The sequence below is a fragment of the Rutidosis leptorrhynchoides genome, chromosome 11 (genome assembly GCF_046630445.1).
Source record: "Rutidosis leptorrhynchoides isolate AG116_Rl617_1_P2 chromosome 11, CSIRO_AGI_Rlap_v1, whole genome shotgun sequence".
NCBI lineage: Eukaryota > Viridiplantae > Streptophyta > Magnoliopsida > Asterales > Asteraceae > Rutidosis > Rutidosis leptorrhynchoides.
In genome coordinates this window covers 131140656-131212744 of record NC_092343.1, presented here as the reverse complement: position 1 = coordinate 131212744, position 72089 = coordinate 131140656, and the positions used below count along the sequence as shown (strand labels likewise).

General features: G+C 32.9%; 1 protein-coding gene and 1 long non-coding RNA gene across 5 annotated transcripts; both read right to left on the bottom strand.

Annotated features, from left to right (window-relative positions):
- Nucleotides 1-37251: 37251 nt before the first annotated feature.
- LOC139877905 (probable phosphoinositide phosphatase SAC9) lies at nucleotides 37252-49640 on the bottom strand. 4 transcript variants are annotated; one of them, XM_071865305.1, is made up of 14 exons: nucleotides 49489-49640; nucleotides 48471-48566; nucleotides 47303-47907; nucleotides 46484-46616; nucleotides 45247-46355; nucleotides 44990-45094; nucleotides 44256-44426; nucleotides 43266-43499; nucleotides 42010-42396; nucleotides 40969-41697; nucleotides 39985-40182; nucleotides 39313-39777; nucleotides 38362-38592; nucleotides 37252-37733 (listed from the first exon to the last, which is right to left on the bottom strand). In XM_071865305.1, exons 2-14 carry the CDS (start codon nucleotides 48481-48483, stop codon nucleotides 37458-37460), a joined length of 4656 nt encoding a protein of 1551 aa, XP_071721406.1. In that variant the 5' UTR covers nucleotides 48484-48566; nucleotides 49489-49640; the 3' UTR covers nucleotides 37252-37457. The 4 variants fall into 4 exon arrangements, with proteins under 4 accessions (XP_071721406.1, XP_071721408.1, XP_071721409.1 ...); XM_071865307.1 differs by having other exon boundaries at nucleotides 42010-42392; nucleotides 43271-43499; XM_071865308.1 differs by having other exon boundaries at nucleotides 44301-44426.
- An 11844-nt stretch (nucleotides 49641-61484) lies between these two features.
- On the bottom strand, nucleotides 61485-65175 carry LOC139877861 (uncharacterized). The gene is made up of 3 exons (XR_011768807.1): nucleotides 64999-65175; nucleotides 62304-62360; nucleotides 61485-61655 (listed from the first exon to the last, which is right to left on the bottom strand). It is a non-coding gene; the product is annotated as an uncharacterized lncRNA (long non-coding RNA).
- Nucleotides 65176-72089: the final 6914 nt, after the last annotated feature.

The following is a 72089-nucleotide window of genomic DNA, read 5'->3' as shown; positions in this document are numbered from 1 at the left end:
TAGCTAGTTTAACCGATCGATCTTTTATTAGATTTTTGTTAGGAGGTTTTATGCGCCACATGTCTTTACTAGACATGGCTCAGGCTTTACGTATATATACGCCTGAGGAGTTGGCATCTGCCGATTGTAGAGGGTTAATACTAAATGGTAGAAAGATAGACGAAAATTTTGATACGCATGGTGTATGGAGTCAAATGACTAGCCATCACCGATTTAAAGGGGGAAATTACTCTTATTTGGATATAGATAGAGCAGAGTTAAGAGTAATTCATAGGTTTTTAGCTAATTCGATTACACAAAGAGGTAAGAATAAGGATAAGGTAAATGAACAGGATTTGTTTTACCATATGTGTATTCGAGACCCACAAAGCGCTGTAAGTATACCTTATTGTGTGGGTTATTATTTATCAGCTATGGTTAGGGGGATGAGACCGCATAGCATAATAGAAGGTGGCATATTTATTACTTTGATTGCTGAATATCTCGGTGTGGATATAAGTCGGGGGGGATTATTAGTCGAAGAACCAGAACCCCGCGATACAATAGGTTAAAATGTATACCATGGTGCGAAGGTTTTAAAGAGGCGAAATAACGCTGCAGTACAATACCATGGTAGACATCCACAGGTTGAGAGAAACCAACAGCAAGGTAATGTAGGAGGGGGAAATGAAATGGCAGAAATGCAAAGGTTTATAGCTTCACAAGAGTACGAAAATGCTAGACATAGAGCATTTGAAGATTGGCAAGTTCATCAAAACCAAATCATAGCTTATTGCCAACATATAGGTAGAAACTATATTCCTACTCCATCGCCCATATTCCCTCCCTGGTCTATAGAGATCCAACCACCGTATCCTACGTATAACCCAGCCGAAGCATTTTATAGCACATATGGTTATGCCTGGAACCCCTACTGGTATCAGTATCATCCCTAGTCTACTTAGTTTTATTTATTTTGTAATTTGTAATGTTGATACGTTTAATACTTATGTTAATATTGTAATAGTTTTTATTATTTTCTAAATTTTATTATTAGATTTTAATAATTTTTGAATGTGGGGTAATATACCAAACTTCAAAAATATGTATATATGTTTGCAGTTTATCTTATGTACACAACAGGGTAAAACAACGCATTTTCAAAGACTGGCATTAAGTTCAGCAAAAGCAATTAATTTTGACGACAAGATGCAAAATAAATGTGATATAACAACAAGACGGAATGAACAAATGATATGCACCATTTATCATTCAGCAAACAAACGCCAATATGTTTGGAAACTTTGGTAAAATTTAATCATTTTCACACAGATCACCCTCAATAATTTAAATTGTTACTGATTTCTTGCAAATGAGGGCATTGCAAGATCTTAAGTGTGGGAAGGGGTTAAATTCTTTCGGATTTTAAAATTTTTATCTTAAACACTTGGTTACCATTAAAAATACTAGTAACGTAGTAGTTGTATTAGAATCTAGTGCTCTCTGATGATAAAGAACAGCCCTAGTCTTATATACTGACTACCCAATTCTAGTAAAATTTTTCAAAATTTTCAATTAAATGAACTCAAAATCATGTTTATACATATTTATGAACGATAAAACTAGGTGTTAACACCGAAATTATTGTTACCTCAGAAAGGACATAAATTGAAAAACAAACCAAAATGTTAAAATTCATTTAAAATGGAATAGAGGACAATAAAAAGGAAAATAAAAGCCAAGTGTGGGAAAAATTACCAAGTTATCTTAAACATATGTCACATATATCTGTAACAAATAACTGAAAATACTTTTGCTTTGGACTAAACTAAACTGTTTTACCCGATGAAAGAAAAGAAGAGATGGATCTACACGATGAATCAATTCCGTCATTAAAAGGAAGTAAAGTCTTCCGAAAAAGACACGCGCTTCTTGATTTAGGTCAAGAAATTGTCGTCCAGACCAGCTGTAGGTTGACGAAAAATCTAGAAAAGTCATCTCTAAAATCAGCAGGAAATCCACGGACCTCAGCATTAAACAGGGTCGCCAAGTGGTCAAATTTATCCTAACCATGAGAAGGATTTATCTCGTACAATGGGGGGGGCACCGTGCAAATTAGCTGGATAAGACTAATGAATCAGATCCCCAGAAAGGATAATCTCCTTAAAAGATCAAAAATCAGCTTTTAAGCCTGATATTACTCAATCCTTGAGATTGACCTTAAAGATTGAGAATTACAAACTCATGGAATTCAATGATATCTAAACTCGAGCCTGAATAAGAAAATATTTTGATCAAATTATAAACCGATTTGTTTTCTGAAAACCCATTTTCAATGCGTTCATTACCATTGAACGTAAAATCCTAGGAATTCATCTGGAATTCATTAGGTCATCTGAACCAAATCGGGTGCCAACCGTAAGAACGGTGGTTGCATAGCATGGTCAAAGACAGGACCTTGTGCTAGATCGAAAAATCATAAGGGTGAGCTTTACTATTGCTCCTACCAAGGATAGTAATTGCGTCCGACACGTTATAGACCATAATTAAAAGCATGTCAGGGGACATTGCCTTAACAGTTGCTTGTTCAACGCTTTCCTTTACAACCGGACGGTAGTTTACCGAAAGATAATATACGGAGCAAGTATACTGGACGTGTTGCTTTCCTAATACTATGTTAGCAAGTGGGTGACACAAAACCATAAGTTTTGAGCCAAAATTTTCAAATCTAAAACCCACAAAAACAATTTGCAAACACCGGTGAAGGGTTATTCCGGAAAACTTATCTAGGGTAAAAACTAGATTTAATTTTCAAAAGATCAAATGTTTTCATAAAGATCCAATTTCCTTAATGGATCTAAATTTTTATAGTCATGTGGGACTGTAAACCATATCGTTACTACCATTGTTTATACCGCCGTAAAGAAATCACTGATGTACAAAGTGTGAAGAATAAAGAAGTGATTCTAGTATTTCAAGACTATATTGCTTGAGGACAAGCAACGCTCAAGTGTGGGAATATTTGATAATGCTAAAAACGAACATATATTTCATAGCATTATTCCTCAAGAAAGACAAGCTTTTAGTTGCAATTGTTCTATTTAAAAGTGATATTCGTTTAAATAATAAAAGGTGAAGATAAAAGACAGATTCGACGAATTGAAGACGCAAACGACCAAAAAGCTCAAAAGTACAAAATACAATCAAAGAGGTTCCAATTATTGATAAGAAACGTCTCGAAATTACAAGAGTACAAGATTCAAAACGTAAAGTACAAGATATAAAATAGTACGCAAGGACGTTCAAAAATCCGGAACCGGGACCAGAGTCAACTCTCAACGCTCGACGCAACGGACTAAAAATTACAAGTTAACTATATATATAAATATAATATAATATATAATTAATTATATTAATTATATATATATTATATTTATAAAATAAATCGTCGGCAAACAAAGAGCCAAATGTGGGTGAGCTGTAAAAACGATCTCCGCGACTCGCGGAGTTTGAAGAAGAAAAGGGCCGCGAGTCGCGGAGCCCCAAATGTTGAAACTGCCTATAAAGCTCGCGCATTCTGATCGTAAAAAAATCCATAATTCAATCTCTCTCTATATATGTATACGTAAATATATTTATATTTATATTTTAATTTTAATTTTAATTATAATTCTAATAATAAGGGTATGTTAGCGAATGTTGTAAGGGTGTAAGTCGAAATTCTGTCCGTGTAACGCTACGCTATTTTTAATCATTGTAAGTTATGTTCAACCTTTTTACATTAATGTCTCGTAGCTAAGTTATTATTATGCTTATTTAATCCGAAGTAATCATGATGTTGGGCTAATTACTAAAATTAGGTAATTGGGCTTTGTACCATAATTGGGGTTTGGACAAAAGAACGACACTTGTGGAAATTAGACTATGAGCTATTAATGGGCTTTATATTTGTTTAACTAAATGATAGTTTGTTAATGTTAATATAAAGATTTACAATTGGACGTCCCTATAAATAACCATATACACTCAATCGGACACGATGGGCGGGATATTTATATGTACGAATAATCGTTCATTTAACCGGACACGGGAATGTATTAATAGCCACTAGAATTATTAAAACAGGGGTGAAATTATGTATAAGGACACTTGGCATAATTGATAACAAAGTATTAAAACCTTGGGTTACACTCAGTCGACATCCTGGTGTAATTATTAAACAAAGTATTAAAATCTTGTTACAGTTTAAGTCCCCAATTAGTTGGAATATTTAACTTCGGGTATAAGGATAATTTGACGAGGACACTCGCACTTTATATTTATGACTGATGGACTGTTATGGACAAAAACCAGACGGACATATTAAATAATCCAGGACAAAGGACAATTAACCCATGGGCATAAAACTAAAATCAACACGTCAAACATCATGATTACGGGAGTTTAAATAAGCATAATTCTTTTATTTCATATTTAGTTTCCTTTATTTTATATTTAATTTCACTTCTAATTATCGCATTTTATTTTATTGTATTTAATTGCACTTTTAATTATCGTAATTTTTAATTATCGCAAGTTTATTTTATCGCACTTTCATTTATCGCAATTTCATTATCGTTATTTACTTTACGCTTTAAATTAAGTCTTGTATTTATTTATTATTTTACATTTGGTTTTAACTGCGACTAAAGTTTTAAAATCGACAAACCGGTCATTAAACGGTAAAAACCCCCCCTTTTATAATAATAATATTACTTATATATATATATTTGTATTTTTATAAAAGTAAACTAATATAGCGTTAAGCTTTGTTTAAAGATTTTCCCTGTGGAACGAACCGGACTTACTAAAAACTACACTACTGTACGATTAGGTACACTGCCTATAAGTGTTGTAGCAAGGTTTAAGTATATCCATTCTATAAATAAATAAATATCTTGTGTAAAATTGTATCGTATTTAATAGTATTTCCTTGTAAAATATAAAGCTATTTTATATACACCTCGCATAACATCAATAATAACAAGTATCAATACAGGATTGAGCATATTAACAAATCTTTTGGAAGTATGAATTTAAGAAGAAAGTATAGAAGTGGTGAAGATAATGAAACGGAAGAAGCTAATTTATAGCAAAATTTCCAAACACGTCAATCAAGGCAATTCACCGCATTTAATCAAAGAAATCTCAAAATTCCGTGAATACCGAAGAATCAAATCTTATAGATTACGAAGATTTCCTTTAATCCCTTGAATTCCGGAAATCAATCCTGACTACGTCAAAAGTTAAGGCGAACATTTAATTTTCTCATTCACTCTTTTACGATAGCTTCGTTTATACGCTTCCTATAATCGAATCGTTTTATCCATATTATTAAATAGTGATAAAACTTTATTTTTCAACTCATATTCATCATTAAGATATTCTTGTTGTAAACAATGATAATCTCTATCAAATTTCATGAATATGATTTCACGAACTCCTCTCTGTCTTATCTACCCCAATATTGTGGCATAAACGCTCAAGGTTTTAAATGAGCACAATATTATTCATAACATATTTCATGTATCTAATTTACTGAAATGACTTGTAAAACATCATCATTTTGAATGATCTCCGCATTAATAATAAAATGCACTTCGTAGAAGAAATTGTAGAAATTATGGTTTGTATGATTTTAATTCTTGAAACATAACAATATTCTATCCGTTGGAATTCACGCAAGGCCCCGAGCATACCTGGGAACGTGAAAACCAAATAAAACGTAAATATCCTCGTCTATGTACGAACAACACCGATTAATGGAAACAACTAAATTTCGGAACGAAATTTCTTTTAGCGGGTAGGTACTATAACAACCCTCATATTTCCATACCTGAATTGACTAATTTGACTATAGGGTTGTTATCCATACGTAATATATAATTAAATTTGACATTGATCAAATATTTATTTTTAGTCGACACTTTTTGTTAACTAAAGTTTACACTAATTATATAAAATAACTTTAGTTAATATTAATATTAATGCGTATTATATTTAAAACTATATGAAACATAATTATTAATTAAATGATAAGTTATTTTAATCATTATATATATATTTTTAGCTTATAAAAAATAAAAATAAAAAGAAATAAGCTTTTTTTTTATAAATTAAATAATGAGCCCATGGATTTTGACTAAATATTTTCAAAAATAAAAACTTATTAAAAACATTTTTAACATGTTTTTATTATTTTGTCAAAATTGGCACCTTTATTTTATTATTTTTTTCTTTTCACCAACCATTTTTTATCTATAAATACATGGCTCCTCATTCATTTTTTCTTGCCAAACACAAAAACTTAAGTTATTCTCTCAAAACCTTGAAGAAAATTTGAGGTACTTTCTATTTTTATTAATTTTTTTCAATATTGTCATTTATATTTATATTTATTATATATTCTTTGTAAAATTCAAAATTAATTATGTTTATATGTTATAATTAGTATTATAAGTGTTATGATGCATAAAAATAGTTTTGATAATTTATGGAATATTATTTATAATTAAATACGAATTATGTAGTGTTTAAACGTAAAAACAATGTAAAATTTGTAATAAATACTTTTAACCAAAAATAAAATATATATAATTTTTTTCTGAGTTTTTAAAACTTATATAGATCTGAAAAAATTATAAAAATAATTACTTGGGTCGAATTGGTATTTATTATATAATTAAACTCTATTATTATGTAATTCAAAGGTAAATTAAGAATAAATATAAAATAATAAAATAATAAAAAAATTTAAATATTTTTCTACAGGTTATTAGACTGATAGAAACTTATAAAAATTATAAAAATAATTATTTGGGTTTATTTAGTAATTATGTAGAATTAAAATTATTTTGTGAGTACATTAAGGGTAAAAACAAAAATAAATACAAAAATATAATAAAAACGTTTTCTTAAATTTTTCTACTAATCTATATGATTAACTAAGACCATAAAAATTATGTATATAATTTTTAGATATTTAATTTATTATTTAGACATTTTTTGAATAATGTTCGATTAATAAAACACTATTATTTTTGAAGTAATTTAGGTATTTATTTAAAGGTAATTATATTTAATATATATAAGACATACTAAGGTATAATAACTAAATATTAAATAAAACTTAGGTTATATTATCACATATATAATTATTAAGTACATTAATAATTCGTTGTGTGTACACACCTAAAGTGAAGGTTAATCAAAGATAATGTATAATTCATGTGAACTTCATCGCTACTCACGGTCGTAAGTGAATGATGTCTAGGTTGCCATTTATGGGTAAGCTTGTGGATCTCGAATGCCATGACTTAGATTCTGGTCAAGAATCCTGGGCCCCCGGTTACATCTGGTCATTCTTGACTTATTTGATAGCAACGAAGTTTGAGTAGAGTTGTACAACATCTTGCTAAAGATTAACCCGAACTTTCTAAAATTGGAAAATTACTATAAGTGGAAACTTTTCATAAATAGTAACCTTCCGAAAATGGAAATTCTTTAGTGAACCATTACTATCAATATAGTACTATATACTATTGCCTGTTAGGCAATGTCTGATCATACGTTCTATCTCTAGGTTGAGATCTCGGTCACGTCCTTCCGTTCAATTCTTTCGTGTGCTACTAAGGTGAACTTCATAGCCCCACTTTTTACTGTTTCATAACTGTTTTATAACTTTTGGGGTGAGACACATGCTTGCTTTATAACTGTTTTACGCTTAGACATAAGTACTAAATTGTTAACTATGATGTCATGCTTTGATTCATGCTAAATCCCTACCGTAATATCGTTAATTGCTACGTTTAAATACAAACTTAATTATTGTGAATAGGCCTATTGAGAGTAACGTCTTTAACCATTCGACCGTTGGTCTTTGGTTACATAATAATGATTCCACGACACTGACAGTACAAGGTGTCATAGGGTAAATTGTTTAGTAGCGATATTACAAACTGCAGCAACACTTTTAGATTGATATTTCTATATCAATCAACTTTAAACTAAATCTTGTGGTCTAAAACTTTGGATATTATTTATAAACCTATGAATTTCACTCAACCTTTTTGGTTGACACTTTAAGCGTGTTTTGTCGCAGGTGATGATTGAGCTAGCTGCTACTTTACTAGATGATTGATGTATGCTTTGCTGCTTGCATGGAGTCCATCATTCATATTTATCATTTTGTTTAAGACATTTTCCATTTACTGTACTCTTATGATGTAAAACTTTGAATAATGCTTCCGCTGTTTATTTAATAAATAAAATGTCTCATTTAGAGTCGTTCTCGCTTATACAACTGTGTTATGATATGATTGGTCACAATTACCCCTGGTCCATTTTGGGGGTGTGACATTCTCAGCCCAAAAATATATATTGCAAAAGCAATTAAAAAGGGATCAATGAAACTCACCTTTGCAGCATATAAAGTCGTTCACCAAAATGTGATCGAAACACGGATTACCAAATAACCGTAGATCTCAACCTAGAGAACATATGTTGGTCAATAAATGTCTATCAAGCTAGGTCAGGTCATAGTGTATCACAATCCTAATGCCCGATATTGACATACAAAAGTTATCCAATGTTGTTTCAAAAAGTCAATTTTGACAATAGTTTAACAAAACGAGACGTACCTTATATAAGGATTCATTTACTCGGTTGGTAATATTCAAAAATCCAATTTATCAATCTCGTAAACAAGTTGTTTAAATTTTAATTGTAGATTCAAAAGCAATTTCAATTAACTTCAATCATAATTCAGTTGCTCATATCTTTTATTCCGTTCATCGAAATTATTCGATATCTAAATGAAAAGTTATTGATTTTTCGTCAGCTTTCCAAAAACATGTATATCATATATCTTTTACCAGTAATATATGTATTTAATTCGTGGTACATCATAAACTGTTTAACAAGGAAATTTAGCATACAAGCATGTATAAATATATATACTCGAGCACTAAACATGGATACACAATTATTATATAAAATATAAAATATAAGTACTTACATATCAATATTGAGATTCAATATTGTAGAAAAGTACGTGGACGTAACGGAGATGATAACACTAGGTTTGACTTGCAAATAATACCCATGAATATTACCCATAACCTCCTTGGCAATAACCCATAATTTCCTTAGCTTTATCCGGCTCATAAAACTATTTTGAAAGTGACACGCTCATGACCTCGTCGTAGTATTTTATGTATAATACTAATAATAATACAAATACTACTAATAATAATAAAATTAATAATAATATTAATCTTAATAATAATAATAATAATAATAATAATAATAATAATAATAATAATAATAATAATAATAATAATAATAATAATAATAATAATAATAGTAATAATAATAGTATAATTAATAAATATAATACGGAGTAATTTTTAAATTAAAACAGAGGCAGATATCTCGAGCTTTATAGGTGTGGCCTGTCCAGGACTGCCATGCGATCGCATGGCCTCCAAGACCATTTCCCATGCGATCGCATGGGATGGATTTCCAGCTCATGATCTTTTAACTTCTAGTTTGTCAACATATTTTTTAATTATTAATATAATATATTTAATTTATATAATTAATTATATATTATATTAAATTCACATGCATATTTGACTTGTAATTTTCATTTCGATAAGTCGTACGTCGTCACTCGATTATGTCCCGGTTCCGATTTTTCAAACGTCCTATCGTATACTGAGAAAACTTGTACTTTACGTTTCGTGAATCGTACCTTTGTCAAAATATAGTCTTAAATCATCCATAAACTATACCACTGTAGCAAAGTTACTGTAGCAAAGTCAATTTTTTACTGTAGCAATTCACTGTAGCAAATAGTGATTTTCAAAAACACTGTAGCATTTTGGGTACTGTAGCAATTTAAAAATGTTACTATCGTTTAGTAAATAACTTTAAATTATATATATGTATATATCTTTTTAATATACATAAATCAGTTTTTAAATACACATTGGAAGTTATTTATAAATAAATTTTAATAATAAATATTTCAACTTATCATATATATTCAAATAGATATTTAAACCAAAAAGTTTAATGTATGGTATCAAATAATTAATACATTGTTACCTTTTCAAGTTATAGTATATATGTATCTATTTACATATAATTGTTCGCGAATCGTCAAAAACAACCGAAGGGTATTTAAATATATAAAAGTAGTTCAAAAATTTTGAGATTCAGTTTTACAGACTTTGCTTATCGTGTCGGAAATGTTAATCATACAAAGATTAAGTTTAAATTTGGTCAGAAATTTCTGGGTCATCACAAATGAACTCACCATACTGTATTTTGTAGTAAAAATACATATAACGACATTGAATAACTAAACAATGCAAGGTTGGCTTCGGATTCACGAACCTATATCGTTTATATGTATATTAACACATATAGTGGTAATCGAACAGATTTATATATTATTAGTGATTTAATTGTTATTCTAATTAGGTGTTTCATTAATAACCTAATTAGTTATATTCATTAATATTTATTATAAAAGTATTAATAAAATTATGTTATATGTAGTAAATATAGTTTTTATATATATCTAATAGTTATTTGATAAAATAATATTGATACTAGTATTAATAATAATAATAATAATAATATAAATTAGTGATATTAATGTCAAAATAATAATAATGATAGTAGAAATAATGATAATAATAATAATACATGATAATTAATACTTATATTAGTATAATAATAATAATAATAATAATAATAATAATAATAATAATAATAATAATAATAATAATAATAATAATAATAATAATAATAATAATAATAATAATGGTAATAGTAATATACCTCAAAGAAGTAGCTCTTAACAAAAAAAACCCAAGTCCGAGTTTGAACCCGCGACGTCCCGCTAACCCAATAACATCCTTAACCATTACGCTATATGTTTCAATTCTGAAATAACACCCAACTTGAATTTTTTTTAACCTTTACTTCTGTATCTTTCTTCTTCTTTTTCTAAAACACAAAATGCCCGAGCTCAGGCTCGAACCCGAGACCCTTCGATAATCACCAACACCACTAACCCTTTCTCTGCATCCTACTATCTTGTAATGACTCACATGTTTTAATCATTTAGCATGTACATGCAGTTTACCATTTCTATCTTAAACCATCATTTACTATCATCAAGTAATCATCATCTACTCATTAATTAATCATCATCTAATCATCACTTATCATTATCATGGCATCATAACATCATCATTTATCATTTATCCATGTATCATTTTTTTCATCACAATACCATCATTCATATTTGCTCGTCATCATCACTTATCATTAATCACTATCTTATATCCTTACTAACAACATCCTCATCTTCCTAATACATCATCACCTCGTTCATGATCATCATTATAAACATAATCATAATCATAATTATCTTAAGTAAAATTGAGTTTCGGTTCAACTAGGACACCGAATTATGTGGCTCAAAAGCAAAACCCATATTCTGAATCCCCTTTCCATATTTCTGGCCCAAAATCGGCTCAACTATAATTCAATAATAAAACTGAATGGCAGCCCAAACCTCACCCTATGCTACGGCCCAAAAGAAAAAACAAAATTAAATAGATTGTGTATGTGTATCAGGAAGTTTGGAACGGCCAAATCAAAATAAGAAAAAATAAAATAAAACGAATGCATCTGCCTTATGTCCTCAAATCGTTAGCCTCATCATCATCATAAACATACAAACAGCATCATGACCAATGGGTCCTATCAATAGATGCATTCACTAGTGCTTAAGTTTAATATAATGAAAAGGAAAAGATGTGGCGACCTACAACTTGTTTCTATTTGAATCGATTACAGAACCTGTGGGGTTGGGGTTTATATAGTTGTAGGTGTCGGCATCAAGTGGTATCAAGTCTTATACGTGCCAAAATGTGATTTGACTTTGGTAAAGTGATTGGTTTTTGGGGTGGTTGAGATTGAAACAATCATATATAATTATACGGGCCAAAGAAATATATAGAAATGAATGTGTCGATTTCTTTATGCCTTTCCACTAAGATGCACTAGCAAAAAGAACATTTATAAGTGGGTAGCTTCAAGATTGTCGGCCATTTTTCAGAATATATATAGTCATCTTTTATTCGTATGTCTATTTGCAAAATGAATCTGTTAAAACAATGGCGAGTGATAGAAGTGGTTCAATGTTGATCAGGAACATAGGAAGAGGGAGGTGAAGTGTGGCAGTTTATAGGGAAAGTGGTGATGAAAGGTAATCTGTTGGAAATGGGTTTCACGATATAGAAAAACAAGAAGAAGGTTGGCGTGATAGTTGTAGGGTGATGATACGGTTGAGAGTTGAGGTGGTGATTTTCGATAAAAAAAAATAGATAAACAAGGTAATAGCAGCTGCAGGTAGAATAATCATGGAAACAGGAACTCGAAAGGTAGTTGTTTATAATCTGGTTTGAGCATGGAGGTACGAAGGAAACAAGAAGTAACAGTTGCGATTAACACGAGGTTCGAGTACTATGTGTAGTAAGGTGTTGTGCTAAAAGTGGTGGTTTTTGTATACGGAGTTCGAGGTCGATAAAGAAACAGAAAAGAAAAGTATACGATGAAGGTGGTGATCATAGGTGGTGGCGGATACGGGTTGATCAAGGTTGTTATTGACAGAGAACGAAAGAAGCAGGGCAAGAGGAATAAATAAATATGATAAAGATGACGGTTTCAAGGGTGACCGTGGTGGTTATGGTGTGTACCTTGATCGTTCGAGTCTTGCAATGAGCTAAGAATTCCATATAGGTAGCAGTGATGAAGGTTTATCAAGCAAGGTGTTTGTGAATTGAATATTGATCATGTGAAGTTAATTGATATCATTTACAGTTGTAGCTGTTCGTTTTCTACTCATATATGGTCGACGGGAATCAAAATCCAAAGGAGAAGAAAACAAAACAAAGAAAAAAAAATATATAGGAATCAGATAAAGTAATTAATTTAGTACAATTGATTTTGATATGTTAGTTTGATTGGTACTTAAAGTTAATTAGTCAGAAAAAAATACTATCGACCTCTAACAGAATTTGTCTGTTAATGTGAATAATTGGATTCGATTCACACGAGTTTGTAGTCCCAAAATCAATTACCAAATAGTTAGACAACGATAGACAACTGATTTTGGATTTTCATGATTTTAATTACGTATTTATTTATTTATTTATATATATAGGATCGTATATATATATATATATATATATATATATATATATATATATATATGTATTAATATCTGAATCTATATTTATATATATATATATATATATATATATATATAAATCTGTATTTTTATATGTGTAAGAATATGTATGTATATATATCTGTGTTTATATATATGTATATATATATATATATATATATATATATATATATTAATTTCTTTAACTTTTATATCAAGTATAAATATTAATAAAGTAATTAGTAATAATATTTGATAAATAATATTATTACTTAGAAATAAATGAAGATTTTTAAGTAATTTAATTACTAATAATAATATTAGAAATGATAATACAATCTTACTAGTTATATTAATGTTAATACTATTAATGATAAATATAATATAATAACTCATACATATCAAATTTTATAATCATACAATGTATCTGATAAATCAATCATTTAATATTATCTTTTAATTCCGTCTATAATTATATCAAATATATATTGAAACAAATACGTTCATATAAAGTATTATATATCTAATACTTTGTTAACGTTTTTAATTAATAAGTATATATTATACACACATATCTATATGCACATAAATGTTCGTGAATCGTCAGGCATGGTCGAAGGGTAATTGATTACATGAATATAGATTTCAAAATTTTTGAGACTCAACATTACAGAATTTGCTTATCGTGTCGAAATCATATAAAGATTAAAGTTTAAATTTGGTCGGAAATTCCCAGGTCATCACACGTAGCTCGCGCACCTTATCGACTAGCACCTTTCGAACTGCAAGAGTTGCAGAGTCAACTGCAGGAATTGCTAGACCGTGGATTTATACACCCGAGTTCTTCGCCTTGGGGCGCACCTGTTTTATTCGTGAAGAAGAAGGACGGATCTTTCCGCATGTGTATCGATTATCGTGAGCTGAACAAGTTGACAATTATGAATCGGTATCTCCTTCCCAGAATTGACAATCTTTTCGATCAGCTGCAAGGATCCAGCGTTTATTCCAAGATCGATTTGCGATCCGGTTATCACCAATTGAGGGTGAAGGAGAGTGATGTGGTGAAAACTGCGTTCAGAACCCGTTATGGTCACTATGAGTTTCTAGTGATGCCATTCGGTTTAACCAACGAACCTGCCGTGTTTATGGATCTCGTGAATCGAGTATGTAAGCCATATCTGGACAAGTTCGTCATCGTTTTCATAGATGATATCCTCATCTATTCCCGAAGTGAAGAAGAACATGAACAACATCTTCGACTAGTGTTAGAACTCTTGAGACAAGATCAACTTTATGCCAAATTCTCCGAGTGTGAATTTTGGTTGAAGGAAGTCCAATTTCTGGGTCATATTGTAAGTGATCAAGGTATCAAAGTTGATCCCGCAAAGATCGAAGCTATCAGCAAGTGGGAAACCCCCACTACTCCGACTCACATCCGTCAATTTCTAGGTCTTGTCGGTTACTACCGAAGATTTATTGAAGGTTTCTCTCTGATTTCGCGACCTTTGACCGCGCTGACTCACAAAGGGAAGAAGTTCATTTGGGAAAAAGAACACGAATTCGCATTTCAAAACTTGAAGCAGAAATTGTCCACCGCACCTATCTTATCTCTTCCTGAAGGCAGTGATGATTTCGTCGTATATTGTGATGGCTCGAAAAATGGCTTTGGTTGCGTATTGATGCAAAGATCGAAGGTTATTGCTTATGCTTCTCGTCAACTAAATATTCACAAGCGAAACTACACAACGCACGATCTCGAGCTTGGAGCCGTTGTCTTTGCGCTCAAATTGTGGAGACACTATCTTTATGGAACTAAAAGTACCATCTTCACAGACCACAAAAGCCTCCAACACATATTCGATCAGAAACAATTGAACATGAGGCAGTGACGATGGATCGAGACGCTGAACGACTATGAATGTGAACTTCGTTACCATCCTGGAAAGGCAAATGTTGTAGCCGATGCCCTGAGCCGGAAGGAGAGGATGGTACCTCTTCGTGTCCGCGCCTTGAACATCATCATTCATTAAAATCTCAATAGCCAGATCCGAGTAGCCGAAGAAGAGGCTCTCAAAGAGGAGAATATTTCTCAAGAACACTTGAACATTCTCATTTCATGATTCGAGGTTAAGGAGACTGGACTCCGATGCTTTGCCGGAAGGATTTGGGTACCTAGTTATGGAGATCTACGGAGCCTTATACTAGATGAAGCCCATAAGTCGAGATATTCGATTTATCCAGGAGCCGGTAAAATGTACCACGATCTTAAGGAACAGTATTGGTGGCCTAATCTTAAGAAGGATGTTGCAACTTACGTTGGTAAGTGTTTGACTTGCTCGAAAGTTAAGGCCGAACATCAAAGGCCATCTGGATTACTTCAACAACCGGAAACCCCGCAATGGAAGTGGGAAAGGATAACGATGGACTTCATCACAAAGCTACCGAAGATAGTAGGTGGTTATGATACCATCTGGGTTATCGTTGACCGAATTACCAAATCTGCACACTTCTTAGCCATGAAGGAAACGGATACGATGGAGAGACTCTCTCAACTATACATCAAAGAGGTTGTATCCCGTCATGGTGTGCCTTTATCGATTATCTCAGATCGCGATACCCGTTTTGCTTCTAGATTTTGGCGTTCTTTGCAAGAAGCCTTGGGAACTCGACTCGACATGAGTACCGCATATCACCCACAGATCGACGGTCAAGAGCGAACGCACGATTCAGACTTTGGAGGACATGTTGCGTGCCTGTGTTATTGACTTCGGAAAGGCTTAGGAGAGACATTTGCCGCTAGCTGAATTCTTTTACAAAAATAGTTATCATTCGCGTATTAATGCCGCACCTTTTGAAGCGTTGTATGGCCGCAAATTCCGTTCTCCTATTTGTTGGGCCGAAGTAGGTGAAAAGCAAATCACCGGACCCGAGGTAGTCCATGAAACAACCGAGAAGATTGTCCAAATTCAAGCGAGACTTAAGGCGGCCCGTGATCGCCAAAAGAGTTATGCCGACCTTAAACGTAAAGACTTCGAATTCAACGTGGGTGACCGTGTAATGTTGAAGGCCGCACCTTGGTAAGGTGTAATCCGTTTTGGAAAGCGTGGAAAGTTAAACCCGCGATATATTGGTCCTTTTGAAATCTTGGAACGTGTTGGACCCGTTGCTTACCGTTTGGATCTTCCGACTCACTTGAGCGCATTTCACCATACTTTTCACGTGTCGAATCTGAAGAAATGTCTTACCGAACCCGAACTTGTCATCCCTCTCAATGAGCTTACAATTGATGACAAACTCCACTTTGTGGAAGAACCTGTCGAAATTATGGGCCGTGAGGTTAAGACTTTGAAGCACAATAAGATTCCAATTGTTCGAGTCCGATGGAATGCCAAACGTAGACCCGAGTTCACCTGGGAACGAGAGGATCAAATGACGCAGAAGTATCCTCACCTCTTCCCGACTTCAACACCTGCCTCAGCTTAAATTTCGGGATGAAATTTCCATTAACAGGTGGGTAATGTAACGAACCGACTTTTTCGACTTGCTTTTGTGCCTTGTGTTTTTGCGAAACTGTGTATTTGTGTGTACTATGCTACTTGATACTCTGGAATTTTATACACATGGCTTACTTTCATTTATGTGTTAAAACGTGACTTTAAGTACGTAGGTTACTTAATTTGTTCACCGGAAGCCTTTATGACCGTTAGTGTCACTTGACGTTACGAACAAACTGCGTACTACGTACACGTTTAACTTTTGTCGTAATCGGAATATTATGACTACGAAATCTTAATTATTATTTTATAATAATAATTACCTGGGTTTATGAATGCTTAATTACACGTAGTAACTTACTTATGCTTACTAATTAGTCTTGTTGGACTTTCTACCTTGTTGGGCCTTAGCCTACCATACACTAATTAGTGGACTATTTAATTAGCCCAATTATTATTAGCTAGTGACCCATTAATATGTAAGACAAATGCCCATTTATTCGAGGGAATATACTAGCATTTATGTCAAGTATTATCCTTAATGTTACATGGGATCTCAACATAAGCACCAACTTTAGACAACCATTAACCAAAAAGCAAACTTTTGTCCCCCTTGTCCCCCCTCCAAATTCACGGCCACAAACACCACCACCCTCACCCCCCATTCACCTATAAATACTAGCCTTATTCCATCCATTTTACACTTGCTTTCATTTGTAATTCACACACACTCACTCTCTAATTCTCTCTAGTTCTTTCTCTCTCTAAAAGTGTAAGTATTTTGAATTTTTCTTCTTCTTCTCCTTCTCATCATCACAAATTCATCATCATCATCATCATCATCATCATCATGGGTCTAGCTTTTTAGCTTTTGATCTTGAATATATCTTGTAGATTCAAACATGGATTTGAATCTTTCAAGAACATGGAAGATTCAAGCTTTCTAGCTTTGAATCTTCACCCACTTTGTAGATCTATATCTTTTAACTTTAAATCTTGTTATTTTGTTATAAAGATTCAAACTTGTGTTTGTAATCTTCATATAACTTAAAGATCCAAGCTTTATGCTTCAAGATCTTCAAAGACAATCAAGATGCAAGCTTTCTAGCTTGGATCTTCATATCTTTTGATAGATCTAAGTTTTCTAACTTATGATCTCATTATTTTGTTATAAATATCAAAACTTGTGTTTATGGTCTTCATATAACTTAAAGATCTAAGCTTTATGCTTCAAGTTCTTCAAGAACACTAAAGGTTCAAGATTTCTAGATTTGTGACCTTATAACTTGTGTGAAAGGGATCCAAACTCTCTAGCTTAGGATTCCATCACTTCATTTGACTTATATTATGTTCATATTTGCTTGATTGAAGTAAAGTTTGTAGCTTTAGTTGTAAATGTAACTTGTAATTGTGTTAAGACTAAGAATATGATGTAACCTTGGTTCATCATCCATCTAAGACTCTTAAATGAGTTGTGTTCTTACTTGGTCTTATCATATTGTGTGTTTATGGTAGAATCTTGGTCAAGGTGATGCTAACCCATCAACGAGTTGTACACTTGAAGCTACAAGCATCAAGGATGAGAACCGTGATGAGCATCAAGCACTAAGAACCCCACCGGAGCACCTTGGTTACTGTTTTCTGGATCTGATCAGACTACCTAGGCTACTGGAAAGTTAATTTTCAGTTTTTTTGGTTCGAGTAGATGATTTTCTGTTTAGACCTCGTCTTAATCCGAGTTACGGTTTAGGATTTATGGCCTTCCGAAAGTCATTGCACCCTATTAACGTTGTGCTGAAATTTTTGACCTACTCGCACTTAAACCGTCACCACGGTCAAAAGAAGATGAGTTTGGTTCTGTAAATTGGTCAGCCACTAGGGGACTCATATACGGAGCCATAGCCACTGATTACGCGTCTTTTCAATTTACGTAGAGGTCGTAACAGCTGACCGAAGTCAGCCTATTGTTTCGATCTCTATTCTTGTCAAACTTACTTAGCTTTTATGATGATGAACGATGATGATGATGACACTTAAACTTGTTTTATGCACCATTAAAACTTATGAGGATAACATACTGACCTAGTAACATTTGACTTAGGTTGACGACCTTTCGGACCGACTTACTACTTGCATACTTTCATTATCGACTTTACCGCCCTTATCACTGTGAGTTATAGCATCCCTTTTTACTTTAACTATTTTGGGACTGAGAATACATGCGCTTTTTACATTTTACATACTAGGAACGAGTACTTAAACTTTATATATGTGTGGGTTATACAATGGCATAAACTTTCCCCTTAGCTCGGTAACGTTTAGTCATTGGTTTTTGAACCGGTGAACGCGAATCTTAGATATGGATCCATAGGGTTTGACATCCCTATTCGGGCTAGTCGCGCTAGCATTTAACGGGTGTTTAATACTTCGTAAACATACGCACTCGCCAAGTGTACTTTTAGGGGGTTATAAACGTTAAGTTAGTTACCAAGTGCCCACGATTAAACATATACTTTTCATACTGTTTTGATACGCTGTTTGAAGCACTGAAATCTCGTGGCCTACCTTACATTACTGTTACAACTTAAACTATAACTCACCAACATTATTGTTGACGTTTTTAAGCATGTTTTCTCAGGTGCTTAGAGGTTTGTTACTTCCGCTGTTTAGACTTGCTATCTTGGTGTTTAGACTTGCTGTTAAGGACCTGCTGTGCTAGAATTTCGCTGCATAATCTTAGAGATGTCTCAATCATGGAACTTTTCTTTTGCATTCGTAGTTCATGTTATTTTCAAATAATGACTTTGTAACAACCTTTGTATCACGTTATCTTTTGTAAACGCTATGTCTTTTATGAATGTAAAACTGGTTTTCAAATAGCATGTAGTACTTGACCGTGTAAAGATCCTGTTGTTGACGAATCGTACACGATGGTTTTGTACGGGGCGTCACACATGCTCTATCACATTTTTTCCTAAAAAATAAAAAACATATTATAAAACAACGAAGATGAAAATTCTTGTTTGACGACATAGTTGACAACCTAAAAAATCGTTTTCTATTATCAAGAAAAAGATTTAGTTTTTCTTGAGTATTGTTAAGAGTATAGAATGTATATATGTATAAATCTTGGATAAAAATCTTCTTTAAGTTATAAAATGACATGATTATCATGTTACATGGTTTGTAAGATAAAAAAAAATAAGTGGTCCAATATTTTTAATTTTTATGTCTTAATTTTATGGGATTATATCCAAAATGCCCATTCCCATGTAGTTTCTTACCCTGGAGCCAAAAAGAACAATTGCCAGGTTGCCCTCGCAAGACGCAAGGTGCCTTGCGAGTTGCCCTCGCAAGGCGCAAGCTTGCGTCCTTGCGTCTTGCGAATTTGCGACCTTATCTGATCAGAAATACGATTTTGTGGATAAGATTTCGTCAGATATCATAGATTTTTACGGATAATATTTTGTCCCTATATATAGATTGACCCTGAGACTTTGAAATCACAGTCTCATAAATATTTCAAAATCTTTCAATGCAGAGCTTATACCCACGTTACGGTACTATTTTAACCACTTTTTCACTAATTTTTGTCATTATGAATTGTGTTAATGATGATAAATTTGTTGTTAATATATGTTGTGGGGGTTCTTTTGAGTACATTAACAACATACCCATATATATGCCACGAGATTGTTTTAGAATTCGGTTATGACTCCCAATTGTGTCCGTAAAACCAATGAATCGGAGAATATTGTTAAAAAATGTTCTTAAAAAGATTTAATTCCCACCGAATGCAGCTGTTTCAATGAGATACGTTTTTAATAATCAAGTTTTTGATATTACTGATGATGATGAAGACTTTCTAGAGTTTTTACAATATGCAATTGTAAATGCTCCTATTGATATTTATATTGTCGATAGAGTAATAATGCATCAGCCACAACGGATTCCAGAAACAAAATTCTCGACAAACCAGGCACTACTACAACAAAACCAAGAAACACCCACACCAAAAAAACCAAAATCACTAAAACCACCAAAACCACCAAAACACCAACCACAACAATTATTACTACAAAATGATACCGAAGAAAACCTTGCAAGCAACAATTTGGAAGCGGAAGAACCTGAATTGCCACTTCCTAACACAGAAGAGTTTGATTTGCATAACTATGGTCTTGAAAACGTATGTAAAATTAAAGAATTAGACCACCTGTTTGAGGTACCTCTTGTCGAAGATAGTGATTCAGATGGAGGAAAAGACGGAGACGCAGAATTCCAATATGAAGAAGAAAAGCAAGATCCATTCTGGAATATGCCAACTCTTTTGAGTCAGCATGAGGAAGAGGGCGAACAGACGACTGAAATACCAACCACGTATAGGGTGTCAGATTTAATTAAAGTCCGTCAAACTTTCTTGAACAAAGAAGAGTATATAAACACCCTATTTACAAAATGTCTTGAAGAAAACTTCCAAATAAAGCCTGTAAAGTCAGACAAATCTCGATACACCGCTAAATGTGTGTTGCCAAACTGTGAGTGGAAATGTAGTGCTTACAGAATACGATTCACTGAAAACTTTTTGATAAAGAAACTGCATGACGTACACACATGCTCACGCACACTAATAATGGGAAACAATAAACATGCAACCAAAAAGGTGTTGGGTAGTATGCTTGTGGATTCATTCAAATCTACAAACCGGGAATATAAAGCAAACGATATACATGCAGATATAGGCAGCCGATTTGGTGTCAGCATATCTTACAATCAAGCATGGAGGGCCAAATGTCATACATTACATATGCTTCGTGGGAGTAGTGAAGAGTCGTACCAAATGCTTCCAATTTACCTACATAACATTAAGATTCACAACCCCGGAAGCGTAACGAATTTGATCACAGACAAAGAAAATAGATTTCTGATGTGTTATCATTCCCTTGGCGTAGTTGTAAGTATCACTATTACCATTTAATATGTATATTTTAAATTTTGCGTTCCTTGCGTATCGATTAAAAAATTAAAAACATATTTGTTTTAAAATTGTTCATTCCTGCAGATTCAATCATTTGTTCAACATTGTCGCCCAATAATCATCGTCGATGGAGCGCATTTGAAGGCAGGATATTTCGGTACAAATTTAGTTGCTGTTGCGATGGATGGCAATAATGAAATTTTGCCATTGGCTTATGGAATTGATGGCGGCGAGACAAACGTGTATTTGGATTGATTTTTGGGCAACCTACGAGACCATTTGATGACTTGGGGAATGGGTGATCATATGTCAGAGCTTACTTTTATTTCGGATCGAGGTTTGCCAATAGCACATGGTGTTTCAACCGTGTTCCCCAAAGCGTTTCGCTGTTTCTGCGCTCGTCATTTATTTGCAAGCACTAAAAGTAAATCGAACAAATTCAAATATTTTGAATGGCATTATTGGAAAATGGTCAAAGCTTATCGTGCGTCAGATTTTGAGGATCATCTTGATGTATTTCGAAGAAGATTGAAAGCGTCTTACAAAATTTTAAGTGATGTCGGGTTCCACAAATGGTCTAGAAGTAGAGCGGAATATGTTAGGTATTCATACCTTACTAGCAACAGTGTAGAGTCTGTTAATGCACTATCCGTACATGCTCGAAAACTACCTGTTTGCATGTTATTGGAATTTTTCGCGCTTCGGTACAAGATTGGTATTTCAAACATCACAACCAATCGATTAGTCTTACTTCAACTGTTACTCCATATACTGAACATAAACTAGCCAAGAAGACGAAAAAGTCAAGAAGATGGCAAGCAATTCCATCGACAAACAATCTAGTAGAAGTGCGCGATGGACGAAAAAATGGCCTCGTTAATCTAGCAGATAAAGTTTGTTCATGTGGGCAGTGGCAGGGATCAGGCATACCTTGCGGACATGTTATTACAGCAGCACGACTGTTTGGAGTAGCTGATGTTAATCAATTTGTATCTCATTGGTTCACGACAGAAACTTATATAAGTACGTATATGGAACACATCCTTCCTTTGCCCCATCGGTCTGAATGGTCGGATCCGGGGCCCAACGTCCTACCAATTGTAAACCTTCCCATAAAGCCGAAAAGAGCTCCCGGACGCCCAAAATCAACAAAACATCATCCGTCAATGGGTGAAGACACTGAAAAAACAGTAAGAACATGTACTCGTTGCAAAGAACCAGGTCATGGTAGGGATACGTGCAAATCTTTAGTTGATCGAACTGGTGAACCAACCACGAAAAGGGTAGTAAAAACATCGGCCTCAACTTCAAAGTCGAAGAAGGGTAAGGAGAAACTCACTGATAAAGAAGCGTTTCATGCTTATCAGTCTCAGTTTTATGCAACGTGCAATCTAGGGAGCTATAATTAGTAAACCAATCACCAAGTTTCGGTTTATTTTCCTATTGTATGTTTTTTATGTCATATCTTCTCGTTGTAATAAATGCTAGAAGTTTATCTATGTTATGTGTAATAATAATCTATATTTTGGTTTATGTATGCTATCATTAAACCCTGAGTCTAATCATGTACACATACGCAAGGTCGCAAGATGGACCTTGCGACCTTTTGCACATACGCAAGGTCGCAAGATATACCTTGCGACCGCAAGGTCGCAAGTTAGACCTTGCGACCTCATTAACACAGACGCAAGGTCGCAATATAGTCCATCTTTCTACCAAACCCTGGTCAAATCACAAGATAGTCCATCTTTCTGCATACTGCTACTCTTACAGTCTATTCTTTCCCATCAGAGTCACATTTATATACACCTACTAGTAAGTACTTGTAATCATATAATTACAAACAACAAGTTCAAACAACACATATACATATCAACAAGGGTACAATCAAACAACCTGTGCAGCCTTTTTAGCATCCCTTGTCGCATCTTTTTCCTCTGGTGGTGGTGGTAGTGTATCAAAACGTGCACGGAAGAACGTCCTTGCCATTCTGTTCCTATATTCCTGTGCAGCCTTTTTTAGATCTCCAATGTCATCAAGCCCCTCCTGTGCAAACACCAGTCTCTCCATATGGATGCACACCCAAACACCACAGTCACCGGTTTCACCTACCTGCACTGGCACATTACGCCCAGATTCAATCATCAACTCCATACTCTCATTGTTTTGGTAGTAATCTTCAACCTGTGATTCTGGCGTCTTGTTATAGTAGTCAATCGCGTGCAAGTAGACGGGCAAGTTTTCACACAACATTGTGACAACATGTTGTAGCTGTTCACTTGCAAGACCGGGTAAACTGTCGTACACATAAACTTTCATTTCTTCTAACTTTAATGATAGCAGCAAGAAATATTCTGGGACTCTAAAGTGTACTGGGATCAAGATCTGAAACAAAAAGAACGTTTAGTCAGAAAAAAATCCATACGCAAGGACGCAAAATTCACCTTGCGTCCAAATAACACGAAGAAGCAAGGTCGCAAGACTTACCTTGCGTCTTAGTGAAATAAAAGACGCAAGGTCGCAAGACTAACCTTGCGTCCAAGTAAATAAAGAGATGCAAGGTCGCAAGATAGACCTTGCGCCTGTTCCAGTTTACAAAAAACATCAACTGATCACTAATTTTAATCAACACCAGATTGATAATTAAAATGCTTACCTGATCACATGAAGACCAAGCTGGATACATTTCATCACTACCATCCCCAAGAGCAATTATATAAATGTAATTTGGTACCCTAAAGGTAGTGATTCCTTCATTATCTTTGAAATTAGGATCTTTGGCCTTGGCCTGCTTCAACTTTTCCTCCTTTTGCTTCAACCTCTCCTCCTTCTCCTTCTGACTTAATCCCCAAAATTCTTTAAAGTTTGCAAGCTGAGCCAGGAATCCAGATGGCATAATTGTCCATCGAGAACTTGCTTTAACCACCTCATGTGGAAACTCAGGAGTGTTAAACATCTGGCTTGCTCTAGGAAGAAATCTCTGACGATATCTTAAAAGAAATGTAGCCCAGCCATCAATGTGCTACAAATTAAGAAGACAGGTTAAGATATTAACACAATAATTCATGTCATAAACAAAACATTAAGAAGATCACTCACCAAGTTCTCCAAATATCCTGCCTCTCCTAACCCCAGCAAGCGAATCCAAAACTCCGGACCAAGGTAAATGAACTGAACACTTTGAAAGATGAACATGCAACCGGTCTCTTGCTTGCTCTGTATAATTGTCGTGGGATCTTTTGCAGGGGGTGCATGCTTTCTCTGATCTCTCCATGCTCCAGTGGGTGGTGGTTTAAGACAACCTTGATCATTGATAAGTCTGTCGATCATGGCAAAGATTTCTTCTTCACTAGCCCAGTCCTTTTCCTTCCTTTTTCTCTTAAAAGTCACCTTCACATCCTTACCACTTACATTCTTTGGTCCTTCTGTTTCACCAGGGGCAACATTATCAACTACCATAGCCTCAGGTTGTCCATCAACAGCTTTCTGATCAACCATTTGCTCATCCACACATTGCTCTTATGTATCTAGGTTGATCGCATTCATGTTTTCCACCTTCTCAATGACATGTCTGGACAGCTGTGCAAAACAGGAAATATGGTTAATAAAAACAACAGACACAAGGACGTAATACTAACTTTGCGTCCACAAAGTGCAAGGACGCAAGACAAACTTTGTGTCCACCAAGCACAAGGACGCGGGAATAACCTTGCGTCCACATCAGTGAATCAAGAACAACAAATATTTATGCATTTTTTTATAAAAAACACAATTAAAATATTATAATGCAGCAATTTACCTTCTCAATTGGTTTTCTATATCCAGGTGAAGTAAACGGGGACCTTAATGCACGCGTGGGTCGTCTTTCTCTTATTCCACGTCGTATTTGCATCGGATAAGGGTTGACAATCTCATTGTCAGAGAAAGATTTCTCATAATACGTATCGCCCTAAGCAAATAACAAATAAAAAACAAAAATTATATAAATTCATTGAGAACAAATATTCAAATGCAAAAAATAAAAATAATTAATAAATTCTAATATACCAGATACTCTTGCTCTGGAAAAGGATTTTCTTCGTATTTCGACAATTTCCTTTTACATTCACTTAATTCATTTTCAACTTTATCCAACCGCTCTTTAAATTCTTTTTCAGTTTTGGATACCCACTCGGTCAACAACGCTACCACACGATGTAATTCTTGTACCTCGGTATTTTGATGTGTTGGTGTCTGTGTCTGTGTCTGTGTCTGTGTCTCCTCTACAGTTTCTGGAATTATTGGGGTTTCTTCTTGCTGGATCTCCTGTTCAACTAAAGTTCCAAGAAATAACGCGTCACTATCAATCCACCATTGACACTCCTTCTCTGTATCAGTGGGGAAGAGACCACGTATAGGTCTCTTGTTCTTGGGACAATCATCCTGCATAATCAAACACGACTTTATACACAAGATAACAAAAAAATACTTGGAACTTTTCTGGTCAAACAGACGCAAGGACGCAAACAATTCTTTGCGTCTCCATAGCAGGACGTACGCAAAGACGCAAGTACTACATTGCGACCACACTTACCAAAGACGCAAGGACGCAGGAATGGTCTTGCATCCTTTCCATTTCCTCTCTGTTTCAACGGTCATTTACCAGTCAATGGTAATTCCAAATATTAAAGCCCACTGACCTGAATATCTAAGAGTTTAATGTAATCAGAGATTCCAAAAGTCTCTGCTGTTGTACGCTTCCAAAAAAGAGCCCTCGGTACTCCATTCTTGTCCGTTTTTGTAGCAAAGGATTTAATGGTACGACGGTAAGCCTCGAGGATCCAAATCTACAAATCATTTTTGTTTAAACAATATTAATATATATTATCTTTAAATAATAAAACTATTTGAAATCAAACATGTCGTTACCTTAAATGCCCACATAAATCCCGCCAAAGTGTACGCATTTCCGCTCTCTAATTGGCTTTCCCGAACAACAAACCCTTCACTGACCGATTCGTAAGTCGGTTCCCATATACGAGACCCCCATGGGTACTTATTAACACTTGAAAAATCTTCAACTAAATATAAGAACTTCTTGTTCACCACATGGGCAGATTGTTTACCCATAAAAGCTCTCTCTACAACTAATATGATTGCTAGTCGAACCACATCATCGTCCGAAACACCAACCCGACTACTTTTTAGAAGCTTCTTTTCAATATCACCAATCAAAATATTTGTACTCTCTTTAATGGACGGAAATAAACATTGTCTAATTGGAGCCGTCTCTTTTTCATAATTTTTAGGGATGTAATGTGCCATATCCGTACGGGTACCAAACAAAAACCCCGTTACTAGACAAAATTCACGGCGACCAAATCTAATAGAAAAATTAGGCTTAAATCTAAACCATATGTCATCTTGCTCCTCGGGGTACTTATCATCATCAATACCTTCCGGCCGTACAGTTTTACGTTGGAGCATTGCATGTACAAGTCCGGGATAGTTTCCCATGTATTCAAGATCTAACCATACACCAAAACACGTTTCTTTAAATATTTTTATTTGATTTTCAGTCATTACTTTCTTCACATCACCTATAATACTTATTTTATTCTTCATCGTCAGTTTACCTTCAACCCATCCCTGTAAAATTAACAATAACAACATCAGCATATGATACGCAAATACGCAAAATTGGTCTTGCGTCCTAAACTACCTGTACGCAAGGTCGCAAATATCGTCTTGCGACTTGATTGTGTCCGGAACGCAAGGACGCAAAACGACCATTTTGCCTAGACAGTCAAATTAATTTGACCAGCAAAAAATTGTTGTTTCACCAAAGCACTATACAAAACAAGACATAATATACCCCATTATTAAAAAAAGCAAGAATACGGTTTAATAATGATGATTATCACAGAGACATTTCATCGAACAGTTGGTGTGCACATTTTCAGATTTATATATGAACATATGAAATTGATATACACCCCCCAAATAACTAACATATATAGTAAAGGAATAACTAACCTGCGGATTTGCCATTGTTATTAGGTTGATATCTTGATTTATTTCGTAGTTAAAATGGAGCAGACGAAGACGATGGTGACGTAGTTGGTGACGTAGACGCCGGTACGTGGTGGTAGTGGTTAATACGATGGATGAACTGGTGGTAGTGCATGTGGTGATGGTGGTTTCGATCTACTGTTTGAACGAGAGAGAAGATGATGGATCTTTGCGTATTTGCGTTTGGCTAGGTTTCACGTAATTTGCTTCTCTGTGTCTGTGCGTATTTGTGAAGTGTGTGTGTGTCAAGTGATTGTTATTATTAGGTTTATAACCTAATAATAAAAAAACACAAGACGCAAAGACGCAAGCACGCAAGATCCACAAACTTTGCGTCTTGCGTCTCGCAAGGCTTGTTTTGCGTCTTTGCGTATGCTATGATTACTATTTTATGTTGATGCTATTTGAGTTTTTTTTGTTATTTGTTTAACTACTGTTAATGTATATGTCCATCTATGTTTGCAAATATTTATCTAGTGCTTAAGTGTAAGTTGTTATTGACCAAATTACTCTCGTCGTCCTTAAACTTGTACTTAAAATTAAAATGACCAATAACACATATAGGCTAAAATTAAAATACCATTTCATTAACCAGTAGTACAAAAGGCCCTACGACCTACTTTATTACATGATCAACCAAGATTAATTAAATTGGAGCAGCATACATAATCTGAGCATTCAACACTTCTCGATCAGAAGGATACACCAACTCGTCTTCATCAACAAAGAAGTTGTTCAACAACATGCCATACGGCAATCCACTCCCACCAGCTGCAGGCAATCCTGCCATCCGATTAGCAACCACATATGCCAGATTAATTGGGATTTGTTCGAGCAAACACATCAAAATCAAAACTTCAGTTACAGATAGCTCCACATCAGCATCATCTCGAAACATGACATTCTTCTTGATGACAGTCATCATCTGTTGATACTGGTCCTGAATATCTTCCTCCCTGATAATGACAGGACCACTGTTTGGCATGTAAAAACCAGGTTTACATATTCCCGAAACAAATCCAGAAGCTGAGAATGAATTTCCTGTAGCTGACCTCCTCGGGGCCTTTTTCACATCCTTGCTAAGACTGAAAAACTTGAAATCTCCATCTGAAATATCCAGAATCTCACCAAACTCCTCCAACGTCCAATCGTAGGAATAACCAAACATGTTCACGTGAACACATTTCAGTTTATGTGGATCAAAGACATAGTTAGCATAGAATTCCCTAACAAGTCTAGGATAGTACTCATTAACTTGACGATATAGAAAAGCTCCAGCATCTATTCCCCGCCAGTACGCGAAAAAACCACCTTGAGCAACAACGTTAATACCAGGAAGAATGGGACGGTCGGCTAATAGTCGTCGTCTTTCAGCAACATGTTGTGATGACTCTCCTTGTGATGGTCGGTGTGAAGCTCTAGCTCTTCTGTCCATGGATATTAACTGAGATTAACTGTAAATAACAAACTAATTAAAAATAATCATCATACAAACAAATAATAAATACTATAATTAGTGAAGAAAAATGCTTAAATTAGTACCTTAAAGTACCTTTAATCAATGAATTGCACAAGAATGGAATTTTCAGGAGACTGTGAAATCAAAGTTCCAGGGTCATCCTATAAATAGGGTAAAATCTTATCCGACAAAAATCTAAGAAATCTTACTAAATCTTATCTGAAAATCCAACATCTGATCAGATAAGGTCGCAAGCTCGCAAGAAGCAAGGACGCAAGCTTGCGCCTTGCGAGGGCAACTAGCAAGGAACCTTGCGTCTTGCGAGGGCAACCTGGCAAAAAAAAATTTAATTGGGCTCCAGCGTAAGAAACTTGCTGGAAATGGGCATTTTGGCTATAATCCCTAATTTTATCACTACATTTTATTTATGCATATAAAGTAACTTGATAGATCAAATTAGAGGAAAGAATCACAACCCATAAATATTATATTATTCGTTTATTCACAAACTGTATAATTTATAATTGACGGACTAATTAATATTACAAATGTTTTTCCGAAAGTATCCGATAGATTCCTAATTTCCGAAAGTATCCTTAACTTATGGCCTGACATTTTATCCAAAACCCTCGATCGTGACCTCTCCGATCATTGTCCAATCCTCTTAAAAAAACTCCTATACCGACTTTGGTCCTAAACCTATACGCGTTTTCAACACATGGTTTAAATTAAAAAATGCTGATGACATTATAAAACACATGGCTCCTTCCCATTAACGGTAACCGCTCCAATTGCATCTTACGTAATAAATTAAAAAATGTAAAACTTGAACTCAAAAAATGTAGTCTCCAACTAAACAACCTCGACTCAGAAATCAAAACACACTTCGACGCCTCTAACGAATGGGAAAAACTCGCGGAAACCAGACCACTAACTGAAACTGAACGAAAAAATTGGGTTAATAATAAAATTCAACACATTGAAAAAGAAAAAAAGAAAACCAACATGCTCAAACAAAAGGCCCGTATTAAATGGAACCTCGAGGGCGACGAGAACTCTAAATATTTTCATAACTACATCAAAAGAAGAGCCAATAAAAATAACATATGCGGCATCTCCTTAAATGGTACATGGTCCGAAGATCCTAACACAATAAAAAATGAGGCACTTAAATATTTCGAGACACTCTTCAAATCCAAAAAACGTAAAGGATGTTGTCCATTCGAAAATGAACCTAACCGAACCTATATAAACGAAACAGATAATCTAATACTCGAAGCCCGATTCACTGAAAATGAAGTATGGGATGCTCTTCACGGCTGTGATAGCTCGAAAGCTCCCGGTCCTGACGGCTTCAACATGAAGTTCTTCAAAAAGTATTGGTGGTTGATAAAAGAGGATCTCATTAAAGCCCTTGATTGGTTTTGGACCAATTCTAAGATTTATAAGGGCTGTAACGCCTCTTTCCAGTATTCCGCTATATTACTTCTCCTTATTCCACGCACTTACAAATATAATTAACATTCTAGAAACAAAAAGAATAAAATTCTGTGGCTCAGACACAGAAAACAAAATCAATTGGATTAAATTGGAACACATTCTTCTACCATACGATAAAGGTAGGTTGAACATCGGGTCTCTAAGTTGCAAAAACATATCCCTACTATGCAAATGGTGGTGAAGATTTTACAACGAAAAAAACGCACTTTGGGTAAAAATCATATCAAGAATTTACGGGACGGATGGGGGGTTTGTTCTAATGATTTATCTAGAAATGCTTCAGGTACCACAATTTGGAAGGAAATCATCAAGGCCGAACAAATTGCGGACAACCTTGGAGCTAACTTCACCAACTCAATAATTAAGAACATCGGCAACGGAAATAACACAAAATTTTGGCTCGAAAAGTGGTGCGGAACAGAGACTTTTTCCATCCTATTTCGAAGACTTTACATGCTTGAAACAAACAAAAATGCTCTAATTTCGGATCGTATCACTTCAACCGACACATTTACTTCCGGTAATTGGAATTAGACCCGAACACCAAATGGACGTATACTTAATGAACTCTCAGAATTAAACAACCTTCTATCATTCATTAAACTCTCCAACGAACCCGATACGTGGAAATGGAATCTAGATAACTTCGGAGTCTTCACTACAAAAACCCTCGCATCTACCCCTGTTAATCTCAAACTCGTTCCCCCGGCCAACACCTTCACGACACCAAAAAATATACTCATACCCCAAAAAATAAATATCTTTATGTGGAGGGTCATACTTGGTAGAATACCGACTCGAGTAGAACTTGATAAACGAAACATCGACCTTGACACCTTACTTTGCCCACTTTGTAACTCCCATGTAGAATCCGTAGAACACATTATATTCCATTGCCCCAAAACACAATGATTTGGAGTTCATTCCTACGTTGGTGGAATCTACCCGATAACACCATCTCCAACTTTGTTGACATAACCACAACGGATCAATCGTTTACCACAACGTGCATCGGCAAATTCATTTGGCAAGCGACAAAATGGGTCATAACATACATCGTATGGAAACACCGAAACCTTAATGTCTTTAGCAAAAAAGAATGGTGCAGCGCCACAATCCTCTCCGAGATTCAAGCACAAACATTTTTGTGGATCTCTAAAAGATCAAAGAAATCAACAATCGAATGGCACCAATGGCTCATCAACCCCTCGTTTTACACATCCTTGAATATACAAAGAACGGGCATCGGTTAATTCGGATCAAATAGCCTTATATTGATCGGCTCATGATATATGACATAGATCTCCATTATTCACTTGGTTAAATGGGTAGTAGTAGTCAACTTTGTCATCGCAAAAGCGGTACTGTCTGGCCGCTACTCCCCAGCTCGAATTTCTCAAGTGCCGCGGTGTCTAATGGCTCTTCGTCATGTCTCATGTGCCTTCGTTTAGATTATCCTCCTATTACATCATTTGTATAGTAATATAGGGCTTTGTAAATATTCTCCGATATATCAATAAATTTTTACTTGCTTTTATTAAAAAAAAAACTGTTTTATTATACTTTATATACTAGATACTATATACCATACTGGGAGCTGATCCTTCCACTCCAATTTTTATCCATCCACACCACTTTCATGTAAATGGACAAATATACCCCTTAACTATCTTTTCTCTTACGAAAATGTTAACAACCGGTACAATTTTCCAGCACTCTTTCTTTATCTTTTTAATCTTTTTTTGTTTTATCTCACTCTCAACATAAATTACAATACCACCGTTGATGGATATGATTATATGAAGATGGCGATTTAACATCATGATGTTTCATCAACTCTCCATGGTGTTGTTATTGAAAAATACACAAAAGCTTTCAATAGTCAAACACGTATTTCGATAAGAGATTCACAAATCGAAAATCTGGATTGAAATCTCATTTGTGCATTTCATCGTAGGATCTCTTTGTTGCTCGATATATGTAATTACTAATTACTAACTTTCAAGGGGATAATATTTCTTTGCTAAGTACAGCGAATCTGGTGTATATGTGCAATTTCATATGTGAATTTCTAAACAAACTTTTAGTCCGTAAATTTCATATATGTTTTGCGTGAATATGAATTTTAGTGGAAAAGCAATTTGATAAAGAAGAGGGGAAAAGATGTGGTTTATGAGGCATAGGGTGATTAGGGTTTGAGACGGATGAAGCAAATATTAATCTAGGGGTAAAATAGTCTATTCATAAAAAATTGGTGTGTATGGCTAAAATGTGGAGTGGAAGGATCAGCTCCCATACTATATACTATATTTGAATTGAATTCCAATGATTATAGATACCGTAACACATAGTCTAGTGTGTTAATAAATGATGTTTTTTATTTTATCGATAACTTTGAGCTAAATTTGCTGTGTTTGGTACGGAGAATCTTAATGATTTTCATAGTCTATAAGGATTAGATTATATAAGGATTGTACATCCCCTCCTACCCAACAAGATTTATACGAATATATGCATGTTTTTTTTAGGAGACTTCATTCAACCTTTTAATTAAAGGGGCTATTCACATACCGCTAAACTATAAGTCATTTACTTCCTTCAAGAGAATCTTTTTCAATTGACTTATAAAAAGAATGCTCAACTACAAACTTTTAACCAACATGAGCTAATTTTCAAGTTATAATATTAGCTAGTTGGAGACTAGTCAGTCGAGACTTTGTAAGGATTAGTCGGTCTTTGACCAACTTTGATTTTGATGATTTTTACCGAGTAAATTCGACTGATGGTGACCTAATACATTCTATTTTGACTGACCCTGCAAGTTTCATTGTCGAAAACACCAGATGGGTGAGACGGGATTGTGAAGCATTTTGGGACTTATAGGAGTAGCTCAGCTGGTAGTGGTCTGCCTCTCTTAGCGAGAGGTCAGGAGTTCGACTCCGCTGGGCAGCAACATTGCACTCAATATTATCCCTAACCTAAAGTATCCACCTAGATCGCCTTTCGCTTAGTTTGGGGGCAGCGGGGAGGGGGGTTTTACCGGTCATGCTCTCGGATTGGTCCGAGTTCCTCCAGAGCAGTAATTGGGGGCGAGTTATGCAACTACGAGAGATGAACGCGTGAGTGGTTAAGTCTCCCCGGGTGCTCCCAAGTTGATGTTAAAAAAAAAAGGAGGTTAATAATCTAAATTTCAGTATTTGCATCTCTTATAACCAAATAACAATTGTTTCATATCAAAAAGTGGGGGTTTTTTTTAACAAAGTACCCTCTAAAGGCATCTTCTATAAGTTCTACTAAAATACTAAAATGATGATGTAATAATTACCTTCTTTTTTTCTTCTATAAAAAAATCAAAAAGAAAAAAAAAAGAAAAATTGTGAGGCTATGTAGGTGATGTCATAAATAAAATTATTTTTACAATTAAATTAAATCTACTTAATGATATCATAAATAAGGATTATCTAAGCTTAAAAAAATTCAAAAATAAAGTAAAAAAAAATTTAAGCCCTCATGTGATGTGATTAAAATAATTAATTGTATTTAGTATGTTAATTTTATAATATATGGAGCATTTTGTACAACCGTATGATAAAACACTCTCATGACCAAATGTACAATATTTGAAATATTATGTACAATCTTGTGGTAAAACACCCTCAGGACCATATGTACAATATTTCAAGCATTATATACAATCTTGTGATAAAACACTCACATCACCATATGTATAAATTTTAAAACAAATTGTACAATCTTTTACAAATCACCTCATAAATACGTGTACAAATTTTGAAGCATATTGTACAACCTTCATATAATAATTGTATTTTAATTTTTAATAATTTATCAAGGGGCATTTGTTATTACTAATAATTATTATTAAAAATATAAATACTCAATTTTTAAACAAACTTTATTATTATTTAATATAATTAAAATTATAATTATAATTAAAATTATTATATTATTATTATTCAAATATGAGTGATTTTTACGATATTAATTACGTTACATATATATGCGAAATACATGTCTCGATAAAAGGTTGTATCGTAGGCTTTTATGACAAAGTTAAGTACATCAAGGTAGTTCATTTATTCTGACCAAGTTAAGTACGTCAATATATTTGTAAAAACAATGACAAGTTTCTTAGTAGGAATTCGTTGTTCTAGGGTCATTAAACTAAATGACTTTAGCATTTACATTCTCTTAATACCTAAAACATATTATTAAAATGTTTCATTTAAACAAACTCGTAGTTCAAGGGTCATTTCACCAGTTTAGAATAAAAGTTAATTTAAGTGGATTTTAAAGGAAATTCCCATCCAGTATTTCCAATGACAAACTTTAGCTTCATCTAGTTTAATGTCAAACCTATCTTGTATAGCTTATCTTATACTCAATATATATATATATATATATATATATATATATATATATATATATATATATATATATATATATATATATATATATATATATATATATATATATATATATATATACATATATATATATATATATGTATACATATATATATATACATATATATACATATATATATATATATATGTATACATATATATATATATGTATATATATATATATATATATATATATATATATATATATATATATAGTGGTAGGATCAAGAGGGAAGTAACCATTCGGGGAGAAGTGGGGGGAAGCAAAAACTTTTTTTTTTCGTTTTTTGAAAAAACTTTGTTTACAAACATTATAGATGAGATGAAAATATGAACATTTAGTAGAGACACTTTGTGATAAATGTTTTTATTTTGGCAGGAAAACGCTCGAAGAAGTAATATATAACAATTATCGTGTTTTTCGAGCGTATTTTGAGGTTTTAGCTATTGGGGTTTAGATATTAGGGTTTAGATATTAGGGTTTAGAAATTTAGGGTTTAGGGTTTAGGGTTTAGATTTAGGATTTAGATTGAGTTTTTAACACGAACGGTTTAGAGTTTAGGGTTTAGGGTTTGGTGTTTTGGGTTTATGGAATAAACCCAAAACACCAAACCCTAAACCCTAAACTCTAAATCGGGCTAAATTTTACTTCACAAAACATGAAAAAAAAAACGTTCATATTCTTCACGAACAATATTATCTTGAATGTTATTTTTGTCGATCGTTTTCCCGCCTAAATAATAACATTCATCATGAAGTGTCTCTTCTAAATGTTCATATTTTCGTGTGATCTTGATGTCGGGAAAAAAAATTTCAAAAAAAACGAAACAAAAAAAAAATTTGCTTCCCCCCGATTGGTTATTTCCCCATTGATCCTGCCTATATATATATATATACGGAGTAATATAATATATGAACTAAAACACGTTAAAAGAATTAGTGCATAAGTAATTATAAAAGCATTTTAGTTTTAACTTTAACAAGATGGTAAAGGTATATATAACTCCTAACAAAAAGAAAAAGAATTATACTAATTGCCATTATAAAGCATATATATATGTTTAAATAAAACCAATTAGAAATTGATAAAATAATTTGTTATACAATGATAATGTATCATGATTATTAATTGTCATTGTAATATTTGTTTTTTTATACTAAAGGTGACTTTTTGTATTTAGTTGGAATTGATAGTTGTTAAAAGTGATTCCACCATCTGGTTGGTACAAACTTTTATTTACTTAATTCTCAAGTATTAATTGCCTTTTCATGTCAATCGCCACATAAGCTCTAATAACTCTATTGTATGATTAGTTGACTCTTGATTATTTTCAGAAAGAAACCACTGTATTCGCTTTACAATCATTCATGATTCTCAAAGGTTCTATGAGAAATAGACCAAATAATTATCTGTCTACTTTTTATGGGAATATCATAACTTCAACTATTAAGACCGGTTTTAACCCTTCTCTTACGTCAGAGACAAATTATATACTTTTTGGTAAAAAGTGTATTTTTGACTGGGATTGTATTTGATCTTCGTTAACACAAAAATAAATTTTTTTGTCAAATGTTAGGGTGAGGTGGTAAAATATGATTGAAAATTGAGTGGAAAAAATATAAATAAATAACAAAAAAAAAAAAAAAAAAAAAAGTTAAAGCAAAAAATATATATAAAGAACACACAAAATGTACAATGCATGCCGAAAGGTCAAAACTGGCAGAGGATTGAGCGAAATTGATGATAGCAGACTAATGAGATTTTGCAGCTAGGACATCGTGCGACCTATTGGCATTCTTGATTGGTTCCTTTCCTGCCTCCTCACGCTTCCTCACTCTTCCGTCGAAGTTGTGACTAACTGACGCTGGGTTAATTTCGTCAACTTCCGTCATATATGTTCCAGCTCATTTCACGGAATATTTTGATGACGCTGCTTAAGGCTTAGTCTAAACTATCTTGGTACGATCATAAAGATTAATTTGTATAGTAAAATGATGATTATTTTGTATTTGTATTGTATACAAAGCACTATTATTGTGACACCTAATAATTAGAATCACATAACCATTGCGAATAAAATGATTCTTACAATCGTACAAACCTCAAAATTAGTTTTGTTTCAATACTATATGCATTTCAAAAACCAATTAATTTGACCCTTTATAAATCACAATATGTCATAACCAGCAAAGAACCCTACAAACAAAATGGAAGTATGAAACTGATTATTTTGTACCAATATTACAAATAAATAATCAAATTACTATAGACACAACAAAATCATATACCAGAAAGGCTAGCCCATCTCCCAAGATCAGAGGGATGAGCATAATAATATAACTTTATTCTGTTTAATAAACTTAGTCCTGCTGCCAATGTTCGACCTGAATCACCTTCTTCTGGGTCATCTGAAAAGGCCGTAACATCTCCCACTAGTCGAAACCATAATCGTCGACTGCTTATTACTTCGGGAAAATCGAAGTACATTGGGGTCCCACTTTTCACTTCTGGTACGCGGTATTCGGCAACCACTACCATCTCCTCCTCCGACGACCCCTATTCACATATATCATAGTATTATTACTATATAAGCTCACATTGTACTTAGATAATTTAAAAGGGAGATGTCATTTGCCACGTTAGTTATGATAAACTGGAATTTGGAATTTGCTAGGTTGTCGTTAACGTGCTTAAAATGTTTGTACATTGAGGTTACAAATTGACTTTATAGTGGTGGTTATTCAATTGTACAAACACTTTATGTCGTTAGCAATATCCTAAACTTAAAAATCAATTAATTGCGATTTAAGAGACTGAAAACGTGAAAAATGAAAAAGCAGATCAAAACGTGATAATCAGTTTTCTCTTTCCGTCTATTATTCTCTCTAATTACTTGTTAATTTATCAAATAATCTGATTACCAAACACCCAAAAAGCTAATTATGCGATTATTGCGATCAAACAGCATAATTAAATCCAAACATTATTAATTTATAACATGTTTTCCTATAGCTGATTATTTGATTATAATTATCTAAAACGTACAATTTCAAAACGCAAATCCAAACACCCCCTTAATGTTTATTAAAAAGTTTAAAAATTGGATAAAATATGACCAACCCAACCTGAACCATTCGAACCTGTAACGCAGATACAAAAAAAAAAAATTCGATGTTCAAATTACCTGTGACGCGGATACTTGAATGAATAGTACGGCTGGAGATAAGAATCTATGTTGAAACACGATAGACAACACGTCCAATGGGTTTACGTTCGAAGACGGTGAATGGATTAGTTGAGGTTTTATAGCGCTAAAACCGTCTAGACGAAACCCCGCTACAACTGGTGAACCTGGCGAAATGTTAAGTTCTAAAACCAGATCATGCTCAATCAACTTCTCTGACTCTGTCGGAACCTGCAACAAAAACGATAATCTGAATCTACAATAATTTATAATTGTTGCTAATAATTATAAGCGTCAATTTTAATACATTACGGGCATACGGGTTAAATTCAGGATATTGTGTCTTTAATGGGTCAAACATGTAAGTTTCTTGAAATATAGTTGAAAGTGAGATTGGTTGAACCGGTCAAAAGGGTCGAAAGTCATCCAAATCGCATACAAAAGGGCTAATTGCATAAAAGGTAACCAACTTAGTCCAATTTCGATTTAAAGTAACCAAAACCAATTGCCTAAAAGAGAAATCAGACCCAAGTTAGTTACCTTTTAAAGCAAATTTATACATTAAATAAAAATGCATATAACCTGCTGAATCATTTTATTTCAAAAATTAACTTATCATACTATAGTTGAAGTGAACGTATTCAATAAGCATATTAACTAATTATAAGACTCAAGACAATAAATTGCAGGTCGAACTGTCTAGACCAATTTTGACTAAATATATTACTCCCTCCGTCACAAAATTACTTTCCCGCTTTGACTTTTTAAGTCTTTTTTGTGTGCATGAAAACACATTTTAAAACTGAATTCATTGATATAATTTTTATCAAATATTATATTAGCACAAATAAAAATATTTAAAGTCAAAATTTAAAAAGAGAGACTATAAAAAGTCAAACGGGACAATTATTTTGAGACAGAGGGACTACCAATTTTGATCGTTAACCGTACCTTGTATCTATTTAATAATGGAGCTTTCTCCAACCAACTTTTTATGCCGCTCGCAACCTCATAATTTCGCGATGATGACTCTTCGATATCCGCTTTCACCGAAGATCCAGTTACGAGAATTCTTTTCGCATGAATGCATGGGATACTTTCGGAGGTTCCTGCAATAGAGGCACGTCTCACGGGCCCAGATAACGGGTCATCATTATTCAAGGATAAAAGATTGAAATCTTTCCCAAAACTAACAGAACTTGAAACAAGTTTTTGAATGGTTAGTTTTATCCAAATCATGCGACAACGGACAGGATTTCGAAAGTCAAATCTGATGTGGCGAGGAGTTTGACTCTCGTTATCGGATTTTTCGGGACCACAAAGCTCAGGAGAAGAATTGATGAGTGATCTAACGTCCCATTTTCCAATACATGATCTTTCTTCCTTGTGTATTTTATTACTTGCCCAAATTTGCACCTATACAACAATTAATATTAGAATTCTTTAATCTCAACTTATTACACATAGAGTATATAATCTCAACCCAACCCAAATTGTTTCGACCTTACCCTTTTGGATGACAACCATCTACTATGCTTAACTCTACTCATTAAACATATTACACATAAAGATATTTATACTATTAAAGACTAAGAAACTTAAGAGATTATTCTTTGTACTTACAGTTGGGGAATCCGACATCGAATAGCCACATGGACTAACGAGAAGAACGATCCCGGTGACATCAGCAAGGTTTCCAAGAACAATAACGAGCTCGACAGACGAGGAAGTATTTGGAGCTCTCCAATATGAATTTTGTAACTCTGTATCTAAAGGTGTAAGTAATGATAACGGTGGTGCTGAACCCGATGCTGATTCAATCTATGAAAATAAAAAATAAACACACAAATTATTTTAGTACTACATAATACAATTTTGATAAGATTTTCTTGTAAATTCCAATTTTTTTTGGATGAGTATATAGTAATAATGGTCACTTGAACTAATAAAGATTCCAGTTTCTTTAGAGGGGGTAATTTCGACCTCTTTTTATAAATGGATCATTACCAAATAAGAATAATGTTTTCATCTCTAATAAGTCAAACAGGTAAAGATAGTAGTAGTCTGAAAGTGAACATACCAAACTATTTAATTCACACATCATATTAACTGAAATAATGTAGTTTTTCTAATCATATTTAATAAACTAACATATTATATACACAATTAGTTAAAGAATTGCGATGCGTGTTCCAGCCCAAACAAACCCCAACTCATATAGTATCTGATACATTGATAAATTGTAAGAGTTAAGGATTTGAGATCATAAGTGTTTCGGGCTAATCCTAAGCCAACCAGCACAAAAACTCATTCATTTTGATATGCGACCCAAACTGCCCATTTTGCCACGTTTAAGTTGCAATGGTATTCCAAAAATGTTCATATATAGGAGCTGGACGTGATGAATTAAATGAAGAAGAATTGTGAAATAAAGTTACAATTTTGGCAACATTTTACCCGATTCCTTTTTAAACTATTTCTCTTTATATTCAACCAAATTGACCCATCAAATATAGCCCAAATAGACCCATTCATATTAAATGGTTAGAAATTGCCACCTTCAGTGTTTGACATTGTTAAAAAAAAAACAAAGGATGGATAATATACCGAGTGCAGAAAGCTTCCAAACGGGAATTCAGCTAGCGATTCCTCTCCTTTAAGTAATTTTCGAAGCACCTCAACAGTTCCATTTTTATTGAACGGGGCGGTTTTTCTCGAGATGCAATTATCACCCACCACTCGACCCAAAGCTTTATAAGTAGCAATTTCAGCATGATGGCTTCTTCGTTGACTAATTAAGACTCTAATATAATCCAAAGTCAATGCATCAAGAACACTTTCATCACAACAACGCTTACAAATAACCCCATCTACATCATTATAACTCGTTCCACCATTGTTTCGAAGAAGAATAGCACCTTTACCCGCACAACAAACTTTACAAACCTTACGTTTACATACACAACATATATACGTTGACTTTGAAGAAGAAGTCAAACTTAAAGTTTCGGCGCGAACTTGGCATGATTCCCCGTAACAACGATCGCCAACTCGAGTAACATTCCAAAAATCGATATCGTTAGTGTTGTCAATAGGATCAAGACCGATAGAACCCGTGGTCCGATCTTCGAGTGAAATTTGACCGAGAACCGCAAGGGCGTTTGACGTTTTGCATAATGAACCGATATAAGATTCTTCTATTAATGTATTGGGATCGATAGTAGACGGATCAATGCCGATAGACGATAAAGCTTTATCCCTTTCAAAAGTGGAAAGATTAAGGTGAAGACGTTCGATTTCAAGTTTCATAGCTTCTATGAACCCTAACTTGTTACCCTGCAAAACATCAAAATTACTTATGTTTGACTAAGTTTGACTTTGACCGATTTTCCGAGTAATCTCGAGTTTTGGCCGAGTTTGACCGAGTAATCCCAAGTTTTGACCGAGTACTCGGACTGATCTTAAAACCGACATGTATAAGAGATCATTATAAACCATATTCCAAAAGAAATTTTCCCGAAAATATTAACCATCAAAATTACAGAAAGCGTCATATTCTTTCTTACTAAATTATGTAGTTTAAAATAATATTATCACGAATAACAGTAAGAGCACCAATAAAATAAAATATATAAAAAAATAGCTTACTCCGTGTAACGCAGTCAACATTTCAAAGCAACTTATGTACTGTTGTGCACCGTTTTTGGTTGGTATTTTATCTTGCAATCGTGCTTTTTCAAGTTCCTTAATATTAAGATCCCGATCATGCAAACTAATATCTGTCATTGGTTGTGAATCGGATCCTGAAATCACGTTATCACCGGTCAAAAGGTCAACCTGAGGGCTAGCGGACATATAAGATTTTTCAGGTGACAACACGTCATCGGTTAAAGCAACGTTTGTAGTGTTTCTTGTTTTGGACGGGATATCGTTAAAATCGTCTTTGGAATTCGTAACACGTTTATATACACTTAAGCCATGGCCTTCAGAAGCAAAGATATCTCTCCAGGGAAGAGAAATTCCAAGTATCTCTACCTGTGACACATTCCAGTATTCATTTATAAAAAAATAAAAATAAAATAAAATATAAACAAAAAAATAGACAATTTTCGGCCCCAGAAGGAAACATAGACACACATATACACATATATACACGAAGAGATGAGAGAGATATATTTATATATTGGATACAAACACGCAGTGGCGGAACTTGAACTTGAACTCGAACTCGGATACAGATGGGGCGGGTGTAAAAATTTAATAAATTTTTCATTGTCAGCAGGGTAAACACTAAAAAACCTTTTCTTTTGGTAAAAAAAAACTTTTTTTAGTGTAAATTTTTTTTCCCGTTAAATCCAGGTGGGGCGGATACCCCCTTCGGGTAACACTATGTTCCGTCCCTGCAAACACGCCCCAGAAATTGACGCACAACTGACACGTGTCACACTATTCTTATTTTCTACCTTTTTGCCATACAATTTATTTTACAGCAACCAATCCATATATATACATACATATATACATATATTACATATATAATAGAAGCAAAAGGCCACCCTGAAATTAATGAAAATTTTATCACATAAATTAGCAAACTAACATTTACAATCAGTATCTATCATAAATATTACTTATAGTTTGTCATATAATTATTCTACTTACGCATAAAAAAAAGGCCCTTTTTCAAAGAAAAACATGATTTTGGAATTGCTGACATATCTCACTCCTAAATAGTCTACACAACATATGTAATGGGTCTTAAGAACCAATACTTATGAATGAGGAAAAACTACTAAATAATCAAATTGAAATAATAATAATAAAAAAAATATACCAGTTACATGATTACGAAAAACAAGATAAGAAACAAATAAAAAAACAAACACGTAGTTACTACAATGTACCTCACCGAGTGTGACCGGAGAACTGGTTGACTCAGCTGGATAAAATGTGAGTACAACCACACGAGTAAGAAAGTCCAATTTGCCCTCCGGTCCATTAAAATCGTATAGAAATGGAAGGCTGGTTTTATGTACATTTGATCCGGTTCTTTTTAAAGCCATTTCCTCGTTGCTGATGGGGCCCGGTATCGAAACCACCATATTTGTACCGTTAGGACACCGAGGAATGGTGGCTCCCTGTTAAAAAAATCGGTATTATTTACGTGTTATAAAATGACTATAACACCCTTGATTTAGTTAACTTTACGTGACTAAAGAGTAACAATAATTTAGAAAATAATACAAATCGGAAAACTGAGAAGACCCATATGGAATCTCACTATTTTCTTGGAAATTGTACAGCCAATTTTTAGATACTATTATACCTGGAAAACGGGTCAGGTTGGGTCGGTTTGAGTAACGGGTCAAAGCGGTATTGGGTTGAAATGGGTCATGGGTCAAACGGGTAAAAAATTTAAACGTGTCCAAACGGGTCAGGTTGGGTCGGTTTGGGTAACAGGTCGAAACGGGTATGGGTCAAATGGGTCCAAACAGGTCGGGACTTTGTAGGGAGTACACGGATGTTGACCGAGTTTGACTTTGACCGATTTTGACCAAGTTTGACCAGTTTTCCGAGTAATCCCGAGTTTTGGCCGAGTTTGACCAAGTACTCGTCGAGTTGCAAAAGCCGAGTACTTGTCGAGTAATTCCGAGTTCTCCAAGAATGTGCTATTCTTTCCCAATTCCTCTATGCATAATCATATAGGTAACATTTAATAACCACTACATCATAAAATTTCATCCTTATTGTTTGATACATGTATGTACTATTTTACCTATAATAATAAGATCCATGATTCCTACTATATGTTCTACATTGGTAACAACAAAAGAAGAAAAGTGTGCTTTCGAATTCAACATGCCTAGCGTGGGTGAAGATATTATAAGTCAAACCTCCAAAACAAGTTTAAGCGCATCGAGATCACGTCCTGTTCTCACATCTAGTGTTGATGGATACGTTGAATCATCTGCACCATGTGAAATTGTAAGAAGTAGTTGACAAACATGACAAGGTTCGCCAAGGTATATAAATAGTTGTATTATGTCTGCCGCCTGTTGTGAAACCTGTACAACAATTAATACACATTATACATATTAACTAGAGGTGGCAATATGGGTGATCAATTGGGTTCCTAAAGACTTAAAAGAGGTTTGGGTTGAAAGATGTAATCTTTCAAATTATTGGTTAAAATAAGTTGGGTTAATTTTTGTCAAAAATAAGTCCAATTTCTTTGCACAAGACTATTTTGTTTTATAATCCACCTTTTAACGATTTCGGAGGTTTTATGCATTTATCATAAACACTGGCGGCTTTCACCCAATTTGATCCATTGGACTTGTTCGAGGTAAAACATAGCCCACATCGACCCATTCACGGATGAAGGTTCAAAGTCACTTAAGATTCTAATTCATTAACAAAGAATGTCTCTACTTGAAGATATAGAAAAAAAATCAGATTTTACTGTAAGAATTTATAATATGACGATAGCAGAATAAAAGTCTGACGCCTATTAGGAATAGGGGAGTAACATTATCAGTGTCTTACAAGACTTTACAAGAAAACAGACTATTTTATTCGTAATTTAATTTTTAATTTATTTAATTTGAAAAGCATAAAGATTAGTTACCCAGATGAGATCTTTTTGCTTAAAACTAAGAAGACAGTCTCCATCAGAGCTCGGGTCAACGCTGGCAACCGGTTTAAGAAGAAAGCCAGGTCGTCTACTAAGCACCTAGCAAAAAAAAAAAAAACAGATATTAAAATTGTGTTTTCATTTATATATTTATATTTATATTTATATTTATATTTATATTTATATTTATATTTATATTTATATTTAAATATGAAATAACAAATAAAATATATTAATATATAGTTACATACGTGCAAAGGATGAACCGAAACTGACGGGAGATGTTTAAAAAGCCTTAATCCAAGGAACATTTCCAACTGTTTTTGACGAGAGCTATCGACAACTGCATTATTATATCTTCTTTGCAAGTTAATTTTTACATTTTGTGCTACCGAAAATTGTTTCGACTTATTTGCTTCTTCACTAAAAATATTAAGAATATGACTATGCATTGCTTTGGACCCCGTGTATAACATTGCATGAATATCACCCGCAATCAAGAATAAGTCAGCTAATTGAAATACCGGTGATAAAAGAGTTGACTTTTTAAACTCGTTAAATGTCATGTCAAAACCCTTCCAAGGTTTCGTGTGATTTGACTCGTTTGACTTTTTGGGTGACGCGTCATTATCAAGAATTATACCGAGCCGTCTACATTGTTCTACAAAAACTTGAAGGGCACCGAAGAAACTAGCGGCGTTTGTTCGATCCAAAGAATCGGCACAATTGTAACGAATTACTCCGTTTTGATGTACCCGCATACAAAAGAAACCGATGATGTCATCGTTATAAAAGTTTTCACCTTTATAATCTTCCATATGTTCACGACTAAGTAGATAATCGCCTTCGGAAATACCTACAGATATAGTCGGTGCTTTCAAATGGTACCAAAGTCCTTCGATCGTTTGGTGTTCACCTTTTAATCGGATACTTGTATGCCAATCATAATGTATTAAATGAATTCGGGTATCGGGAAGTTGACCCATTGACCGAATATAATCCAATGATTCCTCAAAATGTTGAACTAAAATCGATTCCGATTTCCCTTCTCCACTTCTAAGTAAATTGACACACACTATAGGAACCAAAGCATTGTTACTTTGACTTTGACTTTGACTTTGACCAACTACGCCTAAATTTCGTGTATCGTATCGTTTGGTTAATCTTTGATAATACCGTGCACTTCCTTTATAAGGATCACGTTCAGAAACATATATTGATGCTTCGGCAGCAGTCATTTTTAGTTCTGCGCCCCACCATATGGGAATAGTGCCTCGTCTCCATATGTATGTGTTGAAAGGCACACTTTGACCCGCCCGTTTTGGCACCCATACAAGTTGCTCACACTCAATTTCGTTTCCTATTAATGCAGACGATAAAACAGAAGAAATATACATCATAAACATATTATCCTTGAACAATTTATGTGTATAACATATACACGAACCTGTGTGTTTTTAACATTTTTTCAAAAATATATATATTTACCTGTGCTGTAACACGCGTTTAAGCCTCTTGCTAAATATCGAGTGCCAGGATGAAGCCTACTGCGACGAGCTACAAGAGCAACAATTCCTTCTTGTTGGCCAAAGCTTCCAAATGTTCGATATTCTACAAATCCCTGTAATTTTACATAAATTACATTTTTTTAATAGATTAAAAATAACATATCAACTTCTTGATTGTATGAATTCTGAGGGCGTTAATAATACATCAAATTTCAATATGGGGTTGTTTCCATTTGAGAATAGAAGATTGTTTATTTATATATGTCATTATACACATTTAAGGCTGTGTATGTTTCAAAAGAAATAATTCTTGTCATATAAAAATATTCACGTCAACATTGTTGTAAACTAGGGGTGCGTGGGCCCCATTTCACCGGGCAAAAAACAAACCAGAGAAATAAATAATAAGAAAAGAAATGTGCAATTACTAAAATACCCCTGCGTGTAAACCTGTGAAGATTACTGCTCACAGGGGCATAATAGTCAGTAAACATTGTGCACAATTAGTATAGTAGGTAATGTTGAGGCTGACATGGCTGTAAATTTGAGGGCTGACATGGCAAAAAATTTATACCACTGCCATATCAACTTGATATTTATATAGTTTATATATATACTTCTACACAGATAATATGGATACTGAAGCAATGACTTATATATGAGATAACAAGGATGGCAATGGGCCGGCAAGGGCTAGTCAATGGCCCAAACCCGATTAAAAAACCCTATCCCAAGCCCGGATCCATACCCGACAAGACAATGCATGCAATAAAATGGCACAAAATACAAAGCACCATACCTGCAGCAAAACGACACAATGTTGTTCAAGCCCAATTCTTCTAAAAGCAATCGAGAACCATCGATTCCAAACAAATTCATCATCGGGATCTCGTAACGAAACACGACTCGGAAACGGTCGAGTAATATCTCTCGTTTCACAAAAGTAATGTTTTCCATCAATCTCAAGTTCAATAAGTTCTTGAATATTCTTTAATTCTCCTTTTCCTTGCGGTTGAACGTTTTGAAGTTGAATTTTGACCCATTTACTCTCAACAACCATGTATACACACCCGCCACCTGGCAAATACGGTATACTAGCAGTCAACTTTGTAGCAACAAGCAACAATGCAAAATTCCCGAGTACTGCAAACCCTAAAATAGCTTTCGCGTAGATTGTACTCTTAATATTTGATTGTGAACCATTTGTTATGTATTTCAATGCTTCATCTTGTGAGTTGAAAATGTCATAACCCGGCTTTCGGTCGTGTTTGAGGGACCCGGTTGTTGGATCAATGTAAATTACTTGAGTGTCGGTTCGAAAAGATAAGCTAATGATGATATACACTTCACTGGTATTTAGTGTAAGGATAACCACCGACGTATTCCTCAGTCCGCCAGCTGTAACTAATATAAAATAGTAGTGAAATGGATATTTATAATTTATTATACATGACAAAATGGGTCGGATAGTGTTGATCTGGAACACTTTTGTCCAAATGTTTAAAGTTTAAAAATACATAATCAGTGTCAACCATAACCCAAATCAAGGTTGCAAATATCGCTACGTTCGATCGGGACTTTGTAAGGAGTACACGGAAACTCTAGGAGTACTCGGATGTTGACCAAGTTTGACTTTGAATGAGTTTTGACCGAATCTTGACCAATTTTCTGAGTATTGGCCAAATTTTTACTGATTTTTGACCGAGTTTGACTGAGTTTGACCGAGTACTTTCTGAGTACTTTCTGGGTACTCCCCAAGTTGCAAAAACCGAATACTCGCCGAGTGATTCCGAGTTCTACAACATTGACCCATAACCCAAATAGATCCTTTTGACGAGTAAATGGCAGACACCAGTAAATTTACTCATGAAATCCAGAGAGTGTATATAATAAGATCGATGAAGCTAAGAAATACAGGTAATACTAAAATGAATAAAAAAAAAAAAAAAGGGTTAAGGAGGGCTAACCAGGGGATTGCATTATCTCATATTCTCGTCATGATCCAGATATAGGTGTTTAAGATAGAATTAATATTCGTGCTGTTGAGGGCAAGAATCTACAATCTAAAACAGCATTAAACAAAATTAGCTATAGTGTCCATAAATATTTAAAAGATAATGTATGTAAAGGCCACCAAAGTACTCAACTTTTCTTACTGAAACCAATATATGAAACTACTTAATAGGCTAGCTAAGTATGTACATGGTCACATATATACCAATTTCAGCAATAAACATAAGATGCTTACTTAATGTTCTATACTTAACGTAATCAGTTAACACATCGTTAGCCTCTCCAAAAGTGTTATCCTTTACTGAAAAACATGAACACTACTTATCAAAAGAATCGGGTTACAATCAAATACGAACTCAAGTATCAGTAAGAACAATGAAAACTAAAATGGACCGTTCATTTTTAGAAGCGCATAGATGCATATGCATCCAAGTTTTAACGGCTCATTTGAAATGATTGATTCAGATTTGCTCTTAACTATATTTGAGTTCTATATATCTATCCATAACAAAAGATATTTTACGAATTAAAACAGGAATATTATGTGATAATCATAAGATAGACATTTCTAAATACATAAAGTACACCATAAATTCTCTTACAGTACATCTACTGTAAATAAATTATCAACAAGCACATTAGGTATTAGATACCTGGTCCAAATAACTAACAATTTATTGCATAAGCCCACATGCCAAGGTGATTAAGTGAATTTATGACTGTATCTTAGTGTAAAAGGTAAATAAAAACGTATAATCAAGATCAATAAAAATATGAAATTAGGTTTAAGCAATTTGGGGATAATTAACTTCACTCTCAGCATAATACAAACACAATACAAAATCTAGATTTAATACTGTAATTACACAAGATCACATAAATTAAAACACATCTGAAACATATAATAATACAAAGTGGATAGTATAGTTAAAAACCTAATCGTTATGGAAACTCATCATACAGAAAAATTACCATGTAGCGATCAAATTTGTATTAACAATTTTGGGAAAATTGTTTAAAAAATCATTATTTTTCTTCCGAATTTGTATTGTGATGAGTAGGAGATCGTACGAGATTAAATAAGTATACTCGTAATATAGAACTGAGATCAACGTCCGTTTTGGGGAGTTAGGTTTTCTGTTTTGTGTATAAAAAAATCAGTTGCCCTTAATATAGTTTCTTGTCTGATTATCAAATTACGTATTATTTACTTTTATATTTATTTTATTTTATTTTAGAACTTTTAAATTTTTAAATCTTATTAGAATTTAATTATGCATAAAACACTAGTAGATTTAGTACATTAAGTTGATAAGTTGATTATGAGAAGTTATATCAAAAAATAATAATTGATTAATTAAATGTACAAATAATTAAAACATATAGAAATTTTTTAATAACAACCCTTAAATTTGTCACGATATTAAAAAGTTCTTTATTTTAAATTTATTTTATATTTATAATAAATATAAATATAGATATATAAAAGGTTATCTAAAGTTTTATTTTTTTGGGTAAAAAAAAGGAAAATATATTATAACCTATTTTCACCAAAAAAGTAATAATTGAGACTTACAACATGGAACAAGTTGAGTTTATAATCATAATCATGATGATGATGATGATGATGATGATGATGATACGTAATAATAATAATAATAATAATAATAATAATAATAATAATAATAATAATAATAATAATAATAATAATAATAAATGGAGATAGGTAAAATAGGAACTATATTTGTTGATGATGTATACCATGTAAATGAAACATCATTATTTTTTAGGGTAGAGATTAGAAGTTATTATTTCATCTAATGGTTGAGATTTTGCCAACAAATATTTTTGAAGATTTGATGACATAATTAAAATTTTCTTATAATATATAATAATAATAATAATAATAATAATAATAATAATAATAATAAAGATAAATATAAAGATAAAGATATATACGGAGTAATTGTGACGACCCGGAAATTTTCGACCAAATTTAAACTTTAATCTTTATATTATTCTGACACGATAAGCAAAGTTTGTTAAGTTAAATCTCAAGAATTTTAAACTGTGTTCATACATTCATTATAACTTCGACCAAATTCCGACGATTCACGAACCGTTATATATAAATAGATATGTATATGTATATATATATATTATAACTTGAGAATATTAATAAAGTATTAAACGTATAATACTTTACACGAACGTATTTGTTTCAATATGATTTTCGACGAAAAAAAATATATATTAAATGATTGAATTATCAGAAACATTGAATTATGATTACAAGTCTCTGTTGAGAGGTCCACTATGATTTGAGAAAATCTATTCCTCTTAACGGTATTCAGAATAATTTGTAAAGCTATTTATAAATAAAAACAAAAAGTGTCATTTACGAAAGTTAGACAAAAGTTAGTGGAGAATTGGTTTCCATAATATTCTATTAATCTATTTTCAAACGTACAAAGACGTTTTCAGTTTAAAAAGAACTTTATTATTAAAACGTATATAACTTTTATAAATATCTAGAATCACTTTTGACAACTCATTACTTAACCAGTATAATAAATATAACGATATTTATATTTTATTTCATTAAATATATATAACGATTTAAATTAATATTATATATATTTATACGTGTATTATACATACATAGTTTTTTATACTTTTACTATACTTTAACTTTACCTTTACTTTACTTCTACTTTACTTTAACTTTAATAATTCACTTTAATAATTCATACTTTAATAATTCACTTTAATAATTCATACTTTAATAATTCATACTTTAATAATTCATTTTAATAATTCATACTTTAATAATTCACTTTAATAATTCATACTTTAATAATTCACTTTTATAATTCAAAAATCTATTATAAATAGAATTCAATAGGTTTCATTATTTCATAGAAACTTGAAAATATATTTCTCTAAACTCTCTCAATTGATATATATATATATATATATATATTTGCTCTGTATTATTTCAAGATATTATTAGTATACATAAAATATTACGACGGAGTGATGTCCGAGTGATTTCAAAATAGTTTATTTGAATGAGTCGAAGCTAAGGAAATTATGGGTTATAGCTATGGAGGTGATGGGTATGGTTCATGGGTATGCTTGTGAGGTCAATCTAGTGTTTATCATCTCCGTTGCGTCTACGTACTTTCCTGCAATATTGAATCTCAATATTGATACGTTCGTGAATCCGAGGCCAACCTTGCACTTATTAAATGACGTTATATGTATTTTTACTACGAAATACAGTATTGTGAGTTTCATTTACTCCCTTTTTACATATATTTTTGGGACTGAGAATACATGCGCAACTTTTATAAATGTTTTACGAAATAGGCACAAGTACCAAAACTAATTCTACGTGGGTTTAAACCAGAAATATACCCTTAGCTTGGTAACATTAAACTATTGTCTATGTACGGTAGGCGCGAATCCTAAAGATAGATCTATTGGGCCTGACAAACCCCATCCTGACTATGGGATGCTTTAGTACTTCGAGGTTATTTTAAACACACCTGATCTGGTGTACTTCAGAGGGTAAAACATGAATGTTAAGGCTTGTTACCGGGTGCCTACAACTTATAGAATACTTTTATACACTTGCGAGTGTACATATATTTATAAACGGAAATCTTGTGGTCTATTAATATATTGAAATGATTGTTATGATAAACCTATGAACTCACCAACCTTTTGGTTGACACTTTAAAGCATGTTTATTCTCAGGTATTAAAGAAATCTTCCGCTGTGCATTAGCTCATTTTAAGGATATTACTTGGAGTCATTCATGGCATATTTTGAAAGACGTTGCATTCGAGTCATTGAGTTCATCAAGATTATTATAAAGCCAATTATAGTTGGATGTATTATGAAATGGTGTGCGTGCCGTCAACTTTCGTTGTAAAGAAAGTTTTTCTTTTAAAAACGAATGCAATGTTTGTAAAATGTATCATATAGAGGTCAAATACCTCGCGATGTAATCAACTATTGTGAATCGTTTATAATGTATATGAACGGGTCCTTTCAGTTGATTGATAAACCTATGAACTCACCAACCTTTTGGTTGACACTTTAAAGCATGTTTATTCTCAGGTATTAAAGAAATCTTCCGCTGTGCATTAGCTCATTTTAAGGATATTACTTGGAGTCATTCATGGCATATTTTGAAAGACGTTGCATTCGAGTCATTGAGTTCATCAAGATTATTATAAAGCCAATTATAGTTGGATGTATTATGAAATGGTGTGCGTGCCGTCAACTTTCGTTGTAAAGAAAGTTTTTCTTTTAAAAACGAATGCAATGTTTGTAAAATGTATCATATAGAGGTCAAATACCTCGCGATGTAATCAACTATTGTGAATCGTTTATAATGTATATGAACGGGTCCTTTCAGTTGGTATCAGAGCGGTGGTCTTAGCGAACCAGGTCTGCATTAGTGTGTCTAACTGATAGTCGTTAGGATGCATTAGTGAGTCTGGACTTCGACCGTGTCTGCATTTCAAAAGTTTTGCTCATCATTCTTGTCGGAAATTACCTGCTTATCATTCTTAGTCTAGACACATCTTATTGCATTGATTGCATGAATAGTGTATAGACAAAATTCATATCTTAGCGTATCTGCTAATTCATATCTTAGCGTATCTGTTACTGTAAACTTTGCCTGACATATTCCGTAAATTCCTCCGTAATCTACGAAACCTTTTGCTCTATATAATTAGAATACCACCCGATAGCCGGAAAATCATTTCATATCGAAAAATTCTTTATTCAATCGTACAAAATGGAATTCGTCATTAGTTCAAGTCCCTCGGATTCCGAAATGGAATCCCACTCAAGTTCCGAAAGCAGTGTGACCGGAATGGATCAACCAATTAGTCATAATCTATTCTGGATGAATTGGGGATGGGTTCGTAGCCTCCTTAATCATTGGAGATAAGAAGAAGGTGATCCCTTCCATCCACCACATTGCCCTCTTGGCGAAGAACCTGAAGCACTTACCGGCGAACCTATCCGAAACACCATTTTCTCTCTTATTTCTAGAGTATCTCATCACGATTACATACTACACCAAATTCTAGATTTTATTTATCCGCTCGTCTGAACCGACAATCACCCCGGTGTAATAGAAGAAGTCAACGAGCTGCGCGCTTGGGTAGTGGCTTTGGAGAATATGGTGCAAAGGTTACAAACACCAGCAGCAGCATCAGCAGCATAAACAGTACCACCATCAGCAACACCAACAGTACCATCACCACCACCAAAAACAACATCCACATCCCACACCGCAACATCACAATATGTATCTCAAACATCAACGTCATACGCCCTGTAAATATCCAGGAATATCAACAACAACAAACGATGAAGTATTAATTCATAAACTTCATTGAAGAGATATCTCTGCGGCAGTTATGTAATCTCCAAAATCTTAGAGATTATTTAATTCTGACCGTAAATCGGATGAGTGAACGGAGATGGTAGAGTAGAAACTTTGATCGAAAATGGTGTACGATTTACAAGCTAGAATTGTTTTACCAACAGCATCAACAGGACCGTAGCATCATCAACACAGTCAGTGCCGTCAGTATCGTCAGAATCAACAGCACCTGTAACATCACAAACTCTGTCAGTTCAAGAATCATTGTGGACATCATTACGAATCAACAACAAATAAATTGTATCAACGAGTTATGAAGTATTAACTCATTTCCAATCGAAAGATTTATATGTATATTTTATATGTATAAATTTTTAAACCATAATAAATCTTCCAGTACTAAGCTATTATGTGTGAATCTTAACTACTCAGTTAATTCATATTACAAATATGCAATGATGTACGTCCTTCGTCCGTAACTTAACCATCGTTAATTACAATCTCTGTCTCAATTCAATAAAAAAATCCAATTCATAATAAATCAAGTGTATTATTCGAATATATGTTTGATTTTACACTTTCATCATCGATGTACTCGAAACTTTTCAAATAACATCATTCGTACCTTGCGAAGTTCACAAGAATTTCACGAAAACCAACAAATAACAAAGTAATGATTCATAATTTCAATATTATTGAAGAAATACTTATGCAATTTATAAAGTTTTAGGGATTACTCAATTCTAGTTCCAACCATAAAACAAATGAGTTTAATTTAATATTAACTCATTAAATCTATATTACATCTAAAGAAAATATACACATATATTTTCATAAAGACTGTAATAAACTTCTTTTGTACAAAATATTAATTGTGAAATTTTTTTTAACGGGTAGGTAATACCCGAGAGATATATAAATTCACAATTAATATATTACATTTTTCGAAACTGATTCAGCAATCATCAACTATACTCCCTACTTTCACAACAATATCCATTCTTTCATATAAATCAGAACAATCATACTCATTCAAATTCAATTACATATTCTGATTTTGAAATCGCATAATTCAATTTGAAATATAACCAGTATCATCACTCTTAGATTCCTATATCTTTCAAAGCTATACTTTGACTTCAAAACTGTGTTAGAACATCATATGTATTAACGATTACAATATGTGCTCAAACCCTTCGAAATTCCTGAAGACACTTCAACTAAGGAACAATCGAGATGATGATCCAACCACATGTTACCCACAGTTATACACCTGAAAAACTCTCAAAACCCAAGTCATAGTTCGACACGTATCCGTGTTAGACCCTTTGGCATTTACTAGCTAAAATAACTTTTCAATTCCGTTTCAAAATAGACAGTTTTGTCACAGCTCCAGCAAGTCATCTTCGACTTCTCAATCAAAACAGTCTTATTATAACCTCGATAGATACGTTGCCCTTTCGCCAACGTTACCGGGGAATCGTTTATATTCACCACATTAGCAATAAACTTACCAACAACTTCATTGATCTTTGACTTTCCAAAAAAAAAAAATCATTATAATTATCGAAACCCTATCATATACTCATTCGTAACTTATAACAAGAATTGCCATACCAATTATTGAGAATCAGCAATCAGTATTTTGAAACCTCGCAGCATGTCTACATCAACAATTACATATACACACAACATCTACCTCGAAGACTTACATTCTTTGAATGAGAAATTTCTGAAAAACACCCTAAACTGCGAACCAGTTCTCGAAATTTTGAAAAATGCTGATGAAGCAGCAAAAACTGTAAACGACCTTAACAGTAAAAAGTTGGATGATAAAGGATAGTATATTGGCAAAGCTCAGAAAAAGAGAAGCTTTGGAACTGGAAAACGGATTGAGCAAAGTATGAAGGAGGCTGTGGACAAATCACAAAGGCTGAACCTGCCTTCAAAGAATCCAAATGATTCAGTACTTGCTGAAGTCATTAACGAATACCTTGCTCCTGACTCTAAACCCCTGCGGACAATATCCTTCATCATCCTCTGATATTAGACATTCTAAGATATCATCGTATCTTTCATTATAAATATCATCCATACTTCTGAAGATATTTTTATAATTATTCTTATCTGAAATCATTTACCTCTTCGCGCTATCTGTATTATATCATAAAAGAAACTATTTTAGTTTCTAAATTCTGAAACATTCGAGTTTAAAATAGGAATATTCTTGAAGAAGTGTTGGGAGCTGAAGCATGAGTTAGTATAATATAATGACACTTGATCAACGTGATTATATTACAGTAATTCATGCTGAGTTTCTAAATGGAACATGATGATTCACAGATCATAACGTCATCATGTGCTATGTTACACGACTCTTGTATTCTCTTTGATCTCGAAATATCAAGAAAATATTTCTTGATGATTCGTCCTTTTCCGAGGTATTCTGGTAATTTGACAAGTCAAGATCGTGTCATTACAATTTCCTTCCTAGAACATTAACAATGTTCATTCCGAAATTTATATCTGCGAATTCTGGACCATTACAAGCGGTGCTTAATCGCAAGAAGAAGAAACGAAAGGACAAAGCTCCGAACTAGAAATGGGAGTATAAATCATAGCAAATAGAAGAGAGCATTAACTGTGGATGACAATGATTATAGAAGAAGCAAGGACTTTGAAATATAAGGGAAGATATAAAACCCAACAACAACCCAGAAATCACAAACCGTATATATCAATGCATATAGCAATATAAAGACACGGGAGAACTAAAAACACTATAAAACCAAGAGTATAGTAAAAGTAAATAGATTCTTCCGAAGGCAGATGAAAAAGAAGAGCGACAGATATGAAAGTGAGGAGTATATCAAGAATCAGCACTGGATGAAGCATATTGACAAATACTTTAAAATATGAGTTGAGAAGGTGTCAGTTGTAAGAAAACAAATGAGGTAGATTTATAGTGAAATATCCGACAGAGAAATCAAAATGGATTATTGCATTAATTCGAAGAGGATCATAATTTCCTTAATCGCCGAATAATCAAATCCAATATAGATTACAAAGATTTTCTTTTCGGAGATCAATCGTGATGACGTCAAAAGATACGACGAATCACTATTATCTTATTTCATTCATTTACGATAACTTCACTCACACGCTTCGAGTAATCGAATTATTTTATCCATTCTTCTTGAACATGATAAAACTCTATAATCGTTATAATAACATTCTCATTGTTAGTCATGACGACCTCTATCAAATTTCGGGGACGAAATTTCTTTAACGGGTAGGTACTGTGACGACCCGGAAATTTTCGACCAAATTTAAACTTTAATCTTTATATTATTCTGACACGATAAGCAAAGTTTGTTAAGTTAAATCTCAAGAATTTTAAACTGTGTTCATACATTCATTATAACTTCGACCAAATTCCGACGATTCACGAACCGTTATATATAAATAGATATGTATATGTATATATATATATTATAACTTGAGAATATTAATAAAGTATTAAACGTATAATACTTTACACGAACGTATTTGTTTCAATATGATTTTCGACGAAAAAAAATATATATTAAATGATTGAATTATCAGAAACATTGAATTATGATTACAAGTCTCTGTTGAGAGGTCCACTATGATTTGAGAAAATCTATTCCTCTTAACGGTATTCAGAATAATTTGTAAAGCTATTTATAAATAAAAACAAAAAGTGTCATTTACGAAAGTTAGACAAAAGTTAGTGGAGAATTGGTTTCCATAATATTCTATTAATCTATTTTCAAACGTACAAAGACGTTTTCAGTTTAAAAAGAACTTTATTATTAAAACGTATATAACTTTTATAAATATCTAGAATCACTTTTGACAACTCATTACTTAACCAGTATAATAAATATAACGATATTTATATTTTATTTCATTAAATATATATAACGATTTAAATTAATATTATATATATTTATACGTGTATTATACATACATAGTTTTTTATACTTTTACTATACTTTAACTTTACCTTTACTTTACTTCTACTTTACTTTAACTTTAATAATTCACTTTAATAATTCATACTTTAATAATTCACTTTAATAATTCATACTTTAATAATTCATACTTTAATAATTCATTTTAATAATTCATACTTTAATAATTCACTTTAATAATTCATACTTTAATAATTCACTTTTATAATTCAAAAATCTATTATAAATAGAATTCAATAGGTTTCATTATTTCATAGAAACTTGAAAATATATTTCTCTAAACTCTCTCAATTGATATATATATATATATATATATTTGCTCTGTATTATTTCAAGATATTATTAGTATACATAAAATATTACGACGGAGTGATGTCCGAGTGATTTCAAAATAGTTTATTTGAATGAGTCGAAGCTAAGGAAATTATGGGTTATAGCTATGGAGGTGATGGGTATGGTTCATGGGTATGCTTGTGAGGTCAATCTAGTGTTTATCATCTCCGTTGCGTCTACGTACTTTCCTGCAATATTGAATCTCAATATTGATACGTTCGTGAATCCGAGGCCAACCTTGCACTTATTAAATGACGTTATATGTATTTTTACTACGAAATACAGTATTGTGAGTTTCATTTACTCCCTTTTTACATATATTTTTGGGACTGAGAATACATGCGCAACTTTTATAAATGTTTTACGAAATAGGCACAAGTACCAAAACTAATTCTACGTAGGTTTAAACCAGAAATATACCCTTAGCTTGGTAACATTAAACTATTGTCTATGTACGGTAGGCGCGAATCCTAAAGATAGATCTATTGGGCCTGACAAACCCCATCCTGACTATGGGATGCTTTAGTACTTCGAGGTTATTTTAAACACACCTGATCTGGTGTACTTCAGAGGGTAAAACATGAATGTTAAGGCTTGTTACCGGGTGCCTACAACTTATAGAATACTTTTATACACTTGCGAGTGTACATATATTTATAAACGGAAATCTTGTGGTCTATTAATATATTGAAATGATTGTTATGATAAACCTATGAACTCACCAACCTTTTGGTTGACACTTTAAAGCATGTTTATTCTCAGGTATTAAAGAAATCTTCCGCTGTGCATTAGCTCATTTTAAGGATATTACTTGGAGTCATTCATGGCATATTTTGAAAGACGTTGCATTCGAGTCATTGAGTTCATCAAGATTATTATAAAGCCAATTATAGTTGGATGTATTATGAAATGGTGTGCGTGCCGTCAACTTTCGTTGTAAAGAAAGTTTTTCTTTTAAAAACGAATGCAATGTTTGTAAAATGTATCATATAGAGGTCAAATACCTCGCGATGTAATCAACTATTGTGAATCGTTTATAATGTATATGAACGGGTCCTTTCAGTAATATATAATTATAAGATTTTTCTGCTCCGTTGGCCCCCTGTATTATACCTCATTTTGCTAACAGCGTTCTTTGGTTATTAATTTGGCATTTAGAATCCTTTGTTTATCAAAAAATTTGCAATCAGCGTCCCTTCGAGGGACGCTGTAAGCAAAATAGAGTATATTTTAAATTTGCAATCACCGTCTCTCGGAGAGACGCTGATTGCAAAATATTGATAAACAAAGAATTCTAAAGACTAAATTAATAACCAAGGGACGCTGTTAGCAAAATAGAGTATAATACAGGAACCAACAAAGCAAAAAAGTGTAATTATAATATATAATATAAAACAAATATCAGCAACCTTGCACTCAAGATATAAATATCAAATATCAATATCATATACTTTATAATGGAAAGAACTAGTTTATAACCCGCGAATTCGCGGGACTATGTTATAAAAAGTTTTAAATGGCTTTAAGTGTTAATGAATATGGGATTTGTAAAATTATTTGTTACATAGGATAAGTAAATACGGAGTAATAGTGTAGATAACTCAGTGTTACTCGATTTTCAGTATCGACTTATAGACTATAATTGATAATCATGGAGGAGCATATGATTTTCAGTATAAAAAAGAACGTCTGAAGATTTGAAGGCAAAAGCATATGCTATTTTCGCAGCTCTGTTGTGGCACTTGTGGAGATACAGAAACAGTGTCAATTTTTCTGGAGAAGACATGAAGAAAGACGTTCTTTTTGATTCTATATGTAGTTTTTCGTTTTTATAGATTAAGAATAGAGGAAAAATTGATAAAATTTGGAACTTATGGCTAATTAAGCCATTGTAATCACCAGTCCTTTTGCCCCCTGGCTGGTCGTTAGGGGGTGTGGTTTTTTAATAAAATTTTGATGTTAAAAAAAAAAAAATTGATAATCATGGAGGATCTTACTAATGGACAAATTATAGCTCATGTGGTAACGAGTGTATAACACGAAACATAATACATTATTTTAACCAATTTATATAGCTTAGACATATATATATATATATATATATATATATATATATATATATATATATATATATATATATATATATATATATATATATATCAGTTAACATATCATTACACCTCAACCCGAATAGAATTTGTCTTATATAACCTACATATGCCTTAGTTACCTGCTACATGAACACAATACATATTGGGGATATAGTACAAAACAAAACATGTTACTCCGTATTTTAAACAACATAATTAAGATTTTATTATCCAATTTCCTAAATTTATTTAACATACCAAGAACATTTGAGTCATAAAGAATCACCCTAATAATATTTTACATATAATTAGAACAGACTAACAAAAACATAACAGTAATCTGAAAAAGATGCTAATATGATTATCCAACCAGAATCTGACCTAAAGACACTTCAATTCCATAGGACCCGTTCCATATTTAGCTGAACATTTTTATATTCAGTTACAAGTCCATTTTTTATCGTCACTTGAGCATACATAAATTTATGATAATGAAACCTGAAGAGAAGTAGACAAAAAGATAAAAATAAATAACGAATTTCAGATTTATATGGTTTTAAGAATGTCAGATGCAAAGGATCACCTATAGGTGTCCATTTTTACCCAACCTAATCACATCTTTACAGGCCAGGATGATGACATTGTTTCAAAAGAATGTAGATTTCACAAATTTATAAAGTAAAAGTAAGGGAACTAAAATCATCCTCATTATCACCTACAGCCTACAGGCCCCTAATATTCTAAAGTTACATAATGGCAGCAACAACAACAACAACAACAACAAATACCACATAAGTGGTGTATGGAGGAGGTGAGATGTAGACAATCGTTCCCCTATCCGAGAATAAAGACAAGTCATTTCTCCACCCAAAGTGAAAACACTCACAAAAGTAGAGAAAGTCATCCCTCTCTCTATTCGACGGATAGAGAGAATGCTTCCGAGTGGACCTCCGGCCAAAAAGTAGAATTTTTTTTTTTTAAAAATAAAATAAAATTGAGACGCCATGAAAATGGTAAAATCAAATTTCTATGGGTTTTAAATCCTGCATGAAATTTAATTTAGGCTCTAAGAGTCATTCAAGTCGCCAATAAATCGACGCTTGCTGTCGACTCAATAGTTAGAGCCGTGTTACATAATGGCAAGTTAACAAAAAAGAAATACAATACAACTTACATATAAATCCACTATATGGATATCTAAACATGATCAGTATCACACCTTCATTCGTCCATATGGGTAGTCCGCAGACAAGTGAAACACTTCCTGGGCCAACGATAAACTGTAGCAGATGATGAAAATGCAAGCTTAAATATACGAAAATGTGGAACCATATATCATTTTGATGTTGCTTTTGAATTCAAAAACGATTATAACGGTTGCACAAACATCTACGAACATGCTCTCATGTAGAGACTTTCTAAATGTTCCCTTAATTACTTAAACAAATATCCATTTAACATGAAGATGACTAAGTAAGGTAATCACCATCAACAACGAACTCCCTAATAATATAAATAATATGAATTGATAATAGAATTTTTTTTTAAAAAAAATCCAATCTTTAGTTGTTAATTGATGAATTGATTAATACCTTGAAGATGATTAAATTCATAGTACTTATCATCAACATCGATAATGTTACGTCAAATCTTCAAGAAGAATAAAAAGGAACAAACTTTAATAGACTCGAATTTCTTATTTCGTCTTTATTAGAAAAATTTATCAATTAAAAGATAAGAGAACGTTGCAGTTGTGGTGTTTCTGTATAGATTTGTCTATAAGCTGAACTACATTCATGAGTGAAGGCAAGTAGGCAACATATAACCATGGATCTTACTCCAAACCACTCAGTTATAATAAAACGATAAAAATAATTGAAAAATCGATGCATTAAGAAGATAGGGGATGACTTCTAATATAATTAATAATAAGAAGTGGGTCAGAATTGTCACCTCTTTTATCATAAATGCCGGCAGTTTGTTTCCCCAATCAAGTTCGAGACCAATCACCTTCAATGACATCTTATAATATAAATCCAGATTCAACATGTGATAACCCGGAAATTTTTGACCAAATTTAAACTTTATCTTTAAATGATTTAACGTTTCCGACACGATAAGCAAAGTCTATGAAGTTGAATCTCAAAATTTTAGAACTGTTTCATTACATTTGACTGCTCTCGACGATTCATGAACAATTATATGTATGTATATATATATATATGTACAAGTAAAAACGACTTTCCTACAGTAAAACACTATTTGCTACAGTAAAACACTATTTGCTACACTAAAACACTATTTGCTACAGTGAAACCGTATTTTGCTACAGTGCTACAGTGAAAACGCTTGCTACATGGCAAAAACACCGAAAACTCATGCGATCGCATGAGGTACTGTAGCAGGCCACATACTATAAAAGCTCGATTCATTCCTCCGAATTATTATTTTTTATATTATTATTATTATTATTATTATTAAGATTAATATTATTATTATTAATCTTATTATAATATTATTATTAGTAGTATATATACCTAAAATACTACGACGAGGTTATGAGCGTGTCACCTTCAAAATGGGTTTTTGAGCGGGATAGAGCTAAGGAAATTATGGGTTATTGCCAAGGAGGTTATGGGTAATGTTCGAGGGTATATTTATGAATCAAATCTAGTGTTTATCATCTCTGTTGCGTCTACGTACTTCCCTACAATATTGAATCTCAATATTGATATGTAAGCACTCATATTTTATCTTTTATACATTAATTGTATATCCATGTCTGGTGCTCGAGTATATATATTTATGCATGCTTGTATGCTAAATTTTGTCGTTAAACAGTTATGATGAATCACGAAGTAAATACATATATTACTGATAAAAGGTATATGATATGCATGTTTTTGGAAAGCTGGCGAAAAAACAATAACTTTTCATTTAGAAATCGCGTAATTTCGGTGAACGAATTAAAAGATATGATCAACTGAATTATGATTGACATTGATTGAAATTGCTTTTGAAACTTGTTTGTAAGAATGATAAATTGAATTTTTGAATATTACCAGCCAAGTAAATGAATCCATATATAAGGCACGTCTCGTTTTGTTGAATTATTGTCAAAATTGACTTTTTGAAACGACTTTGAATAACTTTTGTATGTCGATCTCGAGCATTAGGATTGTCATACACTATGACCTGACCTAGCTTGATAGACATTTATTGACCAACATATGTTCTCTAGGTTGAGATCTACGGTTATTTGGTAATCCGAGTTTCGATCACATTTTGGTGAACGACTTTATATGCTGCTAAGGTGAGTTTCATTTGCTCCCCTTTTAAATGCTTTTACAATATATATTTTTGGGCTGAGAATACATGCACTTTATTTTAAAAACAATGGACACAAGTACATACTTAATTCTACACTGAGTTTGAACCAAAAATCCCTTAGCTTTGGTAACTGTTAACTGCCAGTTATAAGAACTGGTGGGCGCGAGTAGTAGTATATGGATCTATAGGGCTTGATATCCCCGTCCGAGCTAGAGTACTAGCCTTTTAACGGACGTATGCTATTTGAGAAGCGTACACGTTGGTTTGCGTGTATTATTAAGATGATTATACAAAGGGTACAAATTATATATACGTTAAGTTTAGTTACCAGGGTGCTCAATTTTGTAGAATATTTTGATAAACGTTTCTGGATTGAACAACTGAAATCTTGTGATCCACCTTTATATACACATTATGCGCAACATTAAAACTATGAACTCACCAACCTTTGTGTTGACACTTGTTAGCATGTTTATTCTCAGGTTCCCTAAAAGTCTTCCGCTGTTTGCTTATATGTTAGACAAGCTATGTGCATGGAGTCATACATGACATATTTTTCAAGGAAACGTTGCATTCACCAAATCATCACCATGTATCTTATTTTGACTGCATTATCAACGGAAGTATTATTGTAAATTATTATATTACGGTGATTGTCTATATGTAGAAATCATCAGATGTCGAAAACCTTTGATTTAAATATTCATTTATGGTGTGCCTTTTCAAAAGAATGCAATGTTTACAAAACGTATCATATAGAGGTCAAATACCTCGCAATGAAATCGATGAATGACGTGTTCGTCCATATGGATTTAGAGCGATCGTCACACAACAGGCAACAGATAACTTAATCAACTAAGATTTATAAAAAAAACAACTATAATATCAGTTAATGAATCAATATATCAATTTTTCACTAAAAGTACTTGTGTTGCCAGTATACACATCTTTTATTAATTAAGAACATATCAATATTTGTGAAAAAGACTGTTTCTATCTTAGAGCACCCATGAACAACAATTATTGTGATAATCTTGTTCTTAAAGACGCTAGTGATTAGAAAGTAAATGAGAACACTGACTTTACATGCAACTTTTAGCACTTGATTCTTAAAATTCAGGTTTAAATATTCTGAAATCCTTATAATTACAATTTATTCAGAATTTCATATTCAATTTGAAAAATCTGGCCACATTATAGATCACTCAATGCCATTAATAAACCCAAATCTGCTGCTTACGTTAGAGGCCTATTATATCCTTAATTTTGCATCAAATATAAAAGAAATTAAAGAAATATGTAATAAAAGATCACTTACATTAATAGACATTTTGAGAGTGGTCTGAATTATGTTGTAATTGTTGCGATTCCACAAAGAATCATAACCCTAATTCGGTCACCATGATTTGGACTCTTGCAGTATGGTTAGATACAAAACAAACAAAGAACCCTAATTTTATCACGGCTTCATCATGGTTCATGTAGCGTAATTTGTTTTGTGTGTGTGGGAGAGAGAGAGAGGTGTTGATAATGCTAAAAACGAACATATATTTCATAGCATTATCTCTCAAGAAAGACAAGCTTTTAGTTGCAATTGTCCTCTTTACAAGTGATATTCGTTTAAATAATAAAAGGTGAAGACAAAAGACAGATTCGACGAATTAAAGATGCAAACGACCAAAAAGCTCAAAAGTACAAAATACAATCAAAGTGGTTCCAATTATTGATGAGAAACATCTCGAAATTACAAGAGTACAAGACGCGAAACGAAAAATACAAGATATTAAATTGTACGCAAGGACGTTCGAAAATCCGGAACCGGGACCAAAGTCAACTTTCAATGCGCGAAGCAACGGACCAAAAATTACAAGTCAACTATGCACAAGAATATAATATAATATATATATATATATATAATTATATAAATTATATATATATATATATTATATATATATATTAAAAAAATACAGCAGTCCACGTTTAAATCAAGAGATGAGCTGTATTCCATACCTCCACACTCGCGGTACTTTTGTGAAGGAAACCTCAGCACTCACGGAGGTCTACAGTGAAGTCAGGATCTATAAATTTAGCATTTTCGGACGTTTTATTTACACATATATTTATTTTATTTTCTTTTTCTTAAAAACCCCATGTACCAAGTATCACTCCAATTAGTAATCTCAATTTGTAATTTTAATTTTAAGTTAGTGATAATAATAAGGTTGGGTTAGTCGAATGTTTTAAAGTCTTGTAAGTCGAAACTCTGTCCGTGTAATGCTACGCTATTTTTAACCACTGTAAGTTATGTTTATGTTATTTTCATTAATGTCTCGTAGCTAAGTTATTATTATGCTTATTTAAGCCGAAGTAATCATGATGTTGGGCTAAAAATATTAAAATTGGGTAATTGGGCTTTGTACCATAATTGGGGTTTGGACAAAAGAACGACACTTGTGGAAATTAGACTATGGGCTATTAATGGGCTTTATATTAACTAAATGATACCTCGTTAATTTAATATATAGACTTATAATTTGACGTATTTATATATAACCACATACGCTTGACTGGGTACGGTGGGCGGGATATCTATAAATACCAATAATTGTTCATTTTACCGGACACGGAATTGGATTAATAGTTAATAGACTTGTTGAAACAGGGGTGTATTACATTCAAGGGTAATTGGTGTAATTGTTAACAAAGTAGTAAAACCTTGGTTTACACGCAGTCGATAACCTGGTGTATTCATTAAACAAAGTATTAAGACCTTGTTACAATTCGAATCCCCAATTAGTTGGAATATTTGACTTCGGGAATAAGAATAATTTGACGAAGGCTTTCGCACTTTATATTTATGACTGATGGACTATTATGGACAAATCTGTATGGACATATTAAATAATCCAGGACAAAGAACAATTAACCCATGGGAATAAACTAAAAATCAACACGTCAAACATCATGATTACAGAAGTTTAAATAAGCATAATTCCTTTATTTCATATTTAATTTCCTTTATTTCATATTTAATTGAACTTTTAATTATCGCACTTTTATTTATTGTATTTAATTGCACTTTTAATTTTAGTACTTTTTAATTATCGCAATTTTATTTTATCGTACTTTTATTTATCGCAATTTCATTATCGTTATTTACTTTACGCTTTAAATTAAGTTGTATTTATTTTTAATATTTTACATTAGGTTTTAACTGCGACTAAAGTTTTAAAATCGACAAACCGGTCATTAAACGGTAAAAAAAACCCTCCTTTTATAATAATAATATTACTTATATAGTTTTTAAATATATAGCGTTAAGCTTGTTTAAGAGATCCCTGTGAAACGAACCGGACTTACTAAAAACTACACTACTGTACGATTAGGTACACTGCCTATAAGTATTGTAGCAAGGTTTAGGTATATTCATTCTATAAATAAATAAATATCTTGTGTAAAATTGTATCGTATTTAATAGTTATTTCGTTGTAAAAATAATACTATTTCCTAGTACACCTCGCACACATCAAGTATTTTTGGCGCCGCTGCCGGGGACAACACTTAACGCCGAAGCGAGACGCTATATATATAAAAAAAAATTAATTTTTACGTTATTTTTGTAAAAATATATTTACATAAGTTTTAAATATCAAAAATATAAAAACATAAGAAAATATATCTTTAAGTCAAAAAAAAGAAGAAGGTATTTTTAGTTATAAAATACTAATAAGTTATTTTATAAGTTTTAGTTATATTATAAAACATTTTCTATAAAATAAAAACAGAAAATTAAAAAACAAAACATAAAAAGTAAAAAAAAAAAATTAAAAAAAACTGAGCCTGCATAAAAATCGACCTTAATCTCATCTGAATCTGGTATATCCGCACTCGCGGTACTTTTTTTCCAGCTAGGATCTGCACTCGCGGAGGTTTCTGACAGGTCAACACAACCAGCATTAATTACGAAATTAGGGTTAATTTTATTATTATTAATATTAATTAGGGTTTTAATTAAATTAATATTTAGTTTAAGTTTTTAATTTATTTGTATTATTAAGTTATAATTAGTTTTGTTAAATATATAAATTAATACTTTTATAAAATATTAATATAAAAATAATATTTTTATAAAAATTGTACTTTTTACAACTATAAGTTTTATTTTTAAAATTTCGTATCTTTTTAATTGTTTATTTGTAATATTTGTAATTTTTGCTCGTATTTAGTTTTAAATCATAGTTTTTGCCATATTTATTTTTATTTCTAGATTTTTAGGCTTTGCCGTAAAATCCCTTAAGTGTTTTTTCTTTAGACTAAGATTTAGGTGCTTTAGAATTTTGCTACGCCTTTTTAAGTTTTAGTACCTTTTTAAGTTATTGACATTTGGGATATAGTATTCCTTTTAAGCTTTAATATTTTTAGACGCAACTTTTAATTCTTAGTTTTTAGTTCCTTTTTAAGTTTCGACGCGCTACTTTCTTATTTTTATTTTTCGACGCCTATTATTTTTCGACTTTTTATTTTTCGACGTTTTTCGACGCGCTCTTTTTCTTTCTTATTTCTCGACATTCTAGTTTTAGGACTTAGATTTTTTTTCTATTTCTTCTCTAAAATTTCTTTAAATTACGAAAAATTATTTTAAGTGGTTAAATTGATAGACATCAAAATTTTCTGGTTTGTAGTAATAGTTGGATTTGTACGTGGACCGGGTTATTGGAGCCAAACAGTACTCAATTATATTGAGACCAAACGAATCCTGCCCCTCTGCTGCATCTTTTGGCTATTCGAAACGTGGGCAAAATCAGAAAAGTCTATTAATTTGATAACTTATATAATTTTTCTTTCTTTTTAAAAACTAATAGGATATTCAGTGAATGCACCGAGCAAAACGTTCACCACCTTTTGTACGTTCACCACCTGTAACTCGATCAAGACATCTAACAAACATTGTTGCCGTTGATTTTTCTTTAGAATCGTCATCCAGTCGACCAAGTACTCCAGTTCAAATTTCCGATAATCCATTTTTTGAACCCGACCTCACAATTGAGAATCCGGAGAATATTCAGGGACAATTCATAGATCCTGAACCATTAATCTTTCCTACGGAACCACCAATCATTCAAACAGAGATTGTGTGATGACCCGAAAATTTCTGACCAAATTTAAACTTAATCTTTAACATTTCCGACACGATAAGCAAAGTCTATGAAGTTGAATCTCAAAATTTTGAACTATTTAAATACTCTTCGATTGTTCTCAACGATCCGCGAACAATTATATGTAAATAGATACCTATATATATACTATAACTTGAAAGCGTAATAAGGTATTAATTGTATGATACCGTACATTGAACTTATTGGTTTATATATCTATTTGAATATATATGATAAGTTAGAATAGTAATTGTATGAATAACTTGCGACGTGTATTTAAAACGTGTTTATGAATATTGAATATATTTAGTTCTAGAAAACTAGATTTTATAATATTTATATATGAAATGATAAAAATCTACTATTAAACGATGCGTTTTCAATTTAAAAATTTTACGTATTAAGTCATTTTATTTTCATGATATAATTTTTTTAATTTTTTTTTAAGAAACGAAGTTAAATTAAAAATGTACAATTTGTAAAGCACAACGTACAACAACGTGTAGCTTAAATAGTTGAATTTAAATTAATTCATTTACTATTCATTGAATAGTAAATAAAACGAAATTAATTAATTTACTATTCACATGAAAGCGACATTATAGAAATTATTAATTATAAGATACATAATATAACCCTGAAGTATTCAATAAATACGACTTTTTAAAAATTTACGATTCAAATTTGATTCTAAATATATTATTATATTATTATATTTTCTTTCAATATTATTATATTATTATATATATTATATTTAATTATGTCGACAAGCAAAACAACAAAAATTACGATTCCTTTTATTATTATATTATTATTTTATTACTTTATTATATTATTATATTATTATAATTAAACACGTTTGATTCTTTTTATTATTATAATATTATTTTTTAACTATATATATCAACGTTGATCGATCGATAACACATACACATTTTACATTCATATTACTCCCATATTATTTATATTTATATTATTAATATTATAAATATTATTAATGTTAAGATTATTAATATTAATCTTATTATAGAGAAGTATTATTATTACACATAAAATACTACGACGGGGTTATGTTCAAGTGATTTCAAAACGGGTTTTCAAATGGGTTATTGCCAAGGAGGTTATGGGTAATGTTCGGGGGTATATTTGTGAATTAAACCTAGTGTTTATCATCTCCGTTACGTCTACGTACTTTCCTACAATATTGAATCTCAATATTGATACGTTGAGATCTACGGTTATTTGGTAATACGAGTTTCGGTCATAATTCGATGAACAACTTTATGTGCTGCTAAGGTGAGTTTCATAAGATCCCTTTTACTCTCTATATTTTTGGGCTGAGAATACATGCACTTTATTTTAAACGCAATGGATACAAGTACATACTAAATTCTACACTGAGTTTGAACCGAAAATCCCTTAACTTTGGTAACTAGTAACTGTCGGTTATAAGAACCGATGGGCGTGAATAGAGGTATATGGATCCATAGGGTTTGACATCCCCGTCTGTTCCAGGTATAGAAAGAAACTCTAGCCTGAACTATAAAACAGACGTATGCTATTTGAAGTTAGTACACGTTGGATTGCGTGTAGTGTACATGTTGGTTGCATGTTAAACGAGGGGTACTTATTATAGACGTTAAGGCTTGGTTACCAGGGTGCTCATTCTTGTAGAACATTTTGATAAACGTTTCTGGATGAAACAACTGAAATCTTGTGATCCATCTTTATATACAGATTATGTGAAACATACAAACTATGAACTCACCAACCTTTGTGTTGACACTTGTTAGCATGTTTATTCTCAGGTTTCCTAGAAGTCTTCCGCTGTTTGCTTATAGGATATACAAGCTATGTGCATGGAGTCTTACATGGCATATTTTCAAGAAAACGTTGCATTCACCAATTCATCACCATGTACCTTATTTTGACTGCATTGTCAACGAAAGCACTATTGTAAACTATTATATACGGTGATTGTCTATATGTAGAAATCATCAGATGTCGAAAACCTTTGATTTAAATATACATTTATGGTATGCCTTTTCAAAAGAATGCAATGTTTACAAAACGTATCATATAGAGGTCAAATACCTCGCAATGAAATCAATGAATGACGTGTTCGTCCATATGGATTTGGAGCGATTGTCACAGTTGGTATCAGAGCTTGAGGTCATAGGGAACCAGAATATGCATTAGTGTGTTTAACTGGTAATTGTTAGGATGCATTAGTGAGTCTGGACTATGACCGCATCTGTTTTTACCGAGTTTGCTTATCAACTCTTGTCGGAAATTACCTGTTTATCAATCTTACGTCTTGACACATGTTTTTGCATTTATTGCATACACAAATCATATCCTATCATATCTACTACAGTGTTTCTTATTTGGCATTTTTTTTCGAAATTTCCTCCGTAAATTACGGAATCCTTTTACTATATATACGTATACGAGAAGACGAAGGTATCATCCGGTTTTCAACCCTCAATTCATACCAAGAATCATTTCATAACTTTCTGTGAACACGTAAGATGGCCTCCTCGAATAGACCAAGTCCCTCCAACTCCGAAGACAGCGTGACGGGACAGCACCGACCGATCAACTACCGTGATTTCTTTAGAAAGTGGGGATGGGTTCGCGAAATACTTACCCTATGGAGAAATGAAGAAGGTACTCCATACCACGAGTCGAACCTACCGCCTAACGTCGGAGTACTCGATCCGCTTACCGGCGAACCTGTTCGCAACACCGTTTATACTCTTTTTGCGAGAATTTTTCATCTTGAAGCTACCATTAACGGAACCAGAAAAGATATCCGACCTCTACCTCACACCGATAACCAACCAGGGTTAGTAGAAGAAGTTAAAGAACTTCGAGCTCGAGTGTTAACTTTAGAGAGCACGGTACACAATTTACAAACACCAACAGTACCATTACCACCACCAACAACATCCACATCACACTCCTCAACATCACGATCTGTACCTCGAACATCAACATCTTACGCACCATAGATACCAAGGAGTATCAACAACATCAAACGATGAAGTATTGATTCGTAACTTCATCGGAGAAACATTCTACGGCGATTTATAAAGTTTAGAGATTATCTATTATAGCCTTAACCATAAATCAGATAGAGTAGAAACATTGATCGGAATAGTGTATGATTTACAAGTTACACTTGTTATATCACAACATCAACATTACCCTTAGCCTCACCAGCACACAGTGATGTCAACATCATTAGAAA

Bases quoted from the DNA above. Each gene is read 5' to 3' on its own strand.
- LOC139877905 (XM_071865305.1), bottom strand. The intron at 43,500-44,255 runs GTTTGACTTATA...TTTTTTTAACAG, and splicing joins CGCTTAAACTTGTTTTGGAG to GGAGCCACCATTCCTCGGTG. The intron at 37,734-38,361 runs GTAATTTGAACA...ATATGTGAATAG, and splicing joins TTCAAGTATCCGCGTCACAG to GGGTCGTCGGAGGAGGAGAT.